This window comes from Alosa pseudoharengus, unplaced genomic scaffold (genome assembly GCF_046254945.1).
Source record: "Alosa pseudoharengus isolate Yale_2024_CS ecotype anadromous, Long Island Sound unplaced genomic scaffold, YU_APseudo_1.1 YU_APseudo_1.1_scf_20, whole genome shotgun sequence".
Taxonomy (NCBI): Eukaryota; Metazoa; Chordata; class Actinopteri; order Clupeiformes; family Clupeidae; genus Alosa; species Alosa pseudoharengus.
Window position 1 is genome coordinate 13,246,983 of NW_027468664.1, and position 60,000 is coordinate 13,306,982.

General features: G+C 42.7%; 1 protein-coding gene across 2 annotated transcripts; it reads right to left on the reverse strand.

Annotated features, from left to right (window-relative positions):
* Positions 1-21,943: 21,943 nt before the first annotated feature.
* Positions 21,944-43,727, reverse strand: tmem168a (transmembrane protein 168a). Of its 2 annotated transcripts, none has more exons than XM_076296612.1 (5): positions 43,668-43,727; positions 41,753-42,977; positions 37,906-38,048; positions 32,387-32,661; positions 21,944-24,050 (listed from the first exon to the last, which is right to left on the reverse strand). In XM_076296612.1, the coding sequence occupies exons 2-5, from the start codon at positions 42,881-42,883 to the stop codon at positions 23,431-23,433; spliced, it is 2,169 nt and encodes a 722-aa protein (XP_076152727.1). In that variant the 5' UTR covers positions 42,884-42,977; positions 43,668-43,727; the 3' UTR covers positions 21,944-23,430. The 2 variants fall into 2 exon arrangements, with proteins under 2 accessions (XP_076152727.1, XP_076152728.1); XM_076296613.1 differs by lacking the exon at positions 43,668-43,727 and adding an exon at positions 43,201-43,273.
* Positions 43,728-60,000: the final 16,273 nt, after the last annotated feature.

Below are 60,000 nucleotides of genomic sequence, written 5' to 3' on the forward strand. Positions count from 1 at the left end.
TATCCTACCAACCTGGTTAAAGTTCTAGTAGTAGTCCCATGTGTTGTCATAACTATAACCATAACCATGGCCTATATTTTACTCAGATCATCTGTGACACATCAAGATTACAGATTCTCAGGGATATCAGTAGACCACAAGGCCTACAGCATTTTGATTCTCCTGTTTAGGTTAGATAAAATGCCCTGAACTCTAATAGAGTTATTACAAAAAGATATGCATCTTCACACTTCGTATTACTCATTAAAGACTAACTTTATTCATCACACCCAGTTCCATATGCAAAGGGTCATCATCTTTAATAGAGGGTGCTACCATAGCCGGTGTAAATGTAATTAAATGAAGTGCGATCCAGTGGTCGCTGTTAAAATAGTTCAGTCGGCTCCGGCTGCTTAGCAACAGTGTCGGCACGGTCACTGAAAGCATTCTGCGGGAGAGCGGGGGGTCGCGTGTGAGGGATGATCCTGTCCGCAGTGGAAATGGGAATCACGGAAGCAAGTTCATCCGCGGTTTTCAGTGCATCACTGGTCGGCAATTATGCCACTCTCGCAGGGCCAAAAGGACAGGGTAGAGAGAGAGAGAGATAGAGAGAGAGAGATATATATATATATATATATATATATATATATATATATATATATATATATATATATATATATATATATAGAGAGAGAGAGAGAGAGAGAGAGAGAGAGAGAAGGAAAAGAAAAGAACATCCAACATCCAAATAAACCATTTCAAGGTACTGACAGTCTTGAATTTCGCCTTCAGTCCACCTGAATTATTGCTTAGCTGGCCTATGGTCTAAGTTGGATCATGAATCACCCACACCAACAGAGGGAGCACTTGTGCTTTGGCAACATATCATGACTGGACCATGGAACCTAATTGGTCCATTTTCCCCCTCCTGATACCCCCTGGGTAAAAAGTGCCTGTGGCTGAGAGGTGCACAGCATCTCTGATGTGGACTGGCTGGTTGGTCAGATTAAGCCCATCTGAGCACTTAGTGGTGCCATTGGTTCTAGATTGTTCTACGCTGTGAAAGTAATACTATTAGGCTCACTCTGTTTCTTTTACTGATTGCAGATGAAAACAAACAGCCTGTGTGGTTGGTCAACCCGTTCCCCAGAAATTCCCCGTATTCAATTTTCTTGGAAAAAAAAAACAGTGTTGCCTTGGTGCCTGTTTCCCCATGACCTAGCTCATAAAACATTGGTTATTTATTGAAATACTTGTGTTGTGTAATGTGCTGTCCAGGATTTTTGGTGAGTCAAACGTGGTCAGCCTGAGTGCCTGGAGTGACCTGGTAATGCACCAACCACTGGGATTTTTGTCTGTTTGTCTGCCCATATCACAGCCTAATTTCTCTCTCTCCATCTCTCCCTCCCTCTCCACATCACTCTCTTCCATTTTCTCACTCTAAAACCCCTCTCTTTCTCCCTATCTTATTCTCTCTATCTTCCTCTTCCTTCCATCTTCATTTTTCTCTACCTCTCTCTCTCACTCTCTCTCTCCCTCTCTCTCTCTCTCTCACACACACACATACACACACATGCACACGCACACACACATGCACACGCACACCCCTGGTCCAGTTCAGCCGCTGTCATTTGCTTCTAAATTAGGCTATTCCATCCCAGTGCCCAATTGCCCAACAGCGAAAGAGAGCAAGTGAGTGCCGTGTGGGAGAGAGGCAGAGCTAGGCTGTGTTATAATGGCCCTGGCCCAACCCAAGGCGAGGACGTGTGTGTGTGTGTGTCTGTGTGTGTGTGTGTGTGTGTGTGTGTGTGTGTGTGTGTGTGTGTGTGTGTGTGTGTGTAGGTGTACACAACACCTGCTCATTTGATCTTGCTTTAGCCAAGTACCCCCTCCTTCCTCCCCATCTTGCTACACCATATTTTATCATAATCCTCACAGTCAGAGGCACCTGATTCACCTCAACTGCCCCTCACTACACAACCACAGCCCCCCCTCAACACCACACACACACATGAACAAACATCTCTGGCTCTCTGCTCTGCAACTGCACCCTTCCTCATCCATCTTTTACTCATTTCCATCTTTCTATTCCTCCCTCGCTTCATCTCTCTCCCCTTCTCCTTACCTCTAACCATGAGGAGACATCTCATCCTCTTCTCACACCATCTTTGTCCTTCACCCCTGTCCTCCACCCACACATCCATTCATCCATCCATCCTTCCCTCCCTCCATCCACACCCCACTCCATCCCTATAGTACTCTTCTTTTCCTTCCTCTCAATCCTTCATCCCCCTTTTTCTCACATACTGCACCTTTCCAAATCTATCTCCTCCGTCCTCTGAGTCGGGGCTGGGCAATGCCAACCCCAATGCCAGCTGTAGAGGAGCGATCAGGCAGTCACAGACAGACAGACAGACAGACCCCCCCGGGCATGTAGGGGTGGAAGGATGTCACACTGGCATCAGGAGATGAGCTAATGTGCCCCCCACCCCTTACCCCCACAAGCCTTTACACACACACACATACACACACACACACACACACACACACACACACACACACACACACACACACACATACACACACACATAATGAGGGGAAAGGAATTCTGGGAAATAAATCATTTTTTCTGAGGAAAGGAAGTGAGATGGAAAGGATGGAAGAGAAAGAGAGATGATGGCAAAGAAGGGGTGGTGTGGTGGTGGTGGTGGAGGCAGATGGTTGGTGGATGCATCAGAGAGAGAGAGAAAGAGAGAGAGAGAGAAAGAGAAAGAGAGAGAGAGAGACTGCAGGAGAGAAAAAAGAAGAGGGAGGATGAGAGGGATGGAGAAGGATAGCGAAAGAGTGACAATTTAGGACGGAGGATGGGAAAGAGAGGGATGGTAGAAGAGAGGGATAGAGAAAAGAGGAGTGAAAGTGGGAGGGAGGAGTGAAAAATAGAGAGGGAGTGGGAGAGATAGAAGGATGTTTAGAGGGAGATAGAAAAACAGAGAAAGAGGAGTGGGAGGAAGAGAGAGAGAGAGAGAGAGAGAGAGAGAGAACTGCTTGGCTGAATGTGTACTGCTGTTATCATCATGGACACGGTTCAGGAGAGTTGATGAATAAAATATCTTGGAGAAAATGAATGTGAAGAGGAAACCATATAAAAGGAAATAAATAAAGCTTGCTGAGATTTGCCCATAACTCTCTGGGGACTTCACAAGCTGAAAAAGGAACACTTAATAATCATAATAAAAAAAAAACTCAGCCAAAACACAACACTTAATGCTGTTCTCCAATACTGCTATTTTTTCTTTCTAAGGACAGCATTTCTAAAGAGAGTGTGATGTTCAGTTGGTTATGGAGAAATGAAGGTTGAAGAAAAGACAAAATCTATAAAAGACATTCAGGTATTTTTTTTGCTATCCATTTTTTTTTTCTTTGCTATTTTTAATGGGTAGATATATAAATGTATATCCATGGGACTTCCGGTTATGGCGAGCAGCTGAACGGTCGCGTGGGCCTGAGCTCCGGCGAATTTAAAATAACTTTTAATATAATAACGTATATATCGAGCGGGTTTTGACCAAAAACATTTAGAAAGTCTATATGTCGTCCAGAAATCGTGGAAAAGGCCGACAACCTAAAGATAAAAAGGCAGACTTTGCAATGCCACACGACACGAAGAACACGAGGAATCCACCGATCCAGAAGAGATGCTAAGCCATGGCGAAACTAGCAGTGATGAAAACCAACTTTTATCAGCCATACATTCGCTGAGGAATGACTTTTCCACACAGCTGAGTGAAGTGATCTCATCTAACCGAGAGATAAAAGAAGCTATAGTGGCCTTTTCTGAAAGGCTTACAACAGCTGAAACTCGTATTAGCACAGCTGAGGACCAGATCACTTCGCTAACGAGGAAGTCTGATACCACACAGAAAAAGGTCCAGAAGCTTACCATGCAGATGGAAGAGCTTGAAAATCGACAACGCCGCTCCAATTTGAGACTGCTTGGACTACCAGAGGGGGCAGAGAAGGGAAATGCGCGTACATTCCTAATGGCATGGTTACCAAAGGCTACCAAATGCTCTTGATTTGTCCATAGAGCAGCCCTTCACCATCGAGCAAGCCTACCGGCTGGGTACCAGCCCGCAAAACCAGGCCCGGACGGGTAAACGTTATTTTCGAGAACAGTCATGTTATGGTCTTCCCGGATCTGTCCGCAGAGGTTCAAAAGCAGCGGAAACTTTTCGACGGAGTGAAACAAAGACTACGACATTTGCGTAAGGAGTATGGACTTATGTTCCCGGCGAAAATGCAAATTTAACACAAAGGCACCTGGCACTATTTCAGTTCTCCCATAAAGGCTGAGGAATTCATTCGACAGATGGATAGCTCCAGCCCCGAAGATAGCAGTCAGGATCAACAGGAAAATGGTGACTAATCTGTAGCCTAAACAGTTTTGAATGAAAGATAATTTAGCTGAGCCATTTGAGTTAATGACTGATACCAAAATGTAGCTTAAGTTGCATCTGTTTAAATTAGCTGGCTATGGCCATATTGAGCTAGGCTACCGTGGACTCCGTTTATATTGAAGTTTGTAGACTTCATGGATCTGGTCATGAACAAATATTTCTTCTTTTTTTATATCCGAATTATTTCTGTTTACATACGCCGGAAATTATGCCCATAATGTTTTTTTTTTGCTTGAGTATTTTTCTTCTTTATTTCTGGAGGATTTTCAGTAGCTCACTGCTCCTTTTAGAGGATCAGACTGGAGCCTAACCGAGGTCTTGAACATTGGGGGGAGGGGGAGATGTGCGTGTTCATTTGCACAGGGTTAACTCTTTGCCTTGTTTGGGAGAGGCTCTTGTATTTTGTGTTTTGTTTGTTAATGTTGGTTGGTTTTGGAGGCACTTTATTCATCATATTACATGACATGGTTACAATATGGTTGTTAACATGTTTAGCAGTGTGCTGGTATCATGAGTGGTGATATTAGAATAAATATGATTTCTTGGAATGTTAGGGGTCTTAGGAAGATAGTGAAGCTGAAACAAGTAATGTCCAGGCTGAGACAACTAAAAACACAGATTGCTTTTATTCAGGAAACTCATTTGCTGTCTGATGAATATACTCCCCTAAAAAAAGGAGATGGTCAGGTCAAATCATATCTGCTTCATATTCGTCTCATTCAAGAGGGGTAGCTATACTGATACACTCCTCAGTTCCATTAAGAATCTATAACACCATACAAGACACAGCTGGCAGATATGTCATTGTTCAGGGCTGTTTACTGGATCAAGATATTAACCTGGTATGTATATATGGGCCTAATAATGACGATACACATTTCTTTGATAGCTTATTTCTGACTTTATCAACATTACATGGATGCCTCTGCCTGGCAGGAGATTTTAATTGTACGCTTGATCCAACTCTTGATAAATCCTTAGGATTAGACACTTCACACACACAGAGCAGGAAAATAATTCAACACTATATGCGAGAGCTAAATCTTTGTGATATTTGGAGGCATAATAACCCGGCTAGACGGGAATATTCTTGTCACTCAGCTACGTATAATTCATACTCCCGTATAGATTATTTTCTTATTTCTAAATCCTTGATGGATAGTGTGAACGGTTTGGAATATAAAAGTATTGTCATATCAGACCATGCTCTGATTTTTCTTAATTATAGTGTTAAGGCAGCTCCTAAGGGGTCTTCAGTGTGGCATTTAAGACCACGATGGCTACAGGATAAAGAGTTTTTGGAATTTATTGGAACAAATGTAGATGTATATTTTAAAATCAATACAGATCAAACATCAGCATCTATAAGGTGGGAGGCATTCAAAGCCTATATACGAGGGCAAATGATCAGCTATACAAGTAGTATTTCAAATAAACAACACCTTAAACTAATAGAGTTAGAAAGGGATATTAAAGAACTTGAAACAGAAATTAATATACAAGAGACAGATAAGACCAAACAGAAGCTTGCTATTCTTAGAGCACAGTATAATGAGTTATCTACAAATAAAGCAGTATTCAGTTTAATGAAACTAAAACAGACATTCTATGACCAAGGAGAAAAAGCGGGGAAACTATTGGCTTGGCGTATAAAAGCAGAGCAAAATGAAAGAGCTGTTTTAGAACTTGAGTCAGAGGCAGGAACAAAAATCACTAATCTACAAGTTATTAATAGTACCTTCCAGTTGTTTTATTCAAAGTTGTACACATCGGAATATTCTACAGTTTCTCATTCACTTCATGATTTCCTAGATGGAATTGAAATACCTGTACTGGGGAATAATGCCAAGAAAGAACTTAACTCCCCAATTTCATTGAGTGAATTATCAGAGGCTATTGATAGTATGAAGGGAGGAAAAGCACCAGGGCCTGATGGTATCCCTGATATCTATAAAAAGTTTAAGGGTATGCTGCTTGCACCTCTTTTGAATATGTGCGAGGAATCATTAGAGAGGGGTGAGCTGCCCTTATCACTTAGGAATGCACTTATAACTTTAATTTTGAAGCCAGGAAAACTCTCTACAAAGTGTGAATCATACCGCCCTATCTCCTTGATCAACAATGATGCCAAAATAATAGCAAAAGTTCTGGCCCGAAGGTTGGATAAACATCTGTCATCAATTATTGCTCCAGATCAAAATGGTTTTATAAAGGGAAGACAGGGATTCCACAATGTTCGTAAATTGCTGAATATTATACATGCTAAGAATGAGGCATCTGACATGGCTGTAATAGGACTTGATGCAGAAAAGGCCTTTGACAGGGTTGAACACCCATACCTGTTTGAAGTGCTTAACCGCTTTGGGATAGGCAGCTACTTCCTTAGATGGATAAAGTTCCTTTATCATGACTCTAGGGCTTCAGTTTTGACTAATTATATGGTATCAGGGCAATTTTCTCTACATAGAGGCACAAGACAGGGCTGCCCCCTGTCCCCTCTCCTGTATTGGCCATTGAGCCCTTAGCTATTGCAATAAGAAATAATAATGAGATAGCTGGCATCAAAATAACTAATATTGAGAATAAGATAGGATTATATGCTGATGATGTGGTTCTCTTTTTGACTGATCTTAAAAGATCTATTCCTGCCTTATTAAAAGTAATAGGAATATTTGGCAGCTTTTTAGGATATAAAGCTAATGCAGCTAAATCTAGCATCATGTTCCTGAAAAATTCTGAAAGACTAGCCCCACCACTATGTACACCTTTTACGAATGTTTTGGACAGTTTTACATATCTTGGAGTTAAAATTACACCTACAATAGATGCTATGGCAGCTAATTACAACCCTGTGATGAACTCTGTAGTAGAATCTATTAATAGATGGAAGTCATTGCCATTATCCATGATTGGACGACTTAATATTTTGAAAATGAATATTCTTCCTAAGTTCCTTTACCTCTTTCAAACTATTCCACTTTCCCCTCCTTCTGATTTTTTCACCAGAATGAAACAGATTTTTTGTAATTTCATTTGGAAGAGTAGACGCTCCAGACTTCGCCTTACTTTGCTATACTTACCATATGACAGAGGAGGATTAGGACTGCCTTTCCTCCTGGGATACTATTGGGCCGCATAATTAAGAGCAGCCTCATATTGGTTTGGGCCAAAAACAGCACTACAATGGGTGATGATAGAGGAAGTCACAACCTCTAAAATTCCCTTAAGCTTATATCTCTACTCAGCAAATGTTTCCATATTGAAAAAAATCACTCAAAACCCCTTTGTTAGAAATACTGTGATAATATGGCATGATGTGTTAAAGTACCTTAAAGAAAATGCTCCTTTATCCCAGTTCACCCCCATTTGGGGGAATAGGAATTTTACTCCAGGACAAAATGACCTTGGTTTTAAGTTATGGGTGGATAAAAGTATCAGTAAAGTATCAGATCTATACGATAACAATATTCTTTTAAGTTTCCATGAGATTAAGGAGAAGTTTAACATTAACGCAAAACACTTTTTCAAATTTCTCCAGATAAGAAACTTTATATCAAAGACTCAGAACTCTCTAGATCTCCCGACTCAGAACTCTTTAGAATTGACAGCGGTGAACCATTATGGTGCAGCAAGACTCATCTCCAGGTTTTACCAAATCATTATAGCTGGAAGTAAAGAATCCTCAGAGGATAAAAGGCGTGCATGGTGTGCAGATCTTAATGAGGAAATTACTGTAGAAGAATGGAAGGATGTATGTTTACAGTGTCATGTTCAAACAATAAATACACGGTTCAAGCTATTACAGTACAAATGGTTGATGAGAATGTACATTACCCCTGAGGTACTACATCGTATCTACCCTAATATGCCTGATACATGTTTCAAATGTGGCACGCATAAAGGCAGTTTATATCACTGTATTTGGGAATGTTCCACCATTCAAGAGTTTTGGAAGGAGATTATTATAATCTTATCAAAGGTAATAAATGAACCTCTTCCTCTGTGTCCCAAACTTTGTATATTTGGACTTTTTCCAGAAAACTGTACACTTAGGAAGTTTCAGAAAATTATGGTCATACTGTGTCTTCTTGAAGCCAAACATAAAATTGCACTGGCATGGAAATCAGCTCATAGACCGAGTAAACAGAGTTGGGTTGAGGGTATATTGCAATGTCTTGCTATGGAAAAACTGACTTACATAGTTAAGGGGAAATATAAGACTTTTGTGAAGATGTGGGGTTCATTTATGGAATTTCTGAAAGGCAATGATTTTACTATAGTCCTGTAGCTTGCCGTCTCTGTGCATACACACTACATGCCTGTCTGCTGTTTTTTTTGTTGTTTTTTTTCTGAATGATTTTCTTTTTGTGATAAGTAACTGCTAAAACTCAACCATGTTTCTTTTCCAATTTGTAATATTGTGTGCTTTAGAGTAATAATGGATGTGCCTCTTTGTTCTATTGTATGTTTTGTTTCTGTATGTCTTTTTTGTAGTAACTAAAAAAAAGTTAATAAATTAAGATATTGGTCAAAAAAAAAAAATGTATATCCATGGATGAAATGAGGATTGACTGTTTCATTTATCCATTCAGTCACAACTCTCATTGAAAGTAGAGAGTTTGGATGACAATTTGGTATTAAAAATGTGTATATATATATATATATATATATATATATGTAAGCACCTGTAAAATCTGTTTATAGTGTTTATTAATTCATGTTTCATTTTTGTCACTACATAATGCTTTATGTTTTTGAAATATGTTGATATGGAATTCGGTACAGACCAATCAGATTTGTTTGTTCTCTGTGTTTTTATTTGAATTTTATATCATCCAATGATAATTTATAAATGTTTAATGCCCGCGAAATCGTGAGCTCTCTGAACATTCGAACGCCTCAGGAGAGGAGCTCAAAGTTCAGTCCCAGTCAGAGTTCCAAGGAGAGAAGTCCTGCTTTTGATACTCCGTCAGTGCCATTGTGGTGTGTATGCCCACTGCGACCTGTGCAGTGTATCTGGGATCACGTTTTGTCGGAGCACATCGGAGGTGTCAGCATTATTGTTATTCTGTCCACTGCTGTGTTTCGGCAGTGTTGACGTTTAGCGTTGTTGGGCTGTTGGCAAGCTAAGGCAGACTGCTAGCTAGGGGACAGATAGCTGCTCCCGCTAATTCACCTCTGCGGACTTGCTTGTTACTTGTCGGGACTTGTTTTCTTCTTCTGGTGCTGGGCCCACCGGAGGTCGACAACCATGACCAGTGTTGGGCAAGTTACTGAAAATTAGTAATTAGTTACAGTTACTAGTTACTTCTTTCAAAAGTAATTCAATTACGTTACCAATTACTGTATATCAAAAGTAATTAGTTACTAGAGAAAGTAACTTTTGAGTTACTTTTAAGTCTGCTTTTAAAATGTCAATATGAACAGTACTGAACAGTCACACACACAATAAACCTAATTTTTGGACATATTTATTGTAGTTTCAACGGGCCTTCAAATCAATAGCCTTGTGCATGAGTTCTCAAACTTTTTCCGACCACAAAACATTCTATGCATGAAGGCCTCCCTGACCTTGTTTTGCGCCACCCTCACCATCTAGGTGGTTTGATAGATATGTACAGTACACTGCCTACTGCTTGCCTACTACTTGCCTTCTGCAATATAGTAATAAGTTATTATTATCATTATTATTGCAATCCTTCTGTAGGCTACATGACATTCGTTCAATGGAATGTAATGTGAAACAATGTTAAATGGCCTATTTTCAAAGCAGTTATTGTCTGCTCACACACACATAACCTTAGGTTATCCTCATCCTGCTTTGAACACAGTTGTATTATATAGCATTTTAAGCACCACCAGTTTGGGAAAAGCCTGCGCTGCACAAGTGCTGACCTACCGAAATAAGTTCTAATGTATCCGAGAGTTTGGGATTGTCGCGCACTATGCAGAAGGTTACTCTTCAGCTGATAAGGTGTTCCAGAGAGAAGTTGCATGTTCCGTCGCAGACAAATGAATCCATAACACCATGGACGTCAATTCCGATGTACACATAGCCTACTGTGCAAATAACTCAAGTCGCTGTTACGTACGGTAGGCTATTTGGAGGTTTCTTTATCTGGTAAGTGAAATCTGCATTTTCCTCTCGAGTTAAACGTGTGCTTGCTTGTGCCAAGGCTATATATAGGCTACCGTAGCCTATTGGTGTTGTGGCGTGGCTATGTTGTAAGAATGAGAAATTGATATAACGAGGCTTTTGCGCAATAGGCGAAAAAGAGCGGAGATAAACAACAATGCGCTTTTACTGTAGTGGAGCTTACAAGATGGAAACGAAAGGGAAAAGGCTTTTAAGATGCCCATTTAAATTGTAGCATAATGCACTCTTGTGTGTTTTAGCATAAATCCGAAATAAGTGTGAGGAGGCTCCTATTAACTGTAAAGAATGCATCTGCAATCTAAACATGAAACACAATCGCTGGAAACACAGCTAAGGTCGGGAGACAAAGCAGCAACGCAGTAACGCAAGTAACGAACTCTTTGAAATTTCAGTAATTGTAATTGCGTTACTGGATTTACAAAAATACTTCGTTACATGCTCGTTACCACTAAAAGTAGTGGAATTACAGTAACGCGTTACTTTGTAACGCATTACTCCCAACACTGACCATGACGGACATCTGCCGCTACACTGCTGACGTCCAGGATCCTTGTTTGAGGTCGCATCTCACTGCCGCCAGCCAAGACTGCAGGGGCGCATTCTGTTCTCTGGTGCTGGGCCCACCAGAGAGCCACCACTGGCTGCGACTGCTAACGGCTAGCTTTGAGGACGACTGAGTGAGGTGTACTTGGACTGAGCGGTAACCAACACCAGGGTCGGCTGTGAGCTGATTCGCCAGGTCGGGACGGTGGATCGTGAGTAACTTGGACCCACACTTACACTGACACACACACACATACACGTTCTCTCGGCTCGCTTGGATCATCGGCGAGTTTGGAGGGCCGTTCAGCGGTTGCTGTCCTGCCTGCAGCTCAGAGAGCTGCTACCTGTGCACCACCGGGCCCCAACTGCGCAGTGTTCCTACCCGAACAACAAACTTACAAGGACCTGCTCAAAGTGCGGCAGAAGTGCCGTTCGCCTTATTAAGAGTCAAAATGATTTTAGAAACATAATTAGCCTTTAATATGACTTCATGCAGGACAGTAAAACAACAGGGTGTCTAGATGAAATGAGAACTGGCAATGGAGAGGACATCTGGAAGTAGAACAAATCAAGTCCTTCCCACCAGATAGCAAGCGGCTGGCGGACCACTGTTGGCCCACAGGGGGCAGATCTGGTGGTCCGCTGGCATTTTGCTCATCAGTTCTCTGGTGGTCCGCTGGCGGGTTGCAGACAAACTGCCCAATATTTTGCCACTATTGTTCCGAAATCTTTTTCATTTGTTCAGTTATACTCCATATATCATTTTAAAAAACTTTTTGTAATATTCATGACAAGTTCAATTTATAGAGATGATGGTCCAACGGCGGACCACAAGTGGCACGCCACCAGCGGCATACCACTAGCGGTCCGCTATCTGCCAATCTGATTTTGCTATCTGGGATCCAACCAGTTCACATAGGGCAAACGCAAAAACACCTCACTCTTAAAACAAATGTGTTGTCCCTATCTGGACACAGAGATGGCTTAAAAAACAACGCAAGTTGTGTTTTCAATGCAAGTTGTGTTATTTTCAACACATATTGTGTTATTTTCAACACATATTGTGTAACAAATTAAAAAGGAAACAACACAAACTGTGTTGTCCCTATCTGGACACAGAGATGCATAGGCTAGATATGGCTGCAATGCATAGGCTAGATATGGCTGCAGGGGCTCCACGTGTGCCTGCCAGGTTGCTGAAAGGAAGATGTCTCCAAGGATGTCTTGTCCGTGAGTATTTGGTGGTTCAATTGCTGCATTATCCCTTTAACGGACTGCTCAACCGTTTGGTAGAGCACACTTTAAGACACCATATCTTACCAAAACTGTTTTAAATTTAAACATATGGAGCCATATCTACCACTTGAGTACTACATGTTAAGCACAAAATATTTGCTCAGTACCTCTGTAATGTTGAAGGCCACACCTTCTCATTATACTCGATTTAAGAAATTAATTTACGCGATTTCGGCCATATTTTGTGGAGTCACATCTACCAAGTTTTTAAAGGTAAGACTTTTTTTTCTTCATTATTATGTAAAAATGAAGTGGAATAACACATGTATTAACTTACAATTAGAAAAAATATATATTTTCATGGTTAAATAATTTGAAAACATGCTCTACCAAACGGTTGATGTGCCTGTCAATGGTAAAAGTCAGGTACGTATAGATAATACTAGAAAACATGTCAAAGTTCATGAATGAATTATATTAACCATTATATACTGTTTTCAAATGTATAACATGACATGAGACATGTCCCACTTTCCTCATTAGTATGCTGCCCAAGCATAATACATTGGGTATTAGTAAATAGTGTATATGGCTAATACCGTTTTGGGCTATCATGTCATGAGGAGGGTGACAAATGTCAAAACCCATGTCAGTTCACATCTTGAGGGTATATGTATGGTTTAGGTGGTTTAATTAGTTTGTCCTCCATGGTACAAGCCAAAATATCAGCCATATACCCGATTTACCAATACCCAATGTGTTATGCATGGGCTGCATACTAATGAGGAGGGTGGGACATGTCTCATATCATGTTAGATCACATCCTGAGGGTCTAAGCTTTCAGAAAATATATGGTTTATATAGTTGAACCAGTTTTTCCTAAATGGCACAGACCCAAAGGTATCAGCCATATACTGATTTACTGTACCAATACCCAATGTGTTATGCATGGGCTGCATACTAATGAGGAGGGTGGGACATGTCTCATGTCATGTTAGATCACATCCTGAGGGTCTAAGCTTTCAGAAAATATATGGTTTATATAGTTGAACCAGTTTTTCCTAAATGGCACAGACCCAAAGGTATCAGCCATATACTGATTTACTGTACCAATACCCAATGTGTTATGCATGGGCTGCATACTAATGAGGAGGGTGAGATATGTCTCATGTCATGTTAGATCACATCCTGAGGGTCTAAGCTTTCCGAAAATATATGGTTTATATAGTTAGTATATAATCAGTTTTCTCTTCATGGTACAGACCAAAATGTATTATGTGTACACGTTCTTCACCTAAATCCATAGAATCCCATTCATTTCAAAGGTAAATTTACTTAAGTGGTCTGCAGGTACAGGAATGAGTTTATTTCTTGTTAACATGATTTCTCTTAAACTCTGGGACCAGGGCTACAAGATAATACCACTTTTTTGGGGGAAAACTGTTCTTTCAGTAAAACACAATAATCTCATGTGAAAGTCAGATAACTGACTTTTACCATTAACAGACACTTCAACCGTTTGGTAGAGGTTCATAGAAATTGAATGGAAGGGTCCTTTGAAAAAAAAATCACAGATTTTTCAAACTACAGCCTAATAGAGCAAGATAAAACAAAAAAATATTTTTTTAATCACTTTTATCATGGTGTGCCAGTTAAAGGGTTATAGGATGCTGCCCGATGTGAGTAGGCCAGTTGTTGCTGTAAGGATGTTGGCTTATGTGTGAGTAGGCCTAGTTGGCGGGTCAATTGCTGCTCTGTAAGGATGCTGCCTGGTGTGAGTAGGCCTGTTTGGTGTTCAGCTCTTGCTGTACCAACGTTGCAGTGATGTTGTATGAGTATCTGGTGGTTCAATTGTATGTTGCCTTATTTGGTAGGCCATTTTGTGTGTGTGTGTGTGGGCGGGGGAACAGAAAATGTAGCCTAGGGGCCCATAGCCACCTTAATCTGCTCTACTGCATATCCTCTCAGTTCCAAGACAGTGACCCATGAGCTCAACCTGAGCAGCTGCCCCAAAGTGCTGGGCGAGAAGAGATATTGCTGGAGGCACAGTCAGGATCTTTAAACTACTGCTGATGAAATCAGCAAGGGGTTTGCTAGTCACTGCCCCATCAAGCATCTAGATGAGGGTGTCTGTTGTGCGACCCAAAACACCCAAGGACTCCAGGATACAACACTGAAGATGTGTCCAAGATCACAAGATGTATGAAAAAACAAAAACCATGTGGAGGGGAAATGAAATTTTGTTTTTATCATGCATATACATGTTTTGTGGACTTACTGTATGAGTAGTGTGCCAAATGTAAAGTTTTGAAATAACAGCTATTCTGTAAAAGAAAAAAATAAGAGAAGATATGTTAAATACATCAGTCAGGTGTGGTTAATTTTGCCACCAGGCTCTATGTGGGTATTATTATAAGATGAATGTCACTCTCAGATACTCAGATGTAGAAGTAGAAGAAAGTAAACTCCAAATTCCTTAGAGTGGAATGGCAGAGGACAGGTTATAATAATAATAATAATAATAATAATAATAATAATAATAATAATAATAATAAAACATTTTCCTCCAGCTCTCACTTACACAGAGCTGACAGTATCATGCTATTATAAACCAAGCTCAATGTACACGCATGGCCTTTCCACCAACACACGGTCCTTTTGCTTTATTAAACCCAAATGAGTCACCATCCACACAAGTGCTCAGTATTATCAAATGGCTCATGTTTTGAGCAAAAAGCATATAAATTGGTTTACATGAGTGGTTAAATATAGGAGTGTTTATGTGTTACCTGTGACCTGCAATATTGTGAGCAAAAATTAAAAGCATTTGATGAAAATATCGCTTTGCTTTCACTCTGCCTTGCAACTGAAGAATTGGTTTTGCTGGCATATCCGCCTTGGCACAACATCAAATACCAAAAACAACATTGCTTTCTGAATCTGAATCTGCTTTTGCCCTCCTTGGTATGCAATAGCCACTCTTAGTATAGGCAACATAGGCGACCGCCTCAGGTACTACCACTCCAGGGAGATGCTGCCTATTATAAAAGGAAACTTCTCACACATTTTAATGGTGTGGGCACACCAAATTGTTTGTTCGCCTCGGGCAGAGTTAGGGCCGCCACTGCTGTTGTGGTTGACCTCACAGATAAGCCTGCAGACCTTGAAGGCTTATCTGAGACAGTTCTACTCGTATAATAAGAAGAGTGGCCAGCCACAGACCAAGACCCCCCCACCAAAGAAAACACTTCCAAGGGGAGGAGGGGAGCACAATAAAATGCAGGATGAACTAAATCAACGTCTCTCTTTCATTTTATTTGCTGACAGATTTGTTGTCTGGTAGTGTAATAATGACTGTTCACACCTGAGGAATATCTTGCAGAGATCAATCAAAGTGGCTATTGTGAAATGTTAGCTGTTGTTTATACCTGTTAATTAGTTAGTGGAATAAAAACTGACTTTTAGTAAATCAGTATGGAGCCTAAGAGGTGTTGTTTTGTATATCAAGAGAATTATTGCGCTCGTTTTACTAAATTGTGTGCTCATTTTACTAAATCATGTGCTCATTTTACTAAATCATGTGCTCATTTTACTAAACTGTGCACACATTTCACTAAATTGATAAATAGTGCACTCATTTTGGAAAAAATGCAGTCATTTCACTAAATTATGCTTGTTTTACTAAATTAGCACAAGAGCACACAATTTACTTAAAATGAGTGCACAGTTTAGGCTGTGGGGCTCTGCAGATCTGAGATCTGTCCTGTTGCTATGGTGTTGCATCCAGAGTGGCTTTTTCGGTAGCGGAGTGGGACAGAGAGACACATGAAGAACATGAGGTCTAAATTGGGCCAACACACGCACGCACGCACGCACGCACGCACACACACACACACACACACACACACACACACACACACACCTGAGACCTGCCATTGTAGGTGAGCTAATTACATTTCCAGAAGCACACATGCATAAGCACGCACACACACACACACACCCACACACACAAGCATGCACACACACACAGCGAGAGAGAGAGAGAGAGATAATGGCATTAAGGGATTTCGTCTAATATCAAATCAAGAAGTATTTCTGAATTTGCATACTCATTTTTACATGACTGAACAAGTAGTTCACAAAGAAATATATCAATCTGACATATTCCCATGGTGTTTCATTATATTTCTCAAAATGCTCAAAACATCTCACTGAACTAAATGATCCATCAATTCACCACAGGCATAAGATGATGTAGCTTTAACTTGTGAAATAATATGTTATGTAGATAAGGCAGTACCAAGTGTGTACTCCACAACATACTGCTCAATGGTTTAGTATTGAACATTAGAATCTGCAGTATACAGCTTTTTTTTTTTTTTTTTTTTTTTTTTTTTTGCTATCTTTCTTGGCAAACTCTACCAAGGACATTTGGTTTTCATTTCTGTTTGTTGGTTTGTTCGTCAGCAGCCAGAAAGTAATCAGGCCGCGGTGGTAGTGGTGTGTGTAGCCATTAGCTTTGGGAGTGGATCCAGACCAAGGGGTGTGTGATAGAAATTAATGTTTTATGTGTGAGATTTTCATAGTAAGTATGTGAGTTTGTCTTCTTAGAAAACACTCCACGGGTGACGGCAAGGGTGGCTAGGAATCGTAAGGGCAAGGTGAGGTATTCCCAGGTACTCGTATCTGGGTCGAAACCTACACTCTCTGAGATTTAGACGACAAACCATGTTTATGTCCTAGATCTAGAGGCATAGAAACTGAGGTATACCATTGTATAGTTCCCCATCCCAACTGAAACATGACTTGTATTATCACTGAATAGAATAAAAGTGTGTGTGAGACCTTTGTTCTGGGTCTCGGTGTGACTAGGAGCTGACACCTCTGACTCGCATGCGGAATACATATCAGGAAACCCTTTGCTGTTTCTGTGAGATAGAAGGTAGAAAAGAGAATTTCCACGACTCGGAACAACACAGAACAGTGTGAGACTGGACAGTTTTTGCCAAAAGAGTGGACTATTGTCATTGACATCAGTGCTCTCTGAATCCCCTTCTCATTTGATTAATATTATTATAATGAAGTGTTTCAAATAACAAATAAGTATGATTAATGAAGACCATTTCTGATTATTTTTCACCACTCATTTCACACATCAATTTTGCCTCTGGTTCATTGCTTATTCCAACACTACACTACTACATAGGCCCTGGGCATGTGTGGTAATAAGTACAGTCAGCCCACAGCCATGCCATGTGAACCACCCCTTCTGCACAGACACATAATTCACTGCCTTCCTTCTCTCTCTCTCTCTCTCTCTCTCCCTCCCTCCCTCTCTCTCTCTCCCTCTCTCTGATGCTCAGTCAGTCACACGGAGAGGGCTTAGCACATCTACTAAGGCCGAGTCTACAGCAGAGTAATTCTCCAATAAATTGTGTGATTCTGCGTGTGCTGTGCAACACTGGCATGCGCTAGAGGGGGACCGGTCGCCATGCTGCCTGCCCCGCCCTGCCCTGCACTGGAGAGTGAGAGATTTCCTGACGCATCTGAATTGGTCATTCAGCCCAGATGAGCCCTGACTGCCTGCAAAAGCAAGCCATCTATTACTGCTGTTTGCCTTTGTGCACATTTGGGCTATGTGTGTACAGTATGTGTGTGTGGGTGTGTGTGAGAGAGACAGAATATGCATTGTTGTGCAAGAGTGTGCATCCAACTGTGTGTTTATCAGAGTCTGTTTGCATGTGTGTGTAAATGGGTGTTTGCATGTGTGTGCATGTGTGTTAGAGACGGAGTATGTTACTGTGTATGTGGAAGAGTGTGTGGCTGAGGGTGTTTGTTGCATAAGTGTGTGTGTGTGTGTGAGTGTCAGGTTCTGACTCAGCAGTCTGTCCAGTGCAGGACAGCAGTAGTGCCACACACACACACACACACTCTTTTATTACCTAATCCAGTTTAGAGGATGAGTCCGACCCTTAATCTAATTTCCTCATAAATGATTTCTGCTGTATACATGAATCACTGACCCGCTCACTCCACTCTTCCCAACCGCACCAAATGAAGAGAGAAGATGACGAGGAAAGAAATACCTTATTCCTCGGAGCTTGGAAAGACTAAGAGGTGGTTCGTTTGTTGAGCGAGTGGGCTAAAAGCTCACAGCGATGCATTCTGGGTATAGCCCCAGAGACCAAGGGGGCCAAAACAAATGTCTCCCTTGCCCAAACTTTTAGATGGCACCTCCAGGTACGGGCGGTGCAGTGACCTGTTGTTGCAAGTCAATAAAACGTCTCAAAATGGAGCTTAAAAGCCTTGCCGCAGGAACAGGTTGCGACACTAGTACTTTGCTAAATTGAGTGGCTCTCATGTTGGTCGGAGAGAAATCAGATGACCTGGCCTGATTCCAGCTCTCCTTACGGTTTCCATCTCTAGGCTATTTAAAACCAATGAGCTTAATAACATAATTATTCATAAATACAATTTGTTACACAAACATAAAGACACAAAACAGTGTCTCTTATGCCCTAAAAGGATCAATCATGTAAGAAAATGTGCCACCTCATTATATAAGCAAAAGCAAATCTAGTTTCTTAAAAGTATAAGAGATTTCACATTGTCCCTCTTCTGCTCTGCATTTTTGCATCTTTACAGGTTACGTCTGGAATGTAGCTGTTGTTATCACGTCTAAAGCTACTAAGAGTAGTGGTTGACAGACTTTTAAGATGCCTCAGGTAAAATTAACCAAATTTATTGCCCAAAGATGGTCACTTCAATAGCCTAGGAGTTTAAGAGTCAAAAGGTGCTCATGCCGATTTTGTTTTGTGTGTGTGTTAAGCAGTGTTGTAGTACTAGAGTCCGAGACTCGAACTTGAGTGCGAGTGAGCTAAATTTAGAGACTCGTGACTTGACTTGGACTTGAGCACTGAATGACTCGAACTTGGACTCGTGCATTCGCACTCGCGATGACTCGTCGAGGACTCGACTTTTTTTTGTAATATATCATAAGGCTATAATTGTAGTATGTCATTAGGCTATAATTTGCTATATGATTTTAATATCTAAATTATTCGTAATACTAATTTTAGTTCAAGGGAATGTTAGGCTACTGCTTCGTGTCGTACATCGCAAGTCACATCATGTTCACATGCAAAGCAAACTAACGTTAACTTTAACACTAAAATGCCTGGAGATATGGCCGCCGCTATTTCAATGTAGTAGGCTATTGCCAGGCAATTAGTTCTCATACATGACATAACATTACCTAAGATTACACTCAGCCTAGGCTAAACAACACACACTGCTGCTGGATAGCTGATCATCGTGACTTGGTGAACAGTGTTTTCCCTGACTGACGCGAGAAGCGAGGTTCAATTCATTCATTTTCATTCGGGGCGTGCCCTGCCGTGCTTCTGTCTGTTAATTTGCAGCAGGCTATTATCGGATGAAAGAAAAATAAACTAAAAGTTTTCCCGATCAAGATATAGCATACTTCTTAATTTTGGTGTCATAAAATATAGAAGCATAACATTAAATTGCCTAGTAGAGTATGTAGTGTCAATGTAGGCCTATGTGTCTGCGCAAGTGAAACTGACAAACTGAACCCTTCGTGGGTAGGCCAGAAACAACTATATTTAAAACCACGAATTAACTGGATTACTTTTACTGTTAAAACGAGCGATTTGATAGCCTAATCCACTGCAAAAAGGAAATAGCAACGTGTTCTATTTCTAACAGGTGAATATCGTAGCAAATAGTAGCCTATGGCGATGGCAGTTTAAAAAAACATTTATTTCACTCATCTCGCTGAAATGAACGAAATGTGGCCTGTTGCGCAAAGAAATTAATTAGGCAGATGATCTACATCTCCGTTAACCGAAAGCTAGTTTTCATCTCTATTGTTGACGTGAAATATGTCTCCATAGTGTCAGTGAAGTGATTACATAATTATGCAGTTGCAGCCAGGTAGCCTCACGTCACGGGAGTCAGAAAGAAGCTACCAAGACGGGCCCTGCTCTGTTTCTGTCCCTCCCAAACTGCGCTAAAATTGTGTAGGCCTACTCCAACGTCCATCTAGCTCTTTTGAAGTATGAACTTCTACAACACTGCCTATACAATTTTCAGCAGTCAGTAACAGCATAATGTGACTTAATGGCCTGTGTGATTGGGATGTGGATTGCTCATTTATTATGAGTAGGCCTATAGGCTATGGTATGGCTATGGTATGGTATTCTCTCCGATATAATAAATACAACACATTGGGTTTGGCAAGAAATTTGGCAATACTACTTTCACACAAGTGATGGCACCCCTGCTTGGAGACAGAAGATTGTCCGTTTTGCTTTTAAGGATTTCATCTGCAATGGAAAAAAAAATGGAACGACATGTAAGCTACAGTATGCTTACTTTAGTGCTGGACTTGGACTTGACTTGATCAATAGGGACTCGACTCGGACTCAACGTGGATCAATAGTGACTCGACTCAGACTTGACTCGGATGAGTAGTGGACTCGACTCGGACTTGACTTGGAATTTTTTTTTAATGACTTGGACTTGACTCGGACTTGAACACTGGGGACTCGAACCTGGACTCGGACTCGAGGCATAGTGACTTGACTACAACACTGGTGTTAAGTATATTTTTTGGTCTTCGTGAAGTGAAGAGTGAAAGGAAGTGAGTGGGAGAGATGGAGAGAGATCGGAAAATGACCGCGGGCTGGACTTGACTCGGGTTCCCATGGGCACTGGAACTCTTACGTGGTACAGACCTGGCAGACACTGCAGCCAGTCTTGAGTCCATTTTTGCTGAACGTCTAAGGGCAAAAAATATTAATTTGCATTCGAGGTTTTGGAGCAAAAACACTCCAGGGTTCAGGAATTTGAAGCCAAATTGTAAACAAGCTTATTTGAAGCCAAAACTGTAAACAGGCTTATTTTAGGTGTACCCAAACCTTTGACAGGAGACGTGTGGGAGTGTATGAAAATCCTAAAGCCAAAGTAGAAAAACGGGAAAAAAGCCAACTAAATTAGGATGTTGTGCCTGTCAATCAAGGGTGTGTCTTGTGATCGGCAACCCCTCGGCGTACTCACGACACAGGCTCCTCTGTGGCAGTGGGCGTCTCGATGAGGCTTTCCAGAACAATGCCTTCATCTGACATGGATGCTACGTCCCGAGGCTACCGCACATCCATTTCATGCCATTTATAGAGAGTGAGGATGCCTTCACACACGCACACACACACACACAAAAACACAACCAGACATACGCAGACACATACACATGACACACAAACACGCACACCATATAGTGTCCTGAGGGTCCTTCAGGCATGAGCTGTCATCAGTCACAACACAGTCTTTACTTATTAAGAGTGTGTGTTGATGAAATGTTTTTTACAAAATCAGGACTGAAGAAAAAATCCGAAAAGAAAGTCTGATAATAGCGGTCTACAACACACACAAGTCTGTACTATTGAATATAAAACTAGCTCTACGATCTTTATACACCACCCCCGATGTCCTTTAAGCTTTGATGTGTGCAAACAGACACATACAAATAGACAGACACATGTGATATGTGTAAGGACATAAAATATCTTTATTTTATTTATTTTTCATTATATAATTATATTATAAGGCATGTTGGCATGTAAAAAAAATAGGAAAAAAACCTATGAAGATCGAAAACATTTGTTCATCTTCACGTTTTAGAAAAAAAAAAATAGGTTTTAAGTCCCAAGCTGACCAGGGCACTAGAGGGGTCAAGGGTTGAATTTCTCAAAGTGGAGTAGAGCAGTTTGCTTAAGATCTTCAGTAAGGGCAGTGTCTGCTTTGTATAACGTTTCTGCAATAGCTCAAGAATCAACTGTCAATATGAGACGCCCTTGTCTGACGGAGTGTCTCTTTTTTTTTCAGGAAACCGCTAATCTTTTTTGAGAACCGGGAGAATCCAGTCGACAGAAGAGAAAGTGTCATAGTGGCTCGTACAAATTAAAGAGATAACCCATGCCTCTCTCTGTCTCTCTCTGCATGTTGACCTTTGTGTCAGGACATCTCCTAGAACAAATACTGGTTTATATGCTACCTCAAGTGACCCAGCAGGTAGGGGGAAAAAAACAGCATAAAACTGTTATTTTCATGGGGGGAAAACGAAGGCATCATCAAACATTTGGCTTCCCTTAGAAGGTTTTTAAACAACACAAACAACACAACCTTTAACACATAAAGGCATACAATAAAAGGCATGGCTCATGGGAATGGGTCCAACATTAAAGAGAAATAAAGAAAGGCTGTAGATCTGGCCTTGGAGAAAAGAATGGGAATGTACATCCAGGATGATGTTTTCGTGTGTGTGTGTGTGCGTGTGTAAGGCAGTATAGACAGAGACTCTCTCTTTTCTGATTGTTCAGACAGAGCAGAAGCAGAAGGCACAGAGGAGAATCTAACATTACACAGAGAGGGAGGAGACCAATAGGAGCGATAGACCGTAAACAAGAGCTTACCACTGGGGAACCAGTGTGTCTCTGAGTCTGTGAGTGTGTGAGCACGTGTGCGTGTGTGTGTGTTTGTGTGTGTGTGTGTGTGTGTCTGAAGTTGAAAGAGTGACGTGTTGAAGGCATGTGGTTCTGTGTGCATGGATGTACATGTATGCTTGAGTACAAAACTGTGGTTTGTCTGTTTGTGTGTGTATGTGCTTCATGTCGGTGTGTGTGTGTGTGTGTGTGTGTTTATGAGAGGGTGTGTTGGCCATCTGTAACAACAATTAAAGTCTGGCGATAAAAATATGGCAAGATGGCTCTGGCAAAGGTCACAGCGTGTCAATGTCACAGTAGCTGACAGCCTGGTGTGTGTGTGTCTGGTGTGTGTGTGTGTGTCTGTGTATGTGGTGGGGGTGGTCTTTGGTGTTTGGCCTAACATTAAGGTGCAGTCAATCAGAGTTGGCACACATATAACAGCACCTGCATTCAGAAGCAGACTAGTTGGATGTTTCTTTCCTTGAGCACACTAGTGAGATGCCCTGTTCTATGTCCTGGTCAACACCAGAGGTGTCTGTGTGTGAAACAGTCCTCAGGAGCGCACCAGGCGTATGCCCTGTCCCGTGTCCAGCACGCTGGGTGGACACCAGGCCAGCTTGAAGCGGCGGAAGCAGCGGAGGCAGGCGCCACACGCCCAGAACGGCTGCAGCGCGCAGCACCAGTTAGCCACGGCCAGCGCCGGGTAGGTGGCCCGCGGGAAGTGCGCCTCCCAGTGGCGGCTCATGTCGCTGCCCGTGGGCAGGTGCAGCGAGTAGTCGGCCCAGGGCTTAGACACGCCGTAGTCCGCCTCGATGCCGCGGGCGCCCGCCTGCTCCGCCCAGGGCCGGCCGTTGCCCTCCGCGACGGTGACGCTGCAGTTGTAGTCGACCCAGGCTTTCGTGAAGTCGCCCAGGCACGGTGGCGACGCCGAGACGTCGTTGTTGAGGAGAGGATCGCCAGCCTCCAGGTCGCCGGAGCGGTTACTGGCGGAGGCGGCGGTCGGATGGAGCTGGGCTCCCTGCACGGCGATGTAGAGGCCCTCGACGCGCCGCACAGCACGGACCCAGGGCTGGGAGTGGTCCGTGTCCAGGACCAGGATGAGGCGTGAGCAGTGGCCAGCGTTGCGCTCCCGCCACAGCTCCAGCAGCTGGTCCATCCGCAACGTGTCCCCACCTGACAGGGAAAACAAAACACACTAGGGATGTCACGAGAACCGATACTTGCGAAACCTTTCGATTCTTTAAAATAAAAACAAACACAGACGATGCCCATTTCTTTGAAGCATCATAAGCACCGATGCCAGCGTAAATCGGTGCGGTGACTCTTCCGGAACTGATGGGGGCAGTATATGCCTCAGAGTGTTCCAGTCTACACTTACATTCAGAAGTAGGAGGTCACAAAGAAGTGGAGCCACACATGGCATAACAAAAACTTCCAATTTAGCGAAGCATCTACCGAGACTGTCTTGTGAGGAGACTTAGCACTAAAAGAATCCTCCATAGGATTCACCTCAGCCAATTAGCCAACCATATCTGAGGCACTATGACCAATGATTGCACTGTACCAAATTAAATACATCATATGGTCACCTGTAAAATCAACCTGGGATGCGTTTCCCAAAACCACAGTTGCTAACCTGTTAGGTTGGGAAACGCACCCATGATCAATACTATTGATCACAAAGTCATTGCAGAGAGATCAACAGTTAAAGCAGCACTAAAGATTTGCTCTTGGGTATAAGTATATATACTCTTTTGATCCCGTGAGGGAAATTTCTGAACCGTGAGGGTTCCCTCTACGGTTCAGAAGTGCAATAATAAACAAACTAAATATGTGTCTTTTGCAACAAAGTATGAACATAACTTCGATACAAGACAGCAGCCTGTAGAAAGAGATCTCTGAATTCCTGTAGCATATCAGCTTTTTGCCCCATTTTGATTTGAAAATTTTATTGTAACATCTGTTATGACCCGGTGGATCTTTGTGTGGTCGCTCCGCCCCTATTGTGCTACTGCTATCTCGTCTGTCTCCTACAGGCTGCTGAGTACAGAGGTGACGCCTCCTGATGTTAATTGTCGTGGCCATAAGAGGGCCGGCTCTGGCATGATGTCGCTCTCTCACTCATTTCCCTGGCCTGCTCTGACGGGAGAGCTCGTTGGGAGCTGCCTTGACTCGCTGCCCTTCTGGGGATCTCGCCTCCTTCTGCGTCTCCGTCACGTTATATTTAGTTTATTCATCTACCCCTAGACACACATTGCACAACACTTTACTTTTGTACCTAAACTGACATTCTCTACTTTTATGTTAATAAATATCATTTAAAAACGTTACGCTAAAGTGTGGTCTCCCCTATGTTGAGTTTGCCTTGAGCCAAGCGGTCTTAACACATCTTTTACATCTTTAACATCTGTAGCACACACCATCAGATTGTCTGGGTAAGAATGAAAGCAGCTTAATTGAGGATATAGCTTATAGTTAAAGAAATGCCATCTAACGATGCCACTTTTTAGGTATGTTTTTACAGACAACCAGTTTTGGTATCAACTTTAATTTTGATAATACCTGCTCATGTGAAGAAAGACAGATGAGATTTTGCCAACTACATCACTGAAGACACATTTCAGCAAGCTTTTGTATGTCAACCAGGTTGTTGGTAGTGTTTGCACATTTTGTTTTTGCAAGCTTCATATGAAGTTAGCTCACAGGTTTTAGACAAAAAATCCTTTCCTGCAGCTTGAAGGAGCAGGGAGTAGAGGAGGAGGAGAGGAGGAGTAGAGGAGGAGGAGGAGAGTGACAGAGGACATATGGAGAGTTCAGGAGAAAGGGGGATAGAAGAGGAGAGAGTGATGATGGGGTGAGACTGGAACAAGAAGGGAGAGATGGAGAGCTAAGTTACGTCAGCCATTTTTATGTGTGATGGTAAGTGATCAGGAGTCCCCACATGAGTGGGAATCCAGTATGTGTGTGTGACTGTAAGAGAGAGTAGTGGACTGTGTGTGTGTGTGTGTGTGTGAAATTATGTGGACAGGGAACTGTGTGTGTGCAACAGAAATATGATGTGAGATTCTAAGTGAGAATCAGCAAGTGTGTGTGTGTTTTTGTGTTTATGGGAGCGTGCCAGGAAGAGTTGCCCTCCCCGGAACAAACACACACACACACACACACACACCAAGGCCCTGGCAGTTATTCAGACAGCCTCCTCTGATCAAACACAGTGACACAGGGCATGACACTCAATATCCTTCATCAGGATTAATACCCTGCTGTGCGCTCTCCCACACACACACACGCACACACACAGACGCACGCACACACACACACAGACGCACGCACGCACACACACAGACGCACACACACACACGCAGGCAGGCAGGAAGATTGAACACACTGTCGGGGCGGAGCCAAGATAAGATACTTCTTTACAGTTTTGGGCAATTGCCCTTGGAGCGCTGAGGAGCTCGGACGAGACTGGGCGGCTACCCAGAATCCTTCAGGAGGGGCCATTCCTCTCACCTGTCCCATGGCGCCCTGTGGCCTCTTTACTCTCTCCTGTCTCCCTCTCCACAACCCAGTGCCACGTGGAGCCCGAGAGGATTCAGCATATGATGCAGATACAGTATCTGACAGAGAGGCAAAGCTCAGAGAGTGACAAAGTCCTGCTGCCTGGGTAGGAGCGAATGTTAGGACAACGCTGATGGGCTTGATGGACTTGATGATTATTCTGCAGGACCTTCTGCAGCATATAAAACATAAAACAGACAGACACAGACACAAGGTGCGTTTCCATAACAGCTTTGCGCAAAATAAAAGCGATATTTGTCGAAATTCGACAAAGCATAATTGCAAATGGTCTGTGTTTCCAATGCGATGATACTGTATACGAGTTTTGTCTTCTCACGATAGTCATTTCAGATAAATATAACAACAGATCTACAATGCAGCACCTTTTTGAATGTGTTTAGTGTCATGTGACTCACCTAAATGTGACTGATGTGTTTCCATGTCACTTTTACAAAATAGTGTTTTATAGGTCTGAAAAACCACCTCATGCCAACATAAAAAACGTTTGTGCGATATTTGTGAGCTTTTGCGATATTCACGTGTTTCCATTAATCGTTTTTTATTTCGCATTTTAGATTTGTGCATGTTCAGAGTTAATGGAAACTCGCCTAGACAGACACATACAGATTTTGCAACCTGGGCCACCCTCTCGTTTAGTGAATATTCACCGTAAAATCTTTTCTCTGATGAGTTCTACCCATTCATATTCATGCTCATCCTTGGCTCAGATTTCCTGTGTGGAGGCAGCCATTGATGATCCAAGACTAAAGACCCAAGGTATTGAACCAGGGAACTGAGAGGTATGGGCGTTCAAACATTGCCCTCACCACCCCTGAGAGAACTGATTAAGTTTTCGGTTAAAAAGAAAAATCTAATTTTCCCTGCAACGTCTACACAACTCCAAACTCAAACAATGAACTCAATAAACCCAAGTGCTTGTTCTCCAGGCCGACAGTTGTTATTAATTGATAAGCTGCTGGTGCAATGCATGGGCCTTCTCAGTGGGGAGACAGTGTAGCTGTTTTGCTCCGAGTGACATATTGTGAATGTTCTAGTCTTGTCTTTAGTTTCTCATTTGGTATTGGTTTAGTGTGTTGTTTTCTTTGTCCACCAATACAAGCGTCTATCAGTGGAGGATAATTATATATTCAGATAGCAGAGCCTCCATTGTACTATATTGTATTCCCTCTGTTCACAAAACAACAATGTAGGCCAGACGAGAGCCAGGTCAGACAGGCCAAAGGACTCTGCAGTCGTGTGGACAACGCATGCTCGAGGCCAACGAGACAACAGCCAACTCAAACACAGCACAAACACACACACATACACAGACACACACAGTCTGTGTGGACAACGCATGCTTGAAGCCTAACACCAACAAATAACTCCAACTCCAGCAGCACAGATACATGCAGTGCAGTCACACACAGACAGGCACACACACACACACACAGACACACACACACACACACACACACACAGTTATGTGGACGATGCATCCTGAGGCTTCAGTGTCCACAGACGACTCCAGTTGCACAGAGAGTGGCATCTCTGTAATGGAGACTGGAAACAACGGGCTGAGTTCAACAGTGTCATGGTTCAGAGAGGAATTTGCTCGCTGGATCTGACAGCTCGACTACCCCCCTCCCCCCCTCCCTCCCCCAGCCCTCGCCATCACCACTGCTCTCACAGTTTCTGATCACGTTCCAGTTCCTATCAGAGCACTCAGCTGCAGTGCACACGCACGCACACACACACACAGTCTGCTCCAGCACATTTAACACAATTATGTCCACATCTTGGACAGAGCTTCAGCCAGGGAGAGACAGTAAAGGCCACTAGTTGTAAACGGTGTCAAGTAAAAAGACTAGAACAGTAGTTCATGTCATTATTACGCAATGTAAACGTGTGTGTGTGTGTGTGTGTGTGTGTGTGTGTGTGTGCGTGTGTTTCACTGTTCTGCATGAAGCTGACTAAGCGCTTTACTCCAACCCTTCAAACCCCTTCCTTGGCTAATTAAGGGCAGTAAATAACACTGACTTTAATCAGGTGTGGTGCATTAGATACAAAGAAGCAATGGTGTTTTTTTCTTTGCGTGTGTGTGTGTGTGTGGGCCTTTCCCTTACTCCACTCACTGCCCACAACCCTCCACTCTTCAGATGAAATTCTTTACTTTAAATGTACATTTCATTCCATTGACTTATGAGCTGTTGATTCTCTTCCTAAAAGTCCATAGTCTACACCTATGATTCCTCTACCTTTGCTGCTTCCATCCTTTCTGTTACTGTTGTTTAATAAAATGTTTTATATGATGGCCTTGAAGTCTTGAGTTAGTGAGTTGGCTAACATTGTTTGTTGGTAACCAAATAGCCTACAAGTTCTGTAATTGTTGAGTTCGTGCATTCTCTCTCCTTCGCAAACATTGTTCCGTAGCCAAATCTGTAATTCTGCTGCAAAAAGGAAAAAAAAGTGTATTGTACAGAAAATAAATAGCTTACTGTCATGCAATTAAATGGCTACAGTGCAGTGAAGAGTTTGGAGAGTGAAGTTATGAAAATAATTTATGAACCAGAACATGACCATGAAGCATCTATTTCTTGCAGCTATTAAAACACCCGCTAGAGAGTTTAAATAGCCACCACCATTTGTTTTTTGCATTACAGATTATTTCTTAAAAGTTATCTCCACTAGGTCTACTGGCAGATTTATCAAACGAGTGCTTTGTCTTCGTCCTCCGCAAACTACAGGTAGTTCCGGTAGAGAGCCAATGAATAAGAGATGCCAAGCAATTTGTAATATGCAACACATTTTGTGACTGAAAAGGGGACCTCTTCTTTTCCCCTAGATATGTTTCTGTTTTAAACTGTTAGAAGAGTCTTGAGGGAAGTTCTGTGTGAGATGAGGATAAGTCTGGAGAGTGCCAACTTGCTGTGAGGTTGGATACAGAGGATTGTTGAGAACTGTGACTTTGTGCTATTGAGTTAAGTATGAGTGAATTATGTTTTGGTTTTGTCTGAAGTCTTTTTTGTTTTCTATTTGTCGGCACTATTTTCACACTCTAAATAAATCTGCACTCTCCACCAAAATCCATGTTTCCTTACTGTTTTTTCTTTTTGTGTCACTTCACCTCAGTGAGTCCTAGCCGCTCATCCTGTGTGTGGGTATGGACCGCATGGGCCGTATTTTCACAGTGACGTTCAGCTAGTATCTCCTCACCTAATGTAAGTTGCTTCGGACAACCTGTTCGTTCTACTCTACGTGGAGTTGTCCTTGGTCCAGCTCAGTTGCGTCAGTTATCAGATTTCGAGGGTTCTAAAATATGACGATATGCTGCACTGAATGATCCTTCTCGTTTTTATTTCATTTGTCCAGCTAGCTTTTCCACTGAAACTAGCCATGATTGGTCACATAGGTAGCATTCTGAAATGTCGTGCATGATCAAGGCCAAATGAACCAGTCATCACGCTGCCACTGTGTCAGCAGCGCGACCGCTGACAGTGACTGTGCGTTTCTGATGTTCGATTATTATTTACTAGACTGTTCTCACATTTCAGCACTTTACTGTACATATATTAGGTATAAAGGGTGCAGATTTCTGGGGGGGGGTTGTTGTAGTAAATAATTACCCCCCACCCTCAGAAATCACACCCTTTATACCTAATGTATGTATATATATTCATAAACAAATGAGAAAAACTATAACAAACTTGCTCCCTCCTTAATGGCTGCACCTCATCTGCCCCTTCTAGGAAGAGTGGGAGATACTGAATGAATGATTTAGTGTTCAACTCTGGTATCAAACACTCAAGTCATCCAATTCTCTCTTTCCCTCTCTGCGAGGAAGCAAATATTAACACCCCATGAAACTGAAATAGAGAGCAGCAAAGTACACACACCTAATGGCATAGAGACATGCTGGGCTATAAACTAGCTCCATCCAGCCCTTATCTGGCAACAGCAGCAGAGTAGGGGCCAGGGAATCCAATCCTTCAGTTCTCAACACTTTAGTTGAAGGTAGTGATTCTCCATGCCACTACCAATGCACACACACACACACACACACACACACACACACACGATTCTCGTTTATCGCTTTTTCTCTTTCTGTCAGCCTCTTATCATTGCAATCTATTTCTCTCTCCCTCACACATCTACACAGGGTGACATGTGCCAGTGCTCAGTGTGTGGTTGACATGTGGGCCTCTTTCCCTTTATCCCTTTCGGTCTCTCCATAGCCTGACGAGCCAGACCCACATTAAAATGTAGGGTCTGGGCACTCACCGTTCGCAGTGCTCAGTCCGAGGGGCGGGATAAGCGGTTGTCTTTCAAATTCTCTCTGCACGCAATAGGACAGCGCTATGAGTCCCATGCGTTTCCCACCAGCGGAGCTAGTTGGGTAGTTCAAACTTTTGCCAACTTAATAAAAGCTTAACTCGTGTCACAATGTTCGCCAACAGCAACATTATCTTATGTTTTCAAGTAGCAGAGAATTCAAGCCAAACCGTTGCAACTCTGCCATCAATCATTATGTTAAGCCCGCCTAACGACTCTATACACGATTTGATTGGCCTGATAGAAGTTTAATTTTTCGAGCTCACAAGCCAACGGAGAGTTGCTAGACTCGCCCTGGCAGCAAATTGAATTTGCTGCCGCTAGGGTGCGTCTAGATTTCTAGGCTAGGCTCTCCATCCTTCTTGTTCCTTTTTCAGTCTCTCTCTCTCCACCCCCCCCCCCCCTCTCTGTCTCCACATAACTAATGACACAGCCATATGACCCATCTCACCTGCCAGTATCCAGACTGCGGTGCCCAGAATTAGCGCGACTGCAGGAGAGCAGGTAGGTGTCGCTTACCCCGTCCCTCACATCAAATGATGTTTGATTGGCATGAATGAATGAATGAAGCTTCACATATTATGCTATTGAATCGACATGATCATTTTGTAAGACATAGCATTTCTCTTTCCCCACATACCTAATGACTCACTCACAAGTACAGCATAGAGTAACATAACACACACTAGAGTGCGGATCGGGCCGAAATTTTCCGTTTGCATCATGTAAAGCAGACCTGTTGGTTACCCAACATACCGGTAATAAGGAATTTTAAATGTTAAGCTTCCAATGCATATCGCCCCCATGTGTCCGAACCCGAACTGAACCCGACTACAATTTCTAAATATTTGTCCGAACCCGACCCGTCGGGTCCCGTCGGGCTCGGGTCGGGTAGCCACACTCTAATATGCACACACAGTATACACACACAGTATACACACACACACAGTACACATATATACACATACACAGTATACACACACACACACACACACACAGTATACACACACAGACACAGTATACACACACACACACAATATACACACACACACACACACAGTATACACACACACACACAATATACACACACACACACACACACACACACACACACACACACACACACACACACACACACACACACACACACACACACACACACACACACACACACACACACACACACACACACACACACACACACACACACACACACACAGTATACACACACAGACACAGTATACACACACACACACACAATATACACACAGTATACACACACACACACACACACACACACACACACACACAGTATACACACACAGACACAGTATACACACACACACAATATACACACACACACACAGTATACACACACACACACACACACACACACACAGTATACACACACACACACACACACACACAGTATACACACACACACAATATACACACACACACACACACAGTATACACACACACACACACACACACACACACACACACAGTATACACACACACACACACACACACACACAGTATACATACACACACACACACACACACACACACACACACACACACACACACACACACACACACACACACTCTCTCACCTGCCAGTGCCCAGTCTCCAGTGCGCAGCGTGTGGCCGCTGTAGTAGAGCAGGTAGGTGTCGTGGCGCGGCCCCTCGGGGGTGCGCAGCTCCAGGAAGGTCCTGAGCTTGACCAGCAGGGCCTCCAGGCTCAGGCCGCTGGTGGAGTAGTCGCAGCCGAACGTGTGGATGAGGTGGTGCGAGAAGAGGCGCTGCACGGCCGACAGGGCGGCGGTAGAGCGCGCGTTCAGCTCCTGCACCTGCTCCGGGGGGAGGAGGACCGGCTGGCCATCAGCACTGTGGCGGAGAGAGGGTGTTAGGAAAGTTAGTGTGAGTGTGAGTGTAAGTGTGAGTGTGAGTTTGAGTGTGTGTGTGTGTGTGAGTGTGTAAAGTGGCGATAGAGCGCGAGTTCTGCTCCTGCACATGTTGCACAAGTGTCAGAGCGCGTATAGTATGTCTGGAAATAGCTAAATTCTTCATTTTGGAATGTGATGCTCAAATGAAACGTTAAATGTGTGTGTGTGCCATTACAGCCAAAGTGTGATGACCATCAGTGCTGAGTAGAGGAGATGGGAGAACAGAGTGTGTGTCTGTGTGTCTGTGTGTGTGTGTGAGTGTGTGAGTGTGTGTGTGTGTGTGGGTGGACAGGTGTGATACTAGTGGCAGGAAGACACAGAAGAGGAGAGTGACGTGCGTGTTACTGGATGTGATTTAAAAAGTACATCAGATGATTATACCAGAAGGGAAATGAAACATTCATATAAAACAAAAAAGACAAAGATGAAGAGACGAGCTGGGCAATGGAGGTGGAGAGGATTGGTAAACCTGAGAGAGTGCACAAAAGATGAGTCGCTGTGAAGAGAAGAAAAAAGAAGGGAGGCCTGGCGGGATGAGACACACTGACGAGGGGATGAGAAAAGAGAATGACTGTGGGTTTAATGGTTGGGGGCGAGGGGAAATCGGCACGGCGTGTTCAGAGTTTTGGTTCTGCGGTGGTTGTCATGGGAGGCAGACTGTGACTAGATCAAGGTGAAGCATCTCGTCCTCACACACACACGCTCGTGGACATGAGTCACCAATTGTAGCCAAGTTAGTGTGTGTGTGTGTGTGTGTGTGTGCGCGCGCGTGTGTGGGGGGGGGGGGGGGGGGGCTAGAAGGCTAGACATCAAAGCCACCTCTAAATGCATTCATAAGCATTACGTAAGGGATAACGGCCGCCGAGGTGTCCTGTTATACGGAATTAATGGACGAGGGCGAGGGACAAAAAACTTCCCTTGCCTCCGCCCAAGTCCATTAATTCCGTATAACTGGACACACCTCGAAGGCCGTTATCTCGCTTATCACCCGGTTGCCACTGTAAAGTAAAGCTAACACGCGGTTCTGTTTAAAAAGAAGCTCACTAGTTCAGGTTGTTGTACAACTTTCGTTGGCCCAGTTAGCTTGTTTACAGTTGATTCCATTGTGGCGAAGCCTGCAACCAAAGATTCTAGAGCGCTGCAACCGTCGTCCTACTATGGTTGTTATAGTTACTATTCATAAGCATTGATATGGAACGGTGTCCTGTTATTCAGAATTAATAGCCAACCCACCAGCCAATCAGAAAAGAGTATTTCTTCTCTCCGGGTGATAAGGTTTGGTAACTAACATACAAAGAATGTTTTTGAATGCACATCCTCGAGTCAGTATGTGTGCATGTTTGCGTGTGCAAAGATTATATGTGTTGTGACCGTATGTATATGGGTCAGCGCGAAACATTCATCGCCCTTTAAACACATGAATAAACATTCACCAGTGTGTGTGTGTGGGTGGGTGTGTGTGTGTGTGTGTGTGTGTAATCACCCTTCTGAATGTATGTATGAACATAAGTATCTGTAAGTGCAAGTATTAGAGCAAAGCGTCAAGGCTGAGCGGCTGGTAAAATATTAAGCTCTGATCAACATGTCTAGTCATTCATCTCTCAAACAGACACACAGACACAGACACAGAAACACACACACCAGCATGGATACAAGCACATACATACACAAATATGCACGTACACACACACACATATTCAAACCAGACACAGTCAGACATAGACATAGAAACAGAGACAGACACGCACACACACACATATATAGACCCTTTCATGGAATTTTCATTATCAGCATCATAGTTGGCCCCACAAGACTTCCTTTTTAACATTCCATATGTTATCTTAATGCAGAGGAAGTAGATTGGGGCCCAAATAGAATGTTCAAGCATTGTTTTTGTTTACCTTCTTGAAAGGGTCCATAGATAGATAGATAGAAGTTGACACAGACAGTAAGAGGGAGAAAGTTTAAGATTGGAGACAAAGAAATGGCATGATGTCAAGAAAATATTGTAATGACCAAATCAAAGGAGGACAGATTTTTTGAATAAAAACATTTTTAATTAGATCTTATGTTTAAATGTGTATGCATGTGTTAGAGATGGGGAGAGGGAGAGTAGTTGGTGAGAAGAGAGGGAAAATGTCTGTGTGTGTGTGTACTGTGTATGTGTACTGTGTGTGTGTGTGTGCGTGTTATAAGGGCAGAGTGTTTTCCCCCTCACTGTGTAGTTTACCTCAGATAGCCACAGCTGATGAAAGCTGCAGACAGTGAACATGGATCTAACAAGACCTCTGTTGACAGTGTATCTGTGTGTGTGTGTGTGTGTGTGTGTGCGTGTGTCCACTGATCTATTCATGCAGAAATGTCTGCACGTCTCGGTCTGAGTTCTCTTTTCGAACATCCTAACTCTGTCAGTCACGTCTTATGTCTGTCTGCCCATGTGTGTGTGCCTGTGACTGACGCAAGCCAAGACTGAGAGATGTCATTCATGCCAGTCTGTCGTTATGTCTGTGACTCAGTGATGTCAGCAATGTCTGACTGTCTATCTGTCTATATGTTTGTGAGCAGTAAGTGATGTCAGCAGTTTATGTCTGTCTGTCTGTGAGTTAGTTAGATCTGTTTGTCTGTGAAGGAGGTCTGTCTGCCTGTGTGTGTGGTCTGTCTGTCTGTCTGTCTGCCTGTATGTCTGTGAATGAGTAAGGTCTGTCTGCCTACAGTATATGTCTGTGAGTGAGTGAGGTCAGTCAGCCTGTGGTGAGTGATGTTAGCAATAATGATGTCAGTGACATCAGTATATCTGTCTGTTGCGGCAATCCCAGCTACCTTTTCTCACAGACTACCACCGTCTCCCATTTACCCACTGGCCTCCATGTCTGTACAGTATATCGGGCTAGTGTTATCTTTTTCTATGTGATCATCCTCCTCCACCTCCTCCAGCCTCTTAACATGTTTGTCATCTCTCCTCTATTCCCTGCCCACCTCTCTCTTGGTCACACTCCACGTTTGTCTTTAATGTGTGTGTGTTCTTCAGCTATACTGGACTCAGAAAGCAGGGGTGGGGGTAAAATAAAAGAACAGCTCATCTAAGAAAAACACTTTACCTCTACCTCTCTTTCTTTCTCTCTCTTTCCCCCTCTCTCTCCCCTCTCTCTCTTGCTCACACCACCCCTTTCTCCTTCTCTCCACACTAACATTACACCCTAGTTAATGTTTAAGAACGGGATAAAAAGCTGGAGCAAGCTAATGGGATGATATCCCAGCCTTTGGAAAGCTGTGGTGTGGTCCAGGAGCTTTAGTGAGGGTAGGTGTAGAGGGGGCTGTGATGTTTAATAGGGGGCTATGGCCTGTGGTGGATATGGAATGTTTTTTTACTTGGTGTATAAACGTCAAAGGTCTCACGCTTTTCTCTTCATTTCCCTTCGACGCTTTCCCTTCTGCTCCCCTCTTTCTCTATCTCTCCCTCCTCTCTCTCCCCTCTCTCACCCCTCTCTCCTTTCTACCCTATCCCCTCTGCTCTCCATCAGCTTCAATCCAAACCATCTCCCTCCTTCCATACCTCTTCCCTTCCACACTATCCGCTCTACTCTTCATCATCTCTCTCCATACCTCAATCATCTATACCTTCTCACCTCTCTTCTCTATCTGCCTCTCTTCTACTCCTCCTCTCTCTATCCCTCTTTACTAGTCTCTTCATTATACTCTACCTCTGTTCTAGGGATGCACAATTAATTGATTTGAACTGATGCACTTAGCCAAGGCTGCAATTAATCATGCCGCTTGCAACTCTGTTATAGTGGTTCATCTTGTCTCATGATGACTTGTCTCATGTCTATGATTTTTATATTTAGGTCATCCTCCTCGTGTGGCAGACAGTAAAGCTCACCTACAGTATCAGGAGGGCTGTTCCTCGCATTCACTAGGCATGCTTACCAATCAGAAGTGGCCCAACTTAAAGCCTATCTTGTACAAAAATTAAACCGCAAATCAAATCACAACCCTGAGATCTGTCAGAAAAATTACAATTATTTATACAATTATTTTCCCCATATTCTGCAGCCCTACTCTGCTCTGTGTCAGCCGTTCTCATCCTCTTCCCTCTCTTTTCTTATGTCCCTCTCTTCTCCTCTATCTTTCTCCCCTTCTCACCTCTTTTCTCCTCCTCCCTCTCTCTTCTGTTCTTCCCTTTCTCTTCCCTTCAGCTCTTCACCTCTGCTCTCTATCAGCCACTCTGCTCCTTCTCCTTCTCTCTCCCTCCTCCCTCTTCACCTCCCCTCTGCCGTCCCTGAGAAGCACTCATCATTGTAGAAATCATGATCACTCCTGTCAGACAACACATTACACACACACACACACACACACACACACACACACACACACACACACACACACACACAGACACACACACACACACTCCACCGCATTCCACTTGTGTGCCCTCGCCTGCTTGCCTTCCAGCCATTCAGCCTGTTCACGGGGTGCCAGCGGAATACTGAGCACCCAGCTTGCACATGGCCCCACATGCCCAATCACTGACACTAACTCATGCCTCATGCTGCTCTGCTCACCCCCCCCCCCTCCACACACACCCACACCCACACACACACACACACACACACACACACACACACACACACACACACACACACAGCCAGTTATTGACATTCAGACAGCTAAAGCCTCCCTCTTCACAGAACAAGCTTGTGTTCATTCATGTCCATTAGTTGCTTTTTAAACTCAGTTAAGTGTTTGTGTATTTGGGTTGGGTGGATGTGACAGAGAGTGAGGCGGAGTGAGGGAGAGGAGAGAGGGAGGGAGAGAAAGAAAAAAGAAAAAAAAAAAAAAAGAGGGAGCGAAAGATGGATTGAGATTCTAGTCTAGCTGCTCTTACAAGATCTGGTGTCTGAAACATTAAACAGAAAACCCGAGCTCTGTTGAACTTTAATGCATGCCCTCACAAATATTTTTTTTTCCTTCCATTTCCAAGAGATGGATCACGATTGAGTGATCTATACTGAATAACTCTACAGTATGGAACAGAACCAAACATTTCATTTGTTTTTCTTAATAATAGATAATAAGCAAACACAAGAGTGTTTATGTGAATGTCTGTGTGAATGAGAGAGAGAGAGAGAGAGAGAGAGAGAGAGAGTGAGAGTGTGTGAGAGTGTGTGTGTGTGTGTGTGTGTACCTGTAGTAGCTGGTGGGTATGACTACGGCGTATCCAGCACAGGTGCCTCCCAGGCAGCCGCCCAGCTCATGGAAGAGGCCGTGGGCCAGGGACTCTAACGGCAGCACCACCAGCAACACGCCCATGAACAGCCCGTTAGAGAGCTGAGGAAAGAGAGGAGGAGGGAGGGAGGGGGAGGGAGAGGGAGGGAGAGAGAGAGAGGGGGAGATGGAGATAGAGGGTGGGGGATTAGATTATCATTGACATATTCTAGCTCTGGCAACACGGTATCCAAACAGTCATGCTAACAAAGCAAGGCAGACAGACAGACATGACATCATGAGCTGATAAAGGGATGCACCAGTGCAGACGTACCGGTTCCGTATGAGCTCAGTGGCCTTTTAGAAAAGAGGGGAACAAATGAACTCATACTACGTTGCAGAGGAGGGCCCCCCCACCACCCCCTCCCCCCATATACTGGTAAATGCACATAATGTTACAGCTCTAGGCTACATGACAATGGCATGACAGTATACATGGGTCATCCAATATTTTCCCCAGAGGTCAGCTCTATGGCCATCTCAGTGTCAGCAGTGTTCTGACCTACACTCATGGTTATCAATCAATCACTGAGCCGATCATCAATCATCAACTGTTAGAAATCAGAACAAGAGACAAAGTCTGCGAATACAAAAGGACAAAGAAACGACAGTAATCCAAACAGTTTGACATCATGAAAAGGTTGACAGCTTGTTGGGGGAGCAGCATCGCAAAAACACTTCATCAAACTACCCAGAGCTGCATAATCACATAGAGAGAATGACAAAGGGAGGAGTGAGGAATGATGGAAGCATAACTGAGTGAGTAAGTGAGTGTGAAAGAGAGAGAGGGGGGAGACAGAGAGAGAGAGGGAGAGAGAGGGAGAGTGAGTGAGAGAGAGAGAGAGAGAGAGAGAGAGAGAGAGGGTGAGTGAGAGCGAGAGAGGGAGGGAGAGAGGAGAGGAAAAACACAGACAGCACTGTCTATTCACATGTGTATTTTGAGGCGCTCCAGGGTTTGTTGACGGTCTTTGTCAGTACAGACCAACAGCGAGAGATAATTTAATTCCGAGCCACAAAGACCACTTCATCTGACACTCCAACGATGCACGCCGTGACTCACCAAGCCACGGACAACACACCAACAAAACAACCCATTTGTGCGCAAACAAACAGCATCTTCACCATCATCACAGTCTCATTTGTAAGCCTCCCATCAGTTAGAATGTATGGTATAACCTTGTCAAAAATCTGGCTTTCGGTTCAATTAGTAATGTTTTTTAGCTCGGTTCTTCATTGTGCAAGACACTTATACTTACCAAGGTGAACCATAATCACTAGAGGGACCTTCATAATACACAACCAGGCCCCTGAATAAGAGTGTGGTGATTGGTGAGAGTAGTGATATATCATAGCAATTTGTTTACATTGCATTGAATAATTCCTCTCCCTGCTTCCATCCTATACTAACTCTGCTTGTTGTATTGTGTATCTGTCGACATGGCAACATGCTTATTATGATGAAAGTATGTATCCATCTCTTTAACCAGCTGATCACAGCAAGCCCCCCGCCCCCACAAGTCATGAATCTGCCCAAAGTTTCATCCTACGAGGGATTTTTTTATTGTCTAATACAGGAGTCATGGTGCACTAGTCTCAGGGGATCAAGTGATCAAGTGTCATGTTCAAGCTGGGCCCTGTAGAATGCCTTGAGACATACAGTCATACTTTATGGCACTATAGCCTATAGTCTGAATATAATACTGAAATGAACTGAATATGTTTAAAAAGTACCGTTTCTCTAGCAATCAATGGAGGCTAAAATGTGAGAGCATTATTATACAGAGCTACACAAGGTGACCAGTAAAGACAAGTGAAGCATTTAACTGAGATCTCACTAAGGCAGAAAGAGAGAGAGAGAGAGTGAAAAAGGAGTGAAAAAAGAGTGAGAGAGAGGAAAGAGAGAGAGACAGAAAGAAATAAAGAAAAAAAGAAAAAGAGAATGAGAGAAACAGAAAAGTGAGGGGGGTCTTTTTAGCTGAAGCAAAGAGAGCAAGTGAGAAGAGCTGGAGCAGATTGAGAGTGTGAACGTGAACTGTGTGTGCGTGTGTGTGTAAGTGAGTAAGAGAGAGAGAGAGTGAGTGAGTGAGAGAAGAGGGGATGATCTCACTACACTGGTTCCTCTGGTGTTAATGACCTGAAGTGAGGGCGGGGCAACAACATGGTGCCATTGACGAACCTGCAGAAGCAGATTCCACTCAGAAGTGGATACGTCAGTCATCCAACCATAGTAGATTTTAAAATATGATAAACAGAGAAACTAGCCTGAGGCCTGATCCTAATCATACCACGGTTCTTTACAATTACAATTATACAATTACATTACATTTGGCTGACGCTTTTTAGCCAAAGCGACTTGCAACATGGTAAAAACATTTAAAGCTTTTAAGAGCAATTGTAACAATAAAAAACCCCCACAATAAGTGCATCAATGAGTGCAATTGTCTGTAGTAGTGCTATGAGAGGAGATGATCTCTGAAGACCTGGGTTTTCAGACATTTTTGAAGATGTTGAGGGATGTCCCTGCTCTAGTAGGAACATGTAGTGCGTTCCACCAACGAGGGACGACAGATGAGAAAAGTTTGTATCGGCCATATGTACAAAAAGGTTCAAATATGCTACTAGGCCGAGGTCAAATAGACTGGACCAGGTCAGTCTGTGGAAAATATTTAGACAGGATATCAACAGTAATGGCTCAAATTTAAAGTAATGATTCAAATATAATTCTCTGTGTGGATATAAGGGCCAAAAAGGTACACTAAAAAGTAGTGGTTCAAAAGGTAGGCATAGATTAATCAATAAATCCCTGTGTGGAAGTATGTGCAAAAAAGACACACTAAACAGTAGTTATTCAAAAGGTAAGAATAGATTAATGAATAAATCCCTGTGTGGAAATATGGGTAAAAAGATACACTAAACAGTAGTAATTCAAAAGGTAAGTATAGATTTATCAACAAATCCCTGTGTGGAAGTATGGACGGAGCCTCATTAGAACGAGCAACAGTTGTTCAGGGACAGCTAACTTGATGGTCCTTAGTTGTGAGTGAAAAGCCATAATGGTGTACAAAAATTGCCAAAAACTGTCCATGCCCAAGCCTGTGTAAATTTTGAGTCTTTGTCATCCAAATCATAGGCCTACACTGATCAGTTTGTGTCACAGTCTTTTGTTGACTTAAAACTGTAGTTGTGGTCTGCAGTATCTGGACACTGGATGCCATCTTCTTTTGGGAGGTGCTCTTCCAGATGACATTGACCCCGTGATATGTTTGTTCGGAACAAAATCCTTTCGGTTGATGTTCAAAATCCACTTCTGACGAACAGCTTGGTCTTCGGCTCGCCCTGGGAATCTGTGTAGTGCTTATGTATGGTGTTACACAGGGGCAGGCTGTGTAATACCGGCGGGGGAACTTATATATTTTTGTTCCATATCTGTATTTTCCCACTGCTGTTGTAACAGCCGAACACACAACAGGTTCTTCCCGACATCGTAAGCCATTCTTACAGTAACTATGGACCAGCACACAGAGTACAGTACAGTACAGTACACACACACACACACACACACAGTACACATACAGTACACACACACACACTACACACAGTACACACACACACACTACACACACACACACACACACACACACACTACACACACACTACACACACACTACACACACACTACACACACACACACAAAAAAGAACTTTGTATGCCGGTCCTGCTGTGTGCCCACTGATATGCAGCTCCAGTGCCCCCAATCCCCCCCTTACCTGCCAGGACACGGCACCCAGAATGGCTGTGGACAGCAGGCTGAAGAACACCAGTCTCTCGGACACCAGGCAAAAGTGGCGCATGCCCCGAGCGCCCATGACGCGGTCGAGCGGCCGCAGCTCAGACGCCTGGGCTCGGTGGGCCTTCTGGCACTCGTCCAGCTTGGAGTGGAAGCCCCAGAGGGAGGCCAGGAACACAGCGTGGCACAGCACCCAGAAGAGCCCGAACACGCAGAAGCCCGGGATGACCAGGTACCACAGCTCCAGGTGGCCCAGCTTGATGGCGCACAGCCCGAAGAAGGCCCCCTCGAGCAGTGCCAGTGGCAGCAGGGACAGCTTCCTCCAGAGGCGGCCCAGCGAGAGAAACGGGCGCCAGCGGTCGGTCGGCGGCAGGCCACTGAAGTAGACATCCAGCAGGGGGTCGCACAGCAGTCGGCCCAGGTAGCAGCCGAGGGCGAACGGATTGGTGCGGACGCTCGTGGCCTTGAAGAAGAAGGCCGAGGTGACCACGGCGAAGCAAGCCAGATTGGGCAGGGCCAGAAGGGACTTCATGCGCAAGTCCACCACAGTGGCAGCCAGGGCCAGCACCAGTGCCAGGAGTGCGGCCGACTTCTCCAGCGGCAAGGTGGTGCTGGCGATGGCGAAGCCTAGCAGCTCCAGCATCTCCTCGGAGGTGAGGAGCGTCGGCCGGTAGCGGACGCTACCCCCGATGCGCTCCGTCACCGCCCAGAGTGCGCGGGCAGACACGCTGGCCAGGAGGAGGTAATTGGTCACCTGCTCCTTGACCTCGGCGTCCAGCGCAGAGCTGTTGAGGAAGCAGAGGAGGCCCTGGAGGAAGCCGAACCACAGGTAGAAGAGACTGATGCTGGCCGACTCCATGGAGAAGTAGTAGTAGAGGATGCTGGCGATACCTAGGACGAATAGGCCCAGGATGAAGATGACCAGGATCATGGGCTCAGAGGAGAGCTCCCAGCGCACGTACATGCCCAAGCAGACAGCCACCAGCAGGTTCAGACTGGACAGGTATCCCAGGCAGCGCACCGACGATCCCCACACGTCCCCTTCCCTGGGCGCATCCTCCGGCGCATCCTCGGGTGCATCCTCTTCGGCCACTTCCTCCATGCTGCTCATGGTTTAGAGCGAGGTGGAGTTTGAGACAAGGCGACACGGAGTCGAATTTGTTGTCCAACTATGGGGGTGCCTCTTCTTGCTCACATGACAGCGACTAAAGAAAATAATAATTTAGAAATATGTTAATACAAACTCTGTTCACGATCAGGCTGTCCAAGTTATCATCCAGGGCCTACTAACCTACTAACAGATAGGTGGCTATAGGCTAACGTTAGATAAAATAAACCAACAGTTAGCATAGCAGGCTAGTTGTCCCAATCACAATTCAGAAGTAACGTTAGAAATCAGTAAGCAGAAAAAGAAAGAAATGACATTACATAATTTATCTCCGTCACAGTCCGAGTTGAGTGTACGTGGCTGTTAAGACATGCCCTTACTCATCCAAACTTTTTAACTAGTCACTGACCTAAAGTTAGGTTCAATTTAGCATGTCAGGTAAATGTTTGTTGCAACATCTCATTTATTGTCTTTACTTTACAAGATAAACTTTAGCTATACCGCGTAAGACGTAGGCCTATCTAAAATGTATCTAAGTTAGCTTTTAGCGACCGAGGACTACAAATCATTAAAGTCTGCTGACAGACCGTGGTTTGGGCTTGACTGCACTCCATAGTGATTAGTCGATGGCAGCCGATGTGGCACGTCCCACTGTCTAATAATCTCGCAAATTACCACTGAACCTGATTGACTTCAACATCAGTCATATGTATACCCTCAAATAGGAAGAAATGCACTGTATATGACATTTCCAAAGCCGTTCATTCAAAGAAAATGCGATACTTACACTTGTTTGTCAACTTTTCCTCAGTTCGCCCAGAGAATGTTATATTTCCGTAATTCAAACTACGGTGTCTCGAGAAGAACATTCTTTGCAGCTGATTCGGACATACAGGACTAAACGCATTACAGTTAGACATTCTCTGCTATTTACCCCAGTTCTGTGAAATTCATGTCGTGTTCTTCTTCTTCTTCTTCTTCTTCTTCTTAAAATGTATTGGCGGTTGGCATACCTTCGTGTCGTGTTATTCCATTCCATTGAATAATCTAGTCTATTGCTCAATGTGTAAAGATATAGGCACATCACATTGAGATCATTGAGCCTATAGTTTGTACAGTGCAAAAGAAGAAAATTGGGTGGTTGTTTTTTGTAAAGCCAAGACAAATACAGTATCTAAACATTGCCTACCACATGCTCTGGCAGTGGTTTGGTCGTACCCATAACCTATATGGATATATTTTCTAAATGCATCACATTATTTATTTGACATTTGAGTAGACTCGCAAACTTTTCAATAGCCATGCAATGAACTGATATAAGGTAAATAATCTCTGTCTCTGTCTCTCTGATTCAGCTGCATATACACACACACACACACACAGATTTTCGGAAAATGACATGGTGAGAAGTGTAGCATTTTCTTCGCAGGGGCACTGCGTAGGTAGAGGACTGAAAAGGTTGTGTAAACATATAGCTCACTCCCACACTGAATCCTGCAAACCTCCCAGCCCTCAAGATGGGGAGTGTGAGGGGTGTGATGGTGTTGGTGGGGTGTGTGTGTGTGTGTGTGTGTGGGGGGGGTGCAATGAGGGATAGGAGTAGATTATAAAAGTGGTGAGATTGGGGGGGGGGGGTATGTTGCCGAATTAAGAGAAAGAGTAAATACATAGAGATGAATGATGAGACTGGAGAGAAATAGGAAGATATCTGAATATATAGAGGAATGTTGGGAGAGAGAGAAAGAGAGAGAGAGATATAGAGAGGAGATAAACCCTGAAAAGAGTCCTCTGAGCCAACTGGTACTGAAGCTAACTAACTCAATAACAACAACTAATACACATCAAGCTCAGTCCAGGTCTGTTTCCCAAACATCAAAAACATCCCCCCCCCCCTGTCCCCCGTCCCCCATCCCCATGGCATACCCACATTTTACCACATAAATGCCAAGGTCACCAGAGGAGACCAGACCCTTGTCAGTACACCATTTCTGTCTGAAACGTTAAAGAAGGCATATTTAACCCTAACCCTTGATATTACCAAAGCTTTAAACATGTCCACAAGGTTGACAATCTGGCCCTCCTCCTCCAACCGATTACCCTTCCATATTGCCATATTGACACGGAGAGAGTGAGAGAAAATATGAGGAAATACGGACATTATTATTCCATAAATTAAATTCAACCCTCCCTGAATTCCAAACCTGGACAAATGAGGCTAAATTGCCTTACATCCTCGAAGAGAATGAGGATGTGGTCATTCTGGCTGCAAAATTTGTAGGAGCCTGCCACAACCTGAGGGACAGCCAGTGAGGCCACAACCACCAACAATGTTGTATATTTGTTTTTTTTATTAGAATTGTTGTTTTACTATGTCTACCTTTATGTCCTCTTATATGTTAATTCCACAATTCTGTTAAACATGTATTTATTTTCTATTTTTTCCTCTTTACCTCTTATGTGTACATGTAATTGAGCTTTGGCAATAATGTTCATGCAACATTCATGCCAATAAAGCTTTCTTGAATTGAATTGAAATTGAGAGAGAGAGAGAGAGAGAGAGAGAGAGATTATCACCACAATCTGAACGGGGAAAAAAACCTTGGCAGGCTTGGCAGAGGTCTTCAACATTTTGGCTCTCAAGGAGAAGATAAACCGACCGGCCTCACAAGATCAAAAGCACATTTACTGCGTTACTAAGAGATGCTCCTTAAAAGGTTTATTTAGGATTTTCTGCTGATACAACATGATAAATGTACGGATGGGATGAACATCAAGGAGCAGGCTAATTCACTGTCTTGGGGGCATTTGCCATCTATAAAAAGCCTCCTTTCATAGTCTCATAAAGAGGTGAGAGAGAGAGAAAGCAAAAGACAGAGAAAGAGAGAGAGAAAGAGAGAGAGAGAGGCACAGAAGCAGAGAAACAGTGGGTGGGTTTATATTTGCCTGCATGTGTCTCTGTAAATTTGTTCTATGTATCTTTGTGTATGTGTGTGTGTGTGTGTGTGAGAGAGAGAGAGAGAGAGAGAGAGAGAGGCAAAAAAGCAGAGAAACAGTGGGTGGGTTTATATTTGCCTGCATGTGTCTCTGTGAATTTGTTCTATGTATCTTTGTGTGTGTGTGAGTGTATACTGTGTGTGTGTGTGTGTGTGTGTGTGTGAGAGAGAGAGAGAGAGAGAGAGAGAGTGTGTGTGTGTGTGTGTGTGTGTGTTGCTGTGTTGTCAGTGAGGGTGCAGACATTTGTGTGTGTGTGTGTGTGTGTGTGTGTGTGTGTGTCTGTATGCTTATCAGATCTTGAAAATAAACTCGCCCTGTAAACACTAGTCCTCTCTCGGATCAGGGAAGAGAGAGGGAAGGGGGGAGAGAGAGGGAATGAGGGAGAGATAGAGAGAGACAGAGGAAAGGAGATTAATTTGTCTATCTGGTACTCAGCATGAGGTAGATTTAAGATAGATGTCTTCTGCGTGTGCGTGTGTGTATGGGGGGGGGCAAGGCAATCGCTGCATGCAGGAGCTGTGTGTGCCCTAGACTGCAACAATATTTACAGGACCTTTATTCATTTAGTCATTCAACACACACTTTTATTCATGAAAAGTATTCCAAGAGTCTAAAAATTACATATACTTAATTACAATACAAAGAATGCTCGTGGGTTCCCAGGGTAGTGACCATATGATCTTAGCAGCTTGTTGTTAGCTTAGAACGGCAGGAACACTATGCTAGAACGGCAGGAACACTATGCTAGAACGGCAGGAACACTATGCTAGAACGGCAGGAACACTATGCATGCTAAAACACCCTCAAGAGGATTCCCGGGTTCTCCTTCATTTTCTCTGTACCAGTTTTTCCAGGTTTGTCCCCATTAATTTACTAAAAAAAGAAAACAAAATGTTTGCCCTCAGCAATTTTAATATGACTTCCCTGGTAATGAACTCCAGAGCTGCATATCCAGGACCCATGAAAAGACAATGTGCACCAGTTCAGATTAAGGTGGGGGCGCAGGACTGATCTAGGAACAGCCAACTCAGAAAGCCATGAGAGCCAAACAGAACGATTGAATAAATACTAAATACTGGGTCTGAATGACGCTGTACCACGTTCACCTGAGAGAGAGTGAGGTGTGTTGTAATGTGTGTGTGTGTGTGAAAGAACGACAGTAAGGTCATTGCCTTTTATAAATATATCCAATTAGTCCACTTCCTCCACCTCAACAATAAGATATTCAGGTCATTTGTTTTTTAAGTAGGCCAGGGTTTTCAACAGGGGAATACTGTATGTGCGATTCTGAAATGCAAGGGTTAGTTTTCTTAATTAGAACCGAGAATTACCTATGACAAAGTCATTTATTTTCATAAACACCTACAGACTATCTCTCTCTCTTTCTCTCTTTCTCTCTGACACATGCAAATCCACACACTCTCTCTCACTCTTGATTCTAATTCATTTGTGATAAGTGAAACATTTACTGTTCTACTGGGAGGTTGCAGGATAAGACAATTAGGGAGGTTGTGTGTGTGTTTGTGTGTGTGTGTGTGTGTGTGTGTGTGTTTACGTACGTATGTGCGTGCCTGCGTGTGTGTGTGTCTGTGTGTGTGTGTGTGTGTATGTGTGTGTGTGTGTGTGTGTGAGAGAGAGAGAGAGAGAGAGAGAGAGAGAGAAAGAGAGAGAGAGAAAGAGAGAGAGAGAGAGACTGAGTGAATGTGAGTGTTACAGAGTAGGAGAGAAAAAGAGGATGATCGTGACAGAGAGAGAGACCTGAATTATGCAGTGTGCTGTGTGCTGCTGGTATTCAAATGTGTCACACACCTCCATACCACCTGGATACCTGTGTGCCTTGAGTCAGATGAGGAGATGAGGAGGAGGGAGCAAGAGTGTGGTGTGTGTGTATCTCTGTGTGTGTGTGTGTGTATGTGTGTGTGTGTGTGTGTGTGTGTGTGTGTGAAAGAGAGAGTGAGAGAGAGAAAAAGAGAAAGAATGAGATAGACAGAAAGAGAGACACACACACACACACACACTGCAGACACCCAAAATAAATGATTAGGTCATTAACCAACATTATATAAAACTATCAGCTCTATTGTGCTTGGTTGTTTGCTTATAGTAATTACCACATTTATTTGTCTTGCTTGTAATTGCCTTGGCCACAGAAGAAGAGAAGAGAAATGAAGAGTGTGAGTTTAAGTGTGAGAGAGGCAGCAAGTGATAGAGTGTGAGAATTAAACCATGAAGCTATGGCACATAAAATATACATGCCCACACAGGGGAAAAAATAGTTAAAAGGAGAAGAAAACAGCCTCAACCAAAGCACACTTGCAACGGCACCCAGAGGAAGATAGGTAGGTTAAATATCTTGGCTAAAATGTGTGACTTCAGATTTGTCTTGTTTGCTGAATTTTCACTGTCTGAAAAAGTCTTCTTTGTCCATTTGGTCATCTCTTTGACAAGGCACTGGCTTTCTGACCTTCAACCCTTATCAAACCTATTTTTGTTGTGGAAGAGCCATCACAAACCACTGAGGAGCTATCATTGGGTCAGGGTTTAGCGTGTTAGCATCAGCTATTAGCTAATAGCACCGTCTATTTTGGAAACAAGAACGTTTTCCTTGTAGCAGCTAGGCTAGGTAGGCCAATCTGTCTATGGCTCTGGAGTGATTGATTGATTGATTGAAAATCTTTATTGACATGATGTTTTGTACAAAGGATGATTCTTATATGAATAAATAAATAAATAAATAAAATGACTTTGTACAATTATCAGTCAAAAGGATAAACACAATAAAGCCACAGGGCTTATTTCCATTGTGGTCCTTACGATGTGTGCATTTGGTGGTGTGTGTCAGTGTTTGCAGGTGTAGGCATGTGGTGAAGGCATATGTCTTAAAGTGAATGTAATTATGTTGGTGGTATGTGGAGGAATAAAACAAAAATAAAACAAGGTAACATAGAGAGGACCAGGCATCCCCAGACATACAACATAAAACAGAGAAGGAAGTACAGTACATACAGTGCATGTAACTCTAATAACCATACTACTGTCTACTGCTCAGTACATACAGTGCATGTAACTCTAATAACCATACTACTGCCTATTGCTCAGTATATACAGTGCATGTAACTCTAATAACCATACTACTGTCCACTGCTCAGTACATACAGTGCATGTAACTCTAATAACCATACTACTGTCTACTGCTCAGTACATACAATGCATGTAACTCTAATAACCATACTACTGTCTATTGCTCAGCCAGCTCTTTAGGGATGATTTAAAATGATCAGTATTATCTGTTGACTTTAATGCTGCTGGTAACCCATTCCATATGATGGCTGCTGAATACAGAAAAGAGCCCTTGCCCATGCAACTTTTAAATCTACATAGAACAAAGTCAGTGGTACTACCCCTTGTTGAGTAACTGTGAACAGCATTTACCCGAGAAAAATAATTACAAAGATATGTTGGTACCATACACATTTTTATATATGTTACTCTATCCTCTACTTTGAGCCACTTAAGGCTACTAAAATGAGCCGGGTTGAGGTGTGTGTATGGGTGTAGTTTAAGAATAAGTCTCACTAATTTGTTTTGTGATGTCTGCAGCTTCTGTTTGAAAATCTTAGGAATGGTTGTGTACCATGAAGTGCAGGCATAATCAAAGTGGCATTGTATTAGGGCCCCAGCAAGAATCTCGAGAGCTTGTCTATCTATTAATGTGGATACTCTAGCTAGACATTTTATTTTCTGATTTACTTTAGACAGAACTTTTAGAGCCATGCACTCCCCAGATAATTTATTATCAAGTATGCAGCCTAAGTAAGTTACTGATTCCTTAGTTATTATTTCAGAATCACCAACTACCACACTGAATCCAGGTGACTTCCTTAGCTTATCATTTGATCCAAATAGTATTGATTCAGTTTTACCAAGATGGAGAGACAGTTTGTTTTCAGGTCATCAGTTATGTTGTGCTTGCGGCACATCTGATTGGCTCTTCACATTTTGGTGCCAACAACGATCTCATCATAATAAGATGTTTATATTTACGTTTATGGTACCGCATACTTGAAATACACCCCAGAAGTCATTGTCATCCTTCTCGGGCTGAACCATAGCACTGACCTTTGAAATTAATCGGATGAATTAGGCATCACCTAAAGTCACAGTCATATTGAGGCCAGGACCATTACAGCACATGCTCATTTGAAAAGCATGTTAACGCTCGATTACTAATATGTGACTACTAAAAGTATGTTGACAGATTGCAGATAACGGACCCTGGGAACAAAGTATCATTTTAGCTTTTATCTATTCAATCATCGTCACAAACTGCGTCCGCTCCTCATCCTCACCTTCTTCTATCCGCCTCTCCAGCAGTCCTGCAGAGCTGAGCGAAGGATCGGAAGAGGAGGGAGATCGTGAAGAAGGCGAGACAGGGGCTCGTGACACGAGACAGATTCTGCATAGACCTGTCACGATGAGCCCAGACACCTACGACTCAGTGAGAGAGAAAGAAAGAGGGAGAGAGTGGGTGTGTTAAGGTGAGGAAAGAGAAGAGGGGTCTGAGAGAAAGCCTGAGAGGGAGTAAGAGTGAAAGAGGTAGAGAGAGAGAGAGATAGGAGGAGAAAAGGGGAGGGGGAAGAGAGAGAGAGAGAGGTAGAGAGATAGAGAAGTGGAGAGATAGAGAGGTGAGGGGCACTCAATCTCAAGCCTCATCTTTCCTGAAATCAATCAGATAGACAGGCGAGCAGTGTGTGTGTGTGTGTGTGTGTGTGTGTGTGAGAGAGAGAGAGAGAGAGAGAGTGAGAGAGAGAGATGGAGAGAGAGAGTGTGTATATGTGTGTGTGTGTGTGTGCAAGGAGGCCAAATCAGCACCTAAATCAAAAGCTGTCAGACTCACTGGAGCTGTCAGGGAGTGAGATGAATTTTAGAGCAGGCTGCAAAAACATATAAATACATGCATATGCACACATACACACACACACACACACACACACACACACATATGCACATATACCCACATATATGTATGTTTTTAGATGTGTACAGCACCTAGAAGGAAGGTTGATGGATAGAGGGATGAATGGATGGATCGATGGATGGGTAAAAAGATGGGTGGATGAATAGAAAGATAGATGCAATGCAGGACCTCACTGTATCTTTCTTAGTGATTTGACATCATGTTGTAGTACAAATTAATAATTTTTGAAAAACATTTATCAGATCAATGTCTCCACCTCCACATTTTGTCACTTGTGCCATGTCCATACTGTATCCCTCACCCACAGACACGGCAGCTGAGGGAGGAGGGTGGAAGATGTCAGTTGGCTCCCGTTACTCTTCCACCTCCCATCAGCTGAGGAGACAAACAAAATAACTCACTCGGCCTGATTCATCCGCTTTGAGCGCGAAAAGCACATCTCACAGTCAGCGCGTGGCGGAGAGTCATCAATCTCGGCGGGAGAACAAACGCGTCTCATCTGGGTACACTGCGACCTGTCACTTCTAACACTGCTCTAACCTCCCGACCCCCACCCCCCTTTTAATACCCACCACCCTGTGTCCCTGTCAACCACTATGAGACACAACATCTACAGAATTGGGGGGTTCATTCTCCATGCTCGTCTTCACTGTAAAACAGGAAAAGTTAACATGTGCCATTTGTTGTTGGGAGACATTCAGGATAGAGCGACTCAGTCATTCGCTTGCTTGAGTGGTTTATTCATTTCTTTTTCTATTCAGCACCACGGCGAGGCTTTTAAGGAGGATATGGCGGTTAATGGTAGGCTATGCTTGAAATGTCAAATGTATTAATGGCCCCCTCAAGGATTCACACTTACTTAATATAAGGTACAAAAAATGACAGCATTTCATACTTGAAGGAGACACTGTGGAAAACGACTGTGACTCACATCATTTAACTCTACTTCACTTCACAGTTTGTGTGCGTAGGCTTAGTGTGTCAACTGGCAACTTCTGCACAAACCTTTTTGAAACAAAAAACTCTATACAAATAGATGATACTGTATCTAGAGGATTAACTAGAGGTCTAGAGTCTGTATCGAAAGAGATAATTAGCCCATGTGACATCATTTTCACATGCAGCTCATCACTCTTTTCTTCAACATATGATTGCAGAAAAAACACACAAAAGAGGTTTTGCATCAGTGGCATTCTTCCTCAAGGTGATTGGGCCTAAGTGCTTGTTTATTGAGCTAGAAGGGGCCCTGAGTTGGAGCAGCAATCTCCTACTAGGGGTTTGGCGCCTTCATGTATGTTAGGTCGGCCTTTGGGTAAATGTCACTGATGTCGGTTGTTAGGGGTTCAGTGCCGGTTCAGACCTCCATGGGGCCCTAAGCAAAATCCTGCTAAGGGGCCCTCCAACCTGAACTCTAAGGGCCAAATTGTAACCATATTTTTATCAGTCGCACCTGACACCTCAGCGCTCCCAATACAATCATCCCGCCCCATTTTGGATGTCTACAGAAATTACCAAATATAGTGTTTTTCCCCATAAAGGACTAGGAGAAAGAAAAATGGGCTTCTTGCTTTTGATGCTTGCTGTACATATCCCATTAAAAAAAATAACTGCAGTTTTTCCAGTAGCCTAAGAACAGTTCAGTTATACTACAGTAGGCTATAGTACAGTAGCCTAGTATTTTCATGTCCAAAATACTGCATTTCTGCAGTAAAGTACAGTACTATGCAGTACAATGCAGTTTTGTTGTGTTCAAAATACTGCAAAAAAAAAAAAAGTAATGCAGTTATTTTTGTAACGGTCTGATTGTGCTTACAGCTTACTGGCTGAGGCTGACTGTTCTTTACCTGTGGCTGTAGTAGGCTACTTGACAAAGACATAGGCTCCTGAACTGGCTCCCCCTGATTCCCTTCAATATTTTTTCAAACATAGACTATTTTAAACTATCATTTTAATACTTCATATAGGCCTGCTGAAAAACTGCTAATTACATCCCAAGCTGCATGTTTATTATGAACGCATTTAAAGTTGCGGCTATATAGGGCTAAATGTAGCCAGTCGCCCGCATTTAAAAAACGGAATATGCGATTATATTTCACAACTTTGCTATGTACTGTCACTGGGAAAGGCTGGCAAGGAAGCCGCAGACAGATCAGGGGATTCACTGCCCTGTTAGATAGGCCTAGGCTAGGACAGCAACACGCGCTGTAGAGATAGGCTGCTGTATGTTGACATCAAACCAGGGAACGAACGCAAGTTTCTTCTTCCGTTTTTCATGCCATGAATGGTAATTTGCTTTCATGTTCAACTTCTTAATGTTGCCTAGCTATGAGACACTGTCGCTATAACTGTATACCTGTCTGTCACTAGCTTGACTGAAGGGGAGACGGGAAAGGGGGCCTTCGTTTACTTGCGGGGCCCTACGCAACTTGCGTAGCGTGCGTATAGGGAGAACCGGCCCTGTAGGGGTTACATCCTTGTATACGATGTTGTGCAAAACAGGCAGAGATGGCAAAAGTACTCACTTCCCGTACTCAAGTAGAAGTATAAATACATGGTGGAGGTGATTGGCCAATGTTTATAACAATACAAGAAGCATTAAGTGGTTCATAGAGTGTTGATGAGTGTACATATTGTTATTGTGGATAATACAGTGTGATTTTTAAAGGCCGTGTTGCAGGGTTCATTTTCCAACGAATTTGCACAATTTGCTTGTTGATAATAAACATTTAAACTGTTATCCATTGTATTTGATGTTGTTGGGTATCACAAAACGGAATATAATACGAAAAAGCAGCTACTATTTCACAGCGTTTGAAGTGATTCTCCTTTCCCCCACAATGCATTGCATTACGTCACCTTGGGGAGACTACAGACCCAAAGCCCACCTTGAGACCCTTGAGAGTAACCAGAGAGGAGTAAAGAGAGACGAGTAAGGGATTGTTCAGCAGTAGATAGCGCAGATTATAGATAAATAGATAGGCTATAGATAGCCTAGATATGTATATAGACAGGTAGATAGATAGCTAGATAGATCATGTCATATGCTGGTCACAGGGGAGCTCCTCGACCAGCGGCCAAAATGCACTCGCTTCCCTAGTTACTGCAGCTCTCCACCACAGTTTCCATCGGGACGGCACAGCCCACACAAGCACCTGCAAAACTGCCATAGACATAATACACTAGATGTCGCCTTGACTACTGCTGTTCATTGGAACGAATGCGTCAATCGAGACGCATCTTGCTTCAGTGATCCACTCCTCTATAATGCATTAGCGTCAATCTGGGCAAAGATCTAGCGAAAATAAAATCACCATAAATCGTCAAAATCTCAAGCAATTATCTAGTTTTTTGGGTTGTTCCAACTGACAGGCATGTATTTATGGTTGAGTCTAGAGAAAACTAAGCTTAAGACGATAATAAAGATACATTTTACCCGTCTAGCCCCATAGACTCCCATTCATTCTGCACTAGCTAGCGGCGGCCCCTAGAGGAACAATGAGTAAACTGCAACCAGGTTCGATACAATGAAAGTAAACAGGCTCTTCTAGACAGGCTCTGGTTGAGGCCACATACCCCTCGTCTCGTTTACTCATGTAAGTTGTAATCTCACCAGAAGTTGCTGTAGATCTGTAGAACATTTACCTCTGCTACTACATAGGCTACGCCAGTCGTTACTTTTATAATCATGGGTCAGTGCCATGGGCAAACGAGATGTAGCTGAATTCATAAATGACAAGGCCATGAGAAAGGTGATTTTCTAACAACAAAGAAGCCGATCTGCCATCATTGTGAGAAGTTCCCAAATTTGTCGCTAATCGCTAAAAAAGGTTTTCTATCGCTGGGGATGGCCAAACGTCGCTAAATAGGTAACGCTGCAAGTATATGTGGGACCCAGCAATGTAACATATGTGGATATCTTACATGAACATATATGGTGAATATATTCAATGAACTTATTTGCACACAGGCAGTGATGGGTGGGGTTTACAAAAAAGGCTAGATTCTACCTTCAACTTCAAAATACGTCACTAACAACGTACTCTTTAAAGTCGTTGGAATAACGGTTAAAATGTTTGCAGCTTTTTCACTACATGAGCATAACTAACAGCTACTACTAGTCCAAATGTAAAACGTTTGCTCTGGTTAAGTGGATTGGCGGGGAGTATGAGGGCAAAACTAGCATTTTGCCGACAGACTGCATTAGTAAACCTAACGTTAATGAGGAAGACGTTTTCAACGGCTCTGTGACGTTATGGGATAACATCTTGCTAGAAACTATGTGGTGGAGGGGAGGAAGGCAGCCAAGAGGTAGTAGTTGGCCGGTTTTCGAAGCCATGGTGGTCAAAATTGCTGGTAAGTAGATCTTCATTTTATGCTAAATTGCTTTCATATAACATTGGCAGAAGTTAATGTCCGAATTAAAAATGGTATTATTGGTGGAAGCTGGAAGCTAACCGTTGCTACTTTCTGTAACATTAACGTTAGCATAAATTAGCCAGCGCTAGCTTTATTTATTTTTACAGCTGAAAGGGGTTTGAAAAATAAATTCACTGAGAAACGTTTGGACAATTAATGAAAACGACTTGTAATGACAGAGTTAAATACTCCCGGCCATATTTGGTAGTATATTTGCTTCTGGCATGTAGATTGATAGGCATAGATAGAAGCTAACTTATGATTTGTCATGCAAGACAGAAAATGTAGCACTAACGGTTAACATTACTAGCCTAAGGTGTAGACATTCTATGCGCTGTGGTTTAGCTAGCTAGCTGCTATTGTTGCATACCATCACTGTTTTTTAGATAGGATGTAATGTGGTAACGTTATGTGCTGGAGAGTATTAGAGTGGACGTGTAGAAATTGAAGACACAAGTACTGTGCTTAATTTCATGGAAATGGTATTGCAAGTAATGTGTTTTGTTTTTGGGCACTATCAATCTACTTTGTCATGCTTTGTGCACTGACATTCTTGCAAAACCATTCACACCCATGCTAAATTATGGAAATGTAAAAGTTGAATTGTATTGAAAAGGACCATGTATGGTCATGCAGTGCATTTGAGCACTGACACCCCTTTTTTTTACATTTTAGAGAGGGAGGCAACACTGGAAAGCTACATCAAGGACACTGGAGGATGGACCAGAAGACCTGAGACCAAGACGACCCAAGCCCAACCCATAGTATGCTTCACTGACAAATGTTGATGCTTCATCATCACATTGACCAAAGGTAATCAAAAATTATTGTTTACTTATGAATATAACTTTTTTGTTAAAGGTCTATTTTCAAATGCAGAAGATAACCTTTTGTTTCTGAGAATTTATACATTTGTTTGAGTAGTTTTGATCTTTTGAATGACAAGAAATTAGCTTCAAGCTACTGGGGACACAAAGTGAATATACCTTTCCAACCATATCTTTCTATAATGGTTGGTACAGCTTTCCTACAGTCTCAGATAGCAGTCTCGGATGGGAGACACTTCATGAGTGGGAATATCCCAGGACATTACATATTACGCGAGTATACCCTTTACCAACGCCACTCTCATTCATGCTGTATATTCTGTTCACTTGCAGGTTTCAGAGAAGGCTGGTAGAGCTCTCTATGAGTGTGAGCTGTGGGCTTTTATTCAACAAGGTTTGTAGAGTGTTTTCATACACTTTTGTGAACTTTTACATTAAAATGTACATGTTTAACTTTAATGAAATAGCAGCTTCTTGGTTGTACAAGTTTAGTAAAAATTTGAGGATGAAACTAACTTTTTCTTTCAGTGTGTATCTGTGTGCTTCTCTCTTCTGTGTATATGATATAGTAGTTGTGTTTTCTCATTTAAAAGTGTTAGGCTGTCTGTGTGGACTGCTTCCCATTTTCGCCTCACCATCATAGATCTTTTCTGTGTTAGTAAACTGTAACTATTTGAGGTCCTAATTGATTGTGATATTTTTTAGGAGGCACTTAGAGGGAATGCCTGGACCCTGAGAGGACTAAGACGATAATTGGTGAGTTTATTTTATTTGTATGTCTTTCTCTCCAACTCACTTTGTATTTATCTCCAATTATCGTGATAACACAACAGTGTTTCTGCACTTTAGCATCTGTATTTGTGTCACTAATATTTTGCATGTTCTATTTGTATATGTTCTGTCTTATTCAGAGGCCACCCTGAAGCAGTTCCCAGGCCAGACATTCACTCCAGATTGCTGGGCCAGGCAATAAATGCCAAAGTGACAGAACTGAGGTTCCATAACAAAAACAAAGATTTTCAATAAAATAGAATAAAAGATAACAGAAGTGTTGTGTGTTTCTTCCTCTTTATACTGATACTATGGTTAATTTTAAGTAAACACAATAGTGAAATATTTATTGATCAATGCTGAAAATATCAAACCATAGTAGAATATGAACTATATTAGAGAAATATATGTCTGAAATATATAGATCATGTGATCAGAATCTTCATCAAGGGTCATGTGATCATGCTTCTTAGTGCCATATATTTAAATATATTTAATTATATGCATAAAATATAAGAAAGTGGCCAATATTGAATTACTTATATTTTGAAATATATTGATACATACATGGAAATATATGTATTTCACATAGATGTAAATATATTTATTTAACATAGATGTGCTTATACTGGAATATGTTCAAGCTGCATATATGTGAATATATTATTTTTCTGTATGGGTAACTGGGGTGGCTCACAGGTGGGACTAAAAAGTTAGCCCAGCTAGCTATCATGATGCTTCATATTCTGATCTTCTGACTAAGTTTGCCCGGTAGCCTACTTATCTGAACTAACGACATGATCACTATCACTAGATATAAAGAAAATGTTGACTTTCATTCGGTGCTGTTCACTGACAGTAACAAAAAAGTGTCGTAATGTTATAAGCATAATAGCCTACATTGAACTGAATAGGTGCATTAAATGTAGCCTCATAACGAGGCCTCTCAAATTCAGAAAATTGCATTAAACTAAAATCGGAAGATATTGTTATCTTTGTTAGACCATAGGGTCGTTGTCATATAAATGCTGTAACTAAATTCGAATTGTAAATATACAAACTTTATGTTGAAAGTGTAACCGCGACTGTTTCCCATAGGAATGAATGTAAAACATACCCTCCAAAACGAGACCTCCCGAAATTCAGAAAAATTACTAAATTGATATCAGGCACCGTTATTACCATTGGTAGATCATAGGGTAGCTGTGATATTAATGGTGTGACGAAATTCGAAGTGTAAATATACAAACTTTATGTTGAAAGTGTAACCGCGATGTCCATTGAAATGCATTGAAATGAATGAAGCGCCGATCAAGTAGTCCCCAAAGTGACGTCATCACCGAATTGCGTACAAAAAACCTGCTAATGCTAAAAACAACAAAAACTGGCATTTACCACCATTTGGAGACATTTTTAAAAATGATATACATAGATTGAGTGCTTTATGTACCCATTAATCAACAGTGGTGGTTAACCTGCAACACAGGCTTTAAATGTTAACAGTTGTAATTGGTAAATAAACTCTTTTGAGAGGTAAATAAACTCTTTTGAGAGGTGGATAAAGTATTTCTGAAATTTCAGAGGTGGGTAAACTGCGTTTACTTGCGTTTAGCCTCCCCTACATCCCTGTTCAAGACCCAATGCTGCATCTACTAATACTAAGGATATAGGCTACACTGCAGCTAGAAGTTAGGGAAGCACCAAAGGCGAGGAGAGGGCATTTTTGACTAAATTTAATTGAGACATACTACTACGTACTAACGTTAACGTTACTGCCATTAAGCTGCAATGATTTGCCGCAAATGAATGCCGCCCAAATCTGTCGAGTCATCTTGTAGCGTGCCTTACAACGCCCCTTAGCTGTTGTAGAACCTAGTGGTGCGTCAAGTGCAACGTATTTTCCCATCTGCTATTGATAACGTGAAAAATAATAACGATAACTCCACTGAAATCATTTGAAACTAAAGTAACGAGTCAGTTTTGTAAAATGTAAGGAGTAGAAAGTACCGATATTCGTGTTAAAATGTAAGGAGTAAAAGTAAAAAGTCGCCTCAAAAATAAATAGTAAAGTAAAAATACCTGAAAAATCTACTTGAGTACAGTAACAAAGTATTTGTACTTCGTTACTTCCCATCTCTGAAAACAGGTGATGTGCTCATCTTGATTCCTGTCATACCATACTTGGAGATGTAAGCTGTGCGAATGTTCTATAAGAAGTGTGTCTTTTCTGTGGAACGTGGGTCTCCGGTGCCGTGAATAAAGCTCTGTGAGATTTCTGACTTGACTACTGGCTGGCTGAGACTTTGTTCAACTGATTGCTTAAATCCTAAACCAGTGGTCCCCAAACTTTTTCTTCCGAGGGCCAGCTCACTATGCCTGGCTCTAAGAGAGGGCCAGAGACTCGGAGTATATCAGTAACCATAAATAGCTTAGTGCTGTGAACAACAACAGTCTACCTTAGTTGAATATTCCATTACATTTAATCATAGGCTACTGCAATTTAATAACATTGTTAGCTGTGTTTATATTGCCATCATACCATGTAAAATGTAGCTCAAATGAAATAATACTAATAAAAAGACTTTAGCATTCCCAAAAGTATTAGCAGGGAGTCCCAAAAGTATATTTTATTTAAAATGTGTGAACTCTGTGTCTTTGCATACACAGCTCAAGTTGTGAACAAGCAATATCCTACAAATAATTTTAAGTTCTCAAACTATGAGAGTTGCTGGCAAAAACATCTGAAATGACCACCATTCTAACTTTCACTCACCTGATGAGAACTTTGTGAATTTGTATGAACATTTGAAGAGTGAATAAAAAATAGAAATAATTATCCCAGAAAGTCCCAGAAATATGACTTGAATAGAAGTTAGTTAGTTTTTAACAATAATACTGATAAACTTTTAGAATACTTTGAGCACTGATGCAGTCAGCATAGGCCTCTTACATTGTTTGCAGGTAGGTTCATTCCGTTTTCGATGGCAAACGTGAAACAGCGCCACCAGTGAACAAAAAGAATATTACATGTGTATTGTTAGACTCGCCATAGAGAATGAATAGTGGAAATTACGGAGGTTATAGTTTGACGATGTCGTACTCCCGTGCGGGCCAGATGCTATATACCACAGACA

Coding starts and splice junctions, on each gene's coding strand:
- tmem168a (XM_076296612.1), bottom strand. CDS start 42,883: ATGAGCAGCATGGAGGAAGTGGCCGAAGAGGATGCACCCGAGGATGCG. Junction 38,049..41,752: donor TGGGTGCCGTGTCCTGGCAG/GTAAGGGGGGGA, acceptor CTCTTTCCTCAG/CTCTCTAACGGGCTGTTCAT. Junction 32,662..37,905: donor ATACCCACCAGCTACTACAG/GTACACACACAC, acceptor TCTCCGCCACAG/TGCTGATGGCCAGCCGGTCC.